At 43.6% G+C, this 72,089-nt stretch overlaps 1 protein-coding gene across 1 annotated transcript; it reads left to right on the plus strand.

Moving 5' to 3' along the window:
• The first annotated feature begins 7,239 nt into the window (after positions 1 to 7,239).
• BMP7 (bone morphogenetic protein 7) lies at positions 7,240 to 51,391 on the plus strand. Its single transcript, XM_064674150.1, has 7 exons — positions 7,240 to 7,847; positions 32,129 to 32,321; positions 42,765 to 42,913; positions 47,029 to 47,226; positions 48,759 to 48,835; positions 49,459 to 49,569; positions 50,793 to 51,391. Exons 1-7 carry the CDS (start codon positions 7,340 to 7,342, stop codon positions 50,940 to 50,942), a joined length of 1,386 nt encoding a protein of 461 aa, XP_064530220.1. The 5' UTR covers positions 7,240 to 7,339; the 3' UTR covers positions 50,943 to 51,391.
• The last annotated feature ends 20,698 nt before the right edge of the window (positions 51,392 to 72,089 follow it).

The following is a 72,089-nucleotide window of genomic DNA, read 5'->3' on the forward strand; positions in this document are numbered from 1 at the left end:
CAGGAATAATCAGGAAGTGATTCAAAACCTCCATAGCCCTCAACTGCGTGAGGAGACAGTCTATGCTGCACGTATCCTGCAGTTACTCAGCTGGAAGAACAGGAGTTTGGTCCTTAATGGTCTCAGTTTGTCACTGTGCCTTCCATTTCTCTAAACACTGAACAACTCAAACCTTTCCCCTGCTCGTGTTAAACACATTATTCACAATGATGATATTTACCCCCAAAACAAATGTCAGGATCCTTCCGGAATGTAAAAACCTTAACTTCTCTGGACTTCATATTTTTGTTTTCATGAGCTTAACAGATAACAACGTCGAGAAAAAAATTTAAGCTCTTATATGGAACTCGTAAGAGTCTGTTTTACGGCTCCTTGATTCAAATAAACAAACAAACAAACACACAAACTGCTTCCTTCTGCTCTTTTCCCGACCATCCAAATATTTAGTACTCTTTATAGGATGCTAACTGTGGAATTCCATGCTTTTAAATTATGCTTTTTGGGTGCCTTGAACAACAAAACCAACAGATTCTCTCTTGCGGTCAGACCACCAAAGCGGAGTAAAGTGCAGTAACTCTGAGAGTTTCTGCCCCATGTTCTGCTCTGCTTGTCCTTTTGAAAGGGGGCTCAATGAAGAGCCTTGTTGAGACCTCCGCTGGTGCCACTGTTTATAGAGGGGGTCATTAGGAACAGTTTAGTCAGAACAAAAGGGGTTTTGTTTCTATTGTCCCGCTTGCAGTTTGACGATGTCTTAACTGAAAAATTATCTTAATAGTCTAACAGTATATATTCGCCTATGGGGCTCAGACAACTGCAGAAAAGGCTTTGGATGAATGCTGAAAAGATGCACTTTACAAAGCAAACTCAGTGCACGCTGAGCACGACTTAGGAAGCACGTTTTTTTCTGACTGAAAACTTAGAAGTCTCGGGAAGATAAACTCTTATAGCATTGCACTTACAACTAAAGCAGCCTCCACAAAAGGATCAGCAGTGACACCAACCACTCCACACACATCCCGGGCAGCCCGGGCTGGCTTCTGGGCAGGTGTAAATACACACCCCTCCACCCGCTCACACGGTGCTCCACCAACCCACGCCAGCACAGGAAAGAATCCCTCCAATATTATTTTAAAATCCTCCAGCATAAACGTCTGAATAATGATTTTCTGCTGCTAAAGCTCTGGGAGATTGCTTCATGCAGCCACTTGTAATGTGGCAAACCTCCTCCCTCGGTCGGACCCGGAGCTGGAACGTCCCTCAAACCGTGGAGAACTGGGGCCAAACTGTGCTACTCTGAGAGACTTGGGAAGGGATTTTTGTGGCCAGGGCTTTAGAGAATCAAAGGAATCTCCAACTTCCATCTTGTTTCAGACCGGTTCAGAAACACAGCTATAAATCATGGCAGATATAAAGTTATTTTAGAGGCAGAACCAGAGACCAAAAAATGCACATTGTGTCTCTGCAGCCCCATGCAGCTCGGAATTGGCAGCACAGAACTTCCAATTTGAGTGGCTCTAATACGTATTCAAAATAAACTGTGAAAATAATTGTTCCTATGGAAATGAAATATAAATAAAAATAGAAGCTGAGACCGTATAAGATAATGTTGGACCAAATTCTGTTTCCTGCTTATTTAAATGCACAAGATAAGCCTCAACAGGAGAGAGACTGCAGGGTGCAGCTGTTGTATATAATCCTGCTTCCTACAGACCTGTAAAACCAGCAGTCTCCAAAGATCTCTCTGCTCCAGCAACACAAGTTTTATGATTCAGGGGCACGGTACATATGGTTTAGCATACACACCCCAATTTTCCATGCAACCTCCCCTGTTAGGATTACTAATACTTGTGGCATGAGTAGTTTGTACAGCAGCTGTGCAAGGGTTATGCAAGCATTTATGTACACACTGGAATAAAGGCACAAAATAATGGTTCTTTTGAGGTATTACTCTGCACCTGCCTGGAGAGAAAAAGTAAAGCCATCCAAATTCATCCCATTGCACTTTACAGGTCAGAATCAGTTATCGTTGTTCCCTTTGATAAAAATGAACAGGTTTTATATGCTTTCTGTACAGCATAAAAATATCAAACTTCTCCACTTTCAGTGAATGCAAACAGCAGAAAACTAAAAAAGTCACAAAGCATATGTTAATAAGAAGAATCCTGAATGTCTGATGGTGAACTGCAGAAGCAAAGATCACCATTTATTGTAAGCAAATGTAACAACTAAGCAGAATTTCAGAGGCACATTTCCAAGGTGCTGCAGCACGGCTTAAGTCCGCTCTGAGCAGTGACGTTCGAGCGCGTGCCCAGCATAGCTTTTCACAAATATAAGCCCGAGATTTCAGATGTTCAGATTACAATGTTACCAGTGAAGGAAATGCTTGGGTTTGTGCCAAAAAACGTCAACCAAATTGAGTGTGCACGCAATAATTTAATAGTACAAAATTAAATTCAGTTTTGTTTGGGCTGCTTTGGCAATATTCGATTCCACGTTAAACAGTACTCATATGGCTGTATCTGTGCTGTAGGAATATATTACTTACATAAAGTTTGAAGACATTACTGAAGTATGCTGGTGTATGCACATTTACAAATGCTCATACCAACATACAAATAAAAATACAAAATACAGCATAGGCCTATATTCAAGCTGTAAACAGATGTACGATAAATGTAATACTACAGATGTTTCAATGACACAAACTCATTTCTAATGTTCTCTGGAGTAAATAGTAATAAAAGAATCCCTGTGGAGATCCAGTTTTGTGGAGATCCAGTTTTATGAAGTCCTTTGAAATGCTGAACTGTGAAGGACTGAACTTTGTCCACCTTACTCAGTTGACAACCATTAAATTCAGTGCTACAGTCCCATTCCATAAATCCAAAGATCATTTTCTATTTTAGCTATTGCTAGCATCTCCAGAAGAAATAATGCCTTTTTGAAACCCTAAACCACAGATTTAATTTCTGACTCTCCTCTGATCAACAGCAATGAGAATCAATACTTAATTTTTATAACATAGTCAGTATTGTCCAACCCGGCACTGTTCAACCCAGATCTGTTCAGATTCCTGGATTAGAGCTAATATAATGGCTTACCCATAATGAGATTAATTTCTTGTTGGTGAATACGTTCTCAGTAATAATGCTGAAGGGATGAATAGAAACTTTTGATAAGAAGGATCCAATATAGCATAATTAAACATACAAGCTAATTATCCATTCTTATACAAATAATAATGGTATTATTTTTGCTATGTAAGTGTTTTTCATGCTCAGGGCACAGTGAAACAGTTCAAAATTCCCCAAACACATGCTATTTTAGTGGGACTATTTGGAAGGAGAAAAAAAGTTTGCTATAATTTAGGACTTGCACTTTGTTCAAGACAAATGAGAGAAGATGCAAAACAGAATGGAAAAGAAACATGGTTAAAGTTAAAAAGAGGACATCAAAGTAGGAAGACAAGGAACCCGACATTGATTCCGCAGAAAAGAGGAAAAAATGCTTTGTGTCTGATTTTTGAAAAGTCATTAAATGAGTCTGTGAGCAGAACCCACACTTTTTACTGCCCATTTGGTAAAACTGAATGCAAACGCCCAAATTCTGCCACTGGCACATGCCTTGTATGGGCACAGGATGATGACAGCAGCATACACAAATTCACCTGACACAGACCTGCACAGTTTTGTCCATTTCATGGTTTTAAATCAGACCCTTTATTTATCTCCTAAATAAGTGCCTGCAAATACACTGACTTCCACACAAATGGCAGTAGTTGGTACAAAAATCAGATAAGACCGTACACACAAAGCTCAAAGAGATCAAAAAGCTACTCAATTGGTAATGTGGCTTGTGCAGAACCTCAGAAACATTGCGAGTTTGTTTTTATAGAAATTATCTGGAGCAGCAAGTGCCAAAAAACAGGGATTACTTCATCACCAGCATTTCGTTTTCCTTCTTAAGAAGAGGAGGATAGACAAAAGAAACAGAGAAGAGTAAGAGGAAAAACTGGTTTCTTAATTGATCCAGGAAGGAGGAGGAAAAAGACAGTGACATGAAGGTGCCAATATTTCAGCACCCTGTGTGGAACTGATCCTACAGGAAGCAGGATGGGGTTTACACAGCAGGCAAGAAAGGAGGGAAGAGAGAGACGTTGTCCATGAGAAAAGGTACAAACTGGATTGCCTTTCTGTTTGAAAGGTATTTGAAATTCAAGCTCAGATCTGAGGGCTGAACCTCTGCAGTTTGAGCTGCATCATCCTTTGTTGTATGCAGCAGAATAAATGCTGCCCTTTGTTGTATCCCAAATCAAGCTGAAGCCAAGAGCTGAGGACTTCACATCAAAAACTTACTCTTTAACAAATTCAGTTTCTCATCACACACTGCTAGAGTGATTTTGTTCTGCTGTTTTAAGAATACATGCAAGCAGTATCCCCATTTCAAACTATCAAGGATTTATTTAATGCTGTACCAGTGCAATACAATCAGTGAAAATATTGTATAAAAGAGAAAACTTTCCCAGTTATTCCTATGAAAGCACAGGATACAGTTGCAGCACTGTCCCTCTTTAAAGAGCATATCCTGCATTAAATCAGGATATAGCTAAATGTGGCCAAACCCAGACCACTTAAACAGACGGAACAAGAAAGAAACAGATTCAAACATCACTTTTTCAAGAAATTTGTCAAATCAAGAGGTTTCAAGGTTTACTTTTTATCCTCTGCTGTTTCTTTAATGACACCTACAGCTCCAACAGCAGCTACCTAAAGTGTTAGCAAGTCAGGAGCCAAAACTCCCGTACTGTCTTTTTCTTTTCTTTCTCTCCAAGCATGTTGCCATTCCAAAGCATAACGCTGACCTGAAGTTTAGCCAGTTTTTGAAAGGGAGCTACAAGTAATTCAGGTGCAAGTAATTTAGGCAGCAGAGACACCTGCTCTCCACTCCACTGTTCCAGCCTCACAGATCTTTTCATCTCAAAGTCCATGCCAAAGGCAAGGCTCCTTGTCCTACTGCTGCTTGATGAAAGGCCAACACTCACAGTTCTGGAAAAACAGTCTACAAGGAACAAAAAAGGAAGAGAAATCAAGTTGTCTGCAGCTGAAAGGGAGAGCAGAGTGACACCAAATCATCTGTCAGCCCTTCCTACTGCAGCCTGACCCACACACCCTCTCCTTGCCCCCAGCTGTGCATTCCTGTGGCCTCCTTAGTTCCACCACAATATGTACTCAGTCAGAACAAGGAGCTGATCCAGCAGAAAATTAATTCAGCAAAAACAAATACATAAATGGTTAAAAAAATACTTTAAAAACAAAATAAGTTTCCTGACTTGTGTGTAAGTATTGGTACCAGCATTGGAGAGAGGTGGGGTTGCACAGCTGAAGGTCCAGGCTAGGGTGGGATGAGAAAAATAAGTTTTTCTCAGGGGGAGCCTGGCTTTAAATCAGCTTAAATTGATCTAGAAACCACACCCTCGGCAAGAAAGAAATTTAGGCAAATACTTGCCTGGTTAAGAGCAGGTTAGTGCTGCTCCTCAGGAAGTACAAAAGATGCTGGAGAGTTTGATCTTAACTGGGCAGCCAAGATGCAGCTGCTCAGGTACTGGTGTTTTCATTAGTGGGGAGCACTGGGATAGCAGCTATAGGGGTGATATTTTGAGCAGCCCCACTGGCACCAGTAAGTTGAGCAAGTGCTCCCATGTTACCTAAGGTGGATATGGCTTCCCAACCTCTCTCCCCCCACCATTCTCCCAGAGCTTAAGCCATTCCTAAACATGTGTTAGGATTGAGCCAGGACTTCAGTGCTGGTTCCACCACTATTTCAATAGTGCCATGAGTCATTTTGATGTGATGTCTCAGTTTCCCTGTTATTATGAGGTGCACATGCATGTATACAAACACATGAAATCATTCATCATGTTTCCCATGCAGCTTTTTGACTAGTTATCTGCTGTTCACGCAAGGATTTTAAACATAAAGAGCTAAAAGAAGTGCTGAACACTAGTCTCCAGAACAGTTGCAGGATCTGGTGCTGGATACTACTGAATATTGCTCTTCTGAAAATATCCAACAAATAATCTATAAAAAGAAAGCAAAAAAACTGCTGAACTCTTATTCCTTGCCCCTCTTCTTTGTCTTAGGAATGAATCTTAATGTCAGCATAAACTTAGTGTGTATGTATATATACATATACATATATATATGGTTTCTGAAATTACCTCGGGGGGGATTCAGTGACCCAAATAAACTATCCTGCCTTCCCCTTGTTTTCCAAGTAAGATTTGGGAAGCAATAGTCTACACTTGTTATCTGATATTGTTATTATTATTATTATTATTTACTGTTGTAGCAGACGTGTGGCTGGACTAATAAGGACTGGGGCTCCATTAATGTTGCACCCACTGAGTTAAAAAAACCACTGCTTTAATAAGGTGACAATCCACCTCACGACGGTATCCCACAAAGGTGTGTACCAGGGAGCAGGAGGAAAAAGGGAAGGCAAGAGTGGAGGGTACTCTAGTGTCATAAACCACCCGCATGCACAGGTTGATGGTTCCAATTCATCTCACCCCTCGGATTTCTAACGCTTCTCCATTAACTCTCCCCGCTGCCAGCTGGAAAAAGTGACCCGGGGCTCTGTGCACACAGACATACATACGTGTCTACGTGCGTGAATGTATAATCACCAGGTTTTAAATAATTTAGTGCTCTTGGTTTTGTCCCGGACAGCCTCTCCTCATCTGTACTTCTTAAAAAAAAAAAAAAAAAAAAGAGTAGAAGAGGGAAAAAGAGTGTGTATGCGTGTTTGTGCAGACAGACGATGTACTTGCATCTATAAACTCTGTGGGAGTTTGGGCCCCTTCCTTATGCATAAACCGCCCTCCCTCCTGGGGAGTCTTCTCCTTAATGACGTTCACGCTAATTTAGACGCTCGGGACCGGCTCAGCCTCTCCCGGAGCCCGCAGCCTCCACAAACATCCTGAAAAGCAACCTGAGCAGACGTCCCTCCTCGAGGCAGATCCAGGGATTTTTCTCTCCCGGGCGGTTTAGGAGCTGGCGAGCGAGCGAGCGCGAGCGCTCGGGTTTTCCAGCGCCTGCTCCTCCCACCAGAGACACCCTCCCGCCGCTCCCCGCCGGGCCGCGCCGCTCACACGGCTCCGCCGCGCCGTGCGGGACGCGGGCACAGCGCGGCCGCTCCCGCCGCCAGAGAAGAGCTCCCGGGGAAGGGTCCATGGGCCGGGGCCGATAGGAGCCCCCCGCCGCCGCCTCGGGCCATGAGCGGGCAGCGGCGCCTCCGCGGGGGCTGAGCGGGGGCCGTGCCGTGCCGGGCCGTGCCGTGCATGCCGGCGGGGCGCGTCCCGCGGCGGGGCAGCCCCGCGCCCCCCGCGCCGCCCCGCAGCCCCCGCCGAGCCGCGATGCCGGCGGCGGGGCGCGGGCAGCCCAGCCCCTGGCTGCTGGTGCTGGGCGCCGCCGCCCCCGCGCTCTGGCTGCGCTGCGTCCTCGCCGACTTCACGGTGGACAACGAGGTGCACTCCAGCTTCATCCACCGGCGGCTGCGCGGCCCCGAGCGCCGCGAGATGCAGCGGGAGATCCTCTCCATCCTCGGCCTGCCGCACCGCCCGCGGCCCCACCTCCACGGCAAGCACAACTCGGCCCCCATGTTCATGCTGGACCTCTACAATGCCATGTCCGTGGAGGAGGGGGCGGCGGGGGCCGCCGCCGAGGACGGCGAGGGCTTCTCCTACCCCTACAAGCCCATCTTCAGCACCCAGGGGCCGCCCCTGGCCAGCCTGCAGGACAGCAACTTCCTCACCGAGGCTGACATGGTCATGAGCTTCGTCAACTTGGGTGAGTGCCGGGCTCGGCGGAGCCGGGTCCGGGGCAACCGGGCAGGGAACCGCGCCGGGGGGAGACTGGAGCGGCGCCCTGGCCACCAGCGGGAGGACAAGGGCTGGTGGTGCAGGTGGCCGCGCTTGGGAGCTGTTTCCCTGCGGGTCAGGTGGGTGGCAGCCCACCTGGGCAAAGGACAGGTAGCGGCCCTCGGGAAAGCGCCTCCTTTGCCAGGTAGTGGTTAAATGGCACCAGCGTGGAGAGGGCAGCGACTCCCCATCACAGCATTTGGACAGCCACAAGCTTTCTCCACGCTCCACCCTGCGCGCCGACACACTAAGGTCTCCCTTTGATAGTTGCTGCACTTCAGAAATTGGATTTGCAGGTAGGAGTTACACAGGACGATTAGCAGGTCTGTTCCACACCCCACACTGCCAAGGAATACACGAAACCCAGACAGGACCACGGGTCCCGGCACAGCTCCCGGTGCCGGGCTGGCTCTCGTGCTGGATGCAGAGCCACCAGGGCTGCCTGGACGGATAGTTCCCTGCGGCATCCCAGCGCCGCGCTCCCGCGGCCGGAGGGGCTGAGCCGCTCGCACATGTTTTCCTAATGGCTTGGGAGGGATTCCACAGTAAATCCTTATTTACTCCTGCAGCTTTTCCTGTTGACCCCAGTTTATGCCGCTAACTCGCCTCTTTTCACAAGCACATGTGGATGGGTTTATGCAAACGATAGAGAGTTGGCACGCTTTGTATGCGCCTCGCTAGGCCTCTCTAATTGGATGCCACGGCCCAATCTGATTTCCATTTGCTCGCTGCAGATTGCACACCCGTGTGGACTGACTTGGCCGGATTTGAGTAAAACATTGTCAGGGTGCGCGTTCTATTTTAAATATGTAATTATAGACCTGGTTCGCTCTATCCATTTTTAGACCTCATCATGTGCGGCTCTTAAACCACACATGTACAGACTGGGTGCCTGCAAGTTCGAGGCAGAACCTGAATTGTATTTCCAAAACAAGATCCACTCAAACTTTGTCCCAAACAAAGGGAGACACAAAACACAAGAGGAGACCACCTCTGGCACCTAACCTGCTAGGGATTACAGACCCCCATCTCCCATAAATCCATTAACACCTTTATGGATGTCACTGTTCTGGACACTTCCACTGTCTGGAACTTCAGAGGGAACAAAGATTAAATCACCATCTAAATCACCACCTCCGTAATCCCAGCACTTTAACCAACTTGAAAAGATCAGCAGCTGTAAAGGCTCTGTGACACACGTTAATAATTATTAGACACGGTAGCCATCCCGGCACAATTCGTGCATGATAAGGAGACACAGGACGCTGTGGGAGATCTCTAGTTTGCATGAGCTGCACCTCCTTATTAACTGCCATAAGCTTCACAGTGGGAAGCTTGGAATTACATCTGGCCCGGGGGCTGTGCTCTATGAGAGCTGGTGCTTTCCATTTGGAATTACAGTGTTTGTCTAATCAGTGCTGGATCCTTAAGCCGATGAGCAATGATACATTTAAAATCAAATATTTGAGCAGTCAAAAGTACCAATGACAGTCAAATATTTGACTTTAGAGATAAGAGAGATCTTGCTAACACTATTCTCTGTGATTCTTGGGTCCTACACCGTGTACAGCCAAGTGCAAGGAGAGTCTCAAACAGAAGACAAAGGATGTTGAAATAACAATAGCAAAATTCAAACTTCTCTTTCCATATCGGTAGAGAGAAGAGAACATTTATGAAACATGTAAGTACCTAATGGGAGGGAGTTTAGCCCTGGGGAAGCAGCTCTGCTCCTCAGGTGTAGTTATCTGCTGCGTAACTTTCATCAGTGAAACTGCAGCGCTCCTGTCCCATGCTTCCAGTGTAAGGAAAAGTCTCCCTGTCAGCCCATGGAAGAGGTGCACTCTTAATGTTCAGGTCACTAATTATTTTGAGTTCAAAGGAGTGGAATCGATCCATAAACTGTGAAATAAAACTTACATTTTGGATATGTCTGTGTCTACGTGAGAACTCTGTACAGAGCAGGTTTCACCTGTATAAGCCATAAGAAACCAATAGTCAACATCCCGATGTGATGGGATGGCTACAGAGGATATTTAATTCGTTTCTACCTGCCAGGTTTTATGGTCAGCTTAGAAACCCAAGAGTGTTCTTGATGCAAAATACTAAACGATCATTTTATTTAGATGCTGTCAGCGTGGTCAGTGAGTAGTTAGAGCGCTGGCAAAATCCAATAGTTTTAAGGACAGGTGGAATTACTACCAGCAAGGCACATTTCGGAGGTTTATCTGTGCTGTTTTGTTCCCTTGTCAACAGTGCATGCCAGGACGAGTTTAAAAAGGACATAGATCTATAATAGCTTTCTTCATCCCTGTGCACACCTTTCATCCCATTATAGTCATCGCTCTTTCATCTTTATAGGACAAAGACAGGCCTGTTTATGGACGTTTTAATGAATTAGACCAGCCACTCGCTCCCGTATATAGTCAAACACAACACCTGCTTTGAGACGTACAGTTTTCTATGACATTCAGGGAAAATTAGAACATCTATTGTAGGACTGAATTTTTTTGGAGACTTTCTACAATGATCCCTTTTAAAGCAGAGCTGAATTCCTAAATGCAGACTGTAGTAAACTGTGTCCTACTTTTGTAAGAGATACTCTGTGAGCATTGCATTTCACAGGTAGGGTTTTATTACTATACTAGAGCCATCACAATGAGGAAGTGTCACAGTATAATAAAGTTTCATTTCAGAATGGAGGAAGTAAAAGTGAGTAAAGAAATAATACTTTTAAATTTCATTCAATAAAACATGTTAATTCCAGGCTTCCAAATGCTAATTTATAAAAGCACTTTTTTGCCTTATTCATATTCTTCATTTATCCAGCTTTACAATTTCAGAAGGAAAAATATTAAAAAAAAATTACATTGCAAGATTTACTGGGATATATAGTAAAAAAGCCAACGACAAACCCCACACACATTGATTTCTATGGAGATACTGTGTATGTTTATTCTAGAGAATTTATACTGGGTATTGGTAGGGAGGAACCAAAATACAGGTGGCTCCGTTTCAGGGAGCTTTTTACTAAGCATGTAATGTTACTGTAAAATCTTGACAATTAATTAGATTTAGATTTATAACCAGTTAATTCACAGGCTACATTTTGTCTTAGCTTACACCTGTGCTAAGATGGATGGGGAATGGATTTTTGTCAAGAATGAAGTTACATGTAAATTAAAAGAGAATTTAGCCACAGTGGTCTGACTAAGTTAGTTAATTACTGGCTAATTTTGTAAAATTTATTACTATAATTTCAGTATTTAGAATTTCGTTTCTGTCCAAGTACGGTTTACAAACTGAACCATTTTAGGAACTGAAAAAATGCAAAGCATTTTTTGCACAAGTTTAATTTCAAGTTTATAAACAGCAACTAAGGAGTAAACATCCTCTAGATGACTTAGACCTTCTCTTCTAAAAATAATTGAGTTGTCCTTATGCCGGTAATCTTGCCTTGGTAAACAGAGTTGCTTAGAATATTTTTAAAAGAGTCAGCACAAGTGATATGCAATTTGTTAATTTGTCTCGTGGTTGATTATAAAATGAACAACATTGTTTAATCCTGGCAAAAAAGAAGTGGGGGGGGGAATTAGTCATTCTTGGAAGGAGCACTTGAAAGTGGCTTTTGTTAATATAAATCAAGAAGCTGAAGAGCCCCCAAGTTTCCTTTTATTTCATACCATCTGGCTATCCTTTTTGTTGACAAGTGTTTGGCATAGAGAACCATCTCTTTGCCCTTTAATAACAGGCTTTAACACTGTAGGGTATTAGAAAAAGATTCTATAACAGTTAAAAAATTTCCTTCGGGGAATACTTTATAAAGTGAGCACGGGCTGCAGGCATTTGCAGCTGTAACCTGGCTTGTGTTAAAATTTGGAAGGGGCTGCCTTGCATTCCAGCTCACTACAGGCCTTCATTGGTGTACAGCCAAAGGTTAATATAGATGTCACACAGTTTTTCTTTGGAGAGCCTCAGATATAAGAGTATGCGTACAGCTGTGTTTTTAGTAACCCTTTCATAATCACTTCTTTTAAACCTCATTTTCCTGCTTATATAAATCAAAGATTTTCAAGGATATTTGACCTGGATTTGAACTTATTTGATCTTCACATATTTCCCACTTGAAACAAAGCAGATTAAAAGTTAGCCCTGGATGCCTGGTCCCGATCACATGGCTTGTCCATACATTAGTCCCAAGCCCTTGGTGTTTTTTTTTTTTCCTCCTCCACCTAATGCTGGTAGAAGCTCTGAAGCCTGAACAGGTACATCCCATAATTGTTTTGGGCAGTGTGGATATGTGCAACACTTGGTGGCAGAATATTAGCTAAGGAAGGCAGAAAGCTTACAGCAAAGTGAAGGTATGAAGGACACTGATGCGTAGCAGGTATTCTTTGAATGTACAGGCATGTTCTAGAGAGAATTCCATTAATTTCTAGTGGCAGAACAGAACAGGAACTATTTACCTCTGCTGTGCTGGTGCACTGGTAGCAGAGAAAGGAGCAGCTGAGGACAGATGTCCTTATGCAAGAAAAAAGGACGTGGAAGTTGTCACCGCCCCCCACCCCGCTCGCACACAGTGGATTTGTCCCAGAGCAGGATCTTTCCTCCTTTCCCACCCAGGCTGTCCTGGGGGGGGGGGGGGGGTGAAGCCCTCTCTGTGAGCTGTAGTTTAAAAGCCAAAACATAGCGGCTTGTAAAGTGCTTTTGAAGGAGACAAGCCTTGATGGCCAGGTCTTGTGATGCTGGTAACGGGGAGCTGGGCACCAGTGGAGCGTGGGGGACCTGCTCCCACCCGTGTTCTTGTGGCCCCATTTGTGCTGTGCGTGTGCTGTGTGCGTGTGCTGTGTGTGTGTGTGTGTGTGTGTGTGCTCTGTGTGTGTGTGTGTGTTGTGGGTGTTTGTGGTGTGTGTTGTGGGTTTTGTGTGTTGTGTGGGGGGGTTGTGTGTGTGTGTGCGTGTGTGCTGTGCGTGTGTGTTGTGGGGTGTGTGTGTGTTATGTGTATGTGGGGGGGTGTTTGGGGTGCGTGTGTGTGTTGTAGTGTGTTGTGTGTGGTGTGTGTGTGGGGGGGGTGTGGGGTGTCTGGTGTGTGTGTATTGTGGGGGTGTGTGTTGTGTGTGGTGTGTGGTTGTGTGTGTGCTGTGTGTGTTGTGTTATGTGGGATGTGTGTGGGGGGGGGGTGTTGAGTGTGTGTGTGTATGTGTGTTATGTGTATGTGGGGGGGTGTTTGGTGTGTGTGGGTGTGTTATGAGTGTGTGTGTGTGGTGTGTATGTGTGTTGCATGTGTGTATGTGTGTTGTATGTGTGTGTGGTGTGTGTATATGTGTTGTGTGTGTGTATGTGTGTTGTGTGTGTGTGTGGGAGGTGTGTGTGTGTGGTGTGTATGTGTGTTGTGTGTGAGGGGTGTGTGTGTGTGTGTGTGTGTGTGTCCCTGCAAAGGGGGTTTAATGGCCTCTGGGCAGGCAGCACGAAACCAGGCTCTACGTTCTCTTCTGGAAATAAGCCCGACACACATTTTCGGGTCGTGGGGGGAGAGATGTGTGAGAGAAGGTTACACAAGTGGTTGGAAACATTAATTAAAAAAAAGATTATAACTATTAAAGCCCGGTCAGAGCTGTTGACAGGCTCCTTTTAAATAGGACACTGCGATGTTTTAGTTTAATACATTCTGGCAGTGTCACCGGGGTTAAGGCTAATACTGGGATGTGTGGATTCTGTCATGTTATTGTCAGGAGGAATGCAGGGATTAGGTTTAAAAGTGGCGGTGGGTGAGTGGTGCAGCTGTGTACACTTATTATAAAAGATTTAAGTCCCACTGGTAAAATCAATATATTAAATTGCAAGAGCCCCTGTTTTTAATTAGTTTAAATCAAATATACTGTTAGTGCCATTATGGCTGCTATCCCTTGATTCAAGTGAGGAAATGCTAATATTTATATGGAAACTGTTAATTTGTGGTTAAAATGATAACACATTTAGTTTTATACTTCTAAATTGTTCTAACTGGATGAATACCAGTGAGAAGTTGCAATGGTGGATGAAGTCATCTGAGCAAGAACACAAGTAAGCAAATTTTGGTAATATGCCAGATAAACAGACTACCTGTTGATATATAGCATTAAGAGACCATGATATTTTAAGCCCTTTCCAATTTTCCTCTCTGGGGCCTGCATCAAAGTACTTATGTGAATTAACCACCCATATATAAAAATGCATATATTATTGTATATAAATAAACTATGCTATTATATATATTTCTTCTCTAAATGGAAGGAACTTATAAAGAAATGAGAGAGCTGTTTAAATTAGTTTCAGGATGAATATTTTCCTTCTGCAACTGTTTGAAGTAAATGGGACTGCTCACGAGGACTAATCATGGATAAAGTTCTGCACACGCTTATGTTTGGAAAAATGGAAACCCAAGAGAAAATTCTTGGCTAGGTCTTCATTGGTGTAAATTGTCAAATTTCTACTGGAGCTGGCCCTGTGGTCTCATTTATACAACTCTACGTCCAAAGTAATTCCCATAAACTCCCTCTTGATTTACACTAGCACCACTGAGAGCAGAATTGGGCCAAAGAAATGCCCCTGTGTTGAAATAATGAGCATGCAGTAGTTTCTGCTAGAGCTTCACACAGTTTTCTCTCCTAATCTTGAAATTGTTTCTGAGGGAAGTTTCCTTTGCTGCAAATAATCAAAACATGAACTAGCTCCTATTAGTCACTGCTTATCATTATTAGCCCGATCCATGTTGTTGAACTACAGCTGAATTCCCATCTTTGCAACAAACAGAATTTAACAAATAATGTTTGACAAAAATGTGAAACTGATATTTCTTAATACAAGACATATTTCATATGGAGAAACTTCAGTGCTGAAAGATTCCTGGTATCAAAATATCTGAATCATAGTACAAATAAACAGCGCCTTGTAAAGACTGCAGGGCCGAATTCCGTGCTGGAGTAAGTCCACTGAAGTCAGTGGAATTGTGCCAGCAGATAAACTGCCATCTAGATTTTTTCAGTGTTGAAGATTTTGTCAGTAAAAATCTTTGCTACAAAAAAGGTTGCAGGTGGCAAAGTTTGAACTGATTCTAATTCAAACAGTCCTTCTGGAAATCCTTATTTTGCTGATAAAAGCTACAAAGATTCCTGGGCCCCCCCTTTATTTGGGGGTGTGTTCTACAATTCCATTATTTATACATAAATACACCTGATTTACAGCAGGTAAAATAAAAGCCATCTTGGGTGTAATCCCTACAACACTGTGCTTTACCCATTTTTTTTAAACATTTGTATCATCTACCTCTCAGAGTCAGTGAAAATCCTTTAGTGATCCAGGCTGAGTGGATTGAATTAATGGCAACTTTGAGACTACAAGTTTTAGTGTAATTGCTTTATTGTCTTGGAACCAAGATGCTTACAATCCAGTTCCTGTGCAAACATGTTTAACGTGTGTTAATGTGTTTCAAAACCAGACCCTCTCCGCAAAATTCTGCTTTTCATTAATTGACATCAGTAGCATGGTACAGTATTTCAAAGCACTGGCCAAATATAAACTGTGTTTCTAATTTCCTTACTTTCCTGTGTTTGGAATGCCAATGTTAATTTGTTCCCATGGAAGAGTGAGAGCTGCCAACCACAGTTTTATGTAAATGGCTTTACAGTGCAGGGCTGCCAACATTAAACGATACTTAGGAATTTTCATGACATTTTGTATTTAATGCTTGTGTGTGTGTGTGTGAGAGAGAGATAGAGGGAGATATATGGGATGTTGAACAGCACAAGCACTGGTGATCAAGACAAATGTTTGAAGAAGTGTATCCTTTGAGTAACTATTACGTAATGTTTCTTCTCATTTAACATTTTTTAATAATCTATCAGATATTACATAGCATATTCCCTGTGCCTAGAAAAAAGCTGTTTTGCAGGGAACTTTGTTGCTAACTATCCAAACAATTCCCCCCACCTAATAATTTTAGTTATTTATTAATAGATGAGCAGATGGACTTTAGTTTGTGTTGTTCCTCTGATCATTCTGAACTAGACTGTAAGAATGTGATATTACTCAGCATGAGAAAATGTAAGAGCAAAAAAAGCTGCCACAACTAAGGAACAGGGGAATTAACTGATTTTGATTAAACTGCCAACAGATAATTTTTCTTTAGAAGAAAGGAATAGCTAGATAAAATCATTTGCTTTCTTAAAGAAAATCAAGCTTAATAGTTTCTTTAGTGGTATGTCTGCCTTTGTACATGAAACAAACGTGAAGTTCCCTTTAAACAAGATTATTTTAAACTGATGTTGGTAAAAACAAGGTCTGTTTATGTATTTCTCCTTTTATTCCTGGAAGATGTTCAAAATACAAATTGTTCATGTTTCAGTAGATTCCTCTTAATGAGTGCTATGGTTTATCTCTCCATTTCCCTGGTTTATTGGAACAGGTGCAGTGTCTGCCATCTGTGCCAGCCCTGTGCTATACCAACAAACAAAGTGTTGTTTTGGTTCACTGGATTTAAAAGTCTCCTGAGAGTAAAGAAATGAAAGAGAAAGAATTTAGAAAGTGCCTAGTGAGGGAAAGGCACTTCAAGTAATGTGCTTTGTCACTCAAGTCTTCCCGTAAATTACCTTAAGCTATTTCTAAACTGTTTGAAAAATTTTATCCGTCGAGGATTAAGTTTCTGTTGCATCTTGGAGGTCCCACACTATTCTTTATCATCTTTATCCTACTGCAGTAGCTTCCAAGTTAGAGTCTTTTGTTATCAGGTTGAATTAAATTTTACAGGAGTAAAAACTCTTTTTTTTCCTTTTCCTAAAGTGGAAGAAGCACGAATTTTCATTTTTTCAGTGTTTCTGAAAAAATTTCCACCTCATTTGAGGGATCCTGCAAATAGCCATCCAAGTTTAAACAAGATTATGTTGTAATTAGACAGACAAACTCATAATTATTTAAGGGCTAAACCAACAACAACAACCCTTTCAGGTTCATTTTGACAGTGTTTATCCAGTGTATCTGGAAAGGCTTACAATTAAAGTGCCTGAAGGGTGGGGATGAGATTTTTCAGCATGCAGTCAGTGCTATCGGGTCCACCTGGCCTGGGAAACTATGCAGGCTTTGTAGCAGAGAAAATCCTTTAACTTAGATCTTCATGGCACGCTCTTAAAAGCTGCCTTCCTTTAAAAATAAAAAAAACAAGGAAAAGGAGGGGAGAGGGAAGGCGCTGCTTCCCTCTAAGCAATAATTAAAACGACCAAGTGCCCCTCAGGCTCTGTGTGATGAGGGAGCCCCATCGCTCCGATAATCTCCCGGCGCATCGTTTTTTAAGGTTTTCCCTCTTGTACACAACTGCCTTTGGAATGAGCACAAAGTTTCCTCTCGTCAGGCTGCAGCCTCCCAGCGTGGTGCTGGGCTGAATCACACCTCCACGGACCCCACTGATGTCACCAGGCAATATCCTCAGCTGGAGCAGCCTGGCCCTGGGCCACCCCGGCGGTGAAGTCACCACCCCTGACACCATCCGAGGAGCTGGCACAGTGTCCTGTGCCCAGTCTGGGGGGCTGTAAATCAGGGTGAGATCTGACTCTCTTACTGGAGCCACTGGGCCAAATTCTGCCTTCAGCCACCACGTTTCCCTGGCGTTGTCAGGGCCGTCTCATTTTTACCAATTGTTCTTCCCACAGCACAGTGGCAGTAAAACTTTTTAAAAGAGATCAGAAAGAACTCTGGGAGAACTACTAAAAAATGCTCATAAAATAGTACATTGTCAGTAGTTGGGAGTTATAATTCCGATGGAGAGACAAGTTTCTTCCTGAGGATTGGGAATAGGGCTGGTCGTATTTCCCTCCCTGTCTACCTGGAACACCCATTGACTTTAATGAGTCTTTTGGCACCCCAAGGGAAAGCAAGTTCAGGTCTACCATTGAAATGGAAGATTAAAAATTACTGTAATTTAGCAATTCCAAATTCTAGTGCTTACAGTTGAGTAGTGTTCAAATTGTTGTGTATCAATATTTCAACAATTTATTTTCATCAGCCAAATATCTATAATGCCATCAGTGATAACCAGTCATCACTAACAGGAATCATTTCCCAATTGTATTTGTTCTGCTCACATGCTCGATGCTAACTGCTCCTCCCCTGGTTCTCAAGGTTAAAACTTATTGCTTCCATCACTAAAAATATTCTGAACAATTTAATCTTGCTACTTTTATTTGTTTATTACTCTGCAGTCGTTATAATCCCACAGGGACTTTTTAGATGTTAATAAAGAGTACTGCACATCACTTTTCCTGGAGCTTGTGTGGCACTATAAACATCATGCTGAGTTTAAGTTCCCCTTTCTGACCATATCCTTAAGAAAATCCAGCATTTGTTAAGAGAAAGGAGGGGATTTTTTTCCTTTCTTTTTAACAAAAAGAAATAAAAGGGAGAAAAAAAAAGAAGTAACTTTAGCCTCACAATCTGCTAGCTACATAAAGCAGTAAATGTTCAGCTGAGGCAGGGAAAAACCAGAACTGCTAGAGACTGGTTGTTTCCTTTTGGAGGAAACAATAAATGTGCCCACTTGTATTTTAACAGCATTACTACTGGGCCCCCTAATTACACAAATATACTTGTAATAAACTGCAGAAAAGAAGAACTGAAAAAGAATCATTCAGCACAGATCTTTCTCCTCAGGTCAAAGAGAAGCTCTTGGGTAATCACTCTAAAATCCTGGCCCAAATCAGAAGATTAAGATATTTCAGCACTATGTGATGAATCATTTGTCTCCCGAGACAGGTGAAAAGGAGAAGCAAATCAGACATGCGGTGTAAAACTTCTCTCACTGGTGTGGACACAACTTTGACCTCTGAATACAACAGTTCCTGCAATCCATGGCATGCATTATAATCGAATTACCAGAATATTAGAGTCCATATCCACGGAAATCTCTGACTGTTACACTACATTAAAACCTAACACAGGGAATACAGAAATACACGAAAGAATCCAGAAAGACGCAGAAACGCATTCGAGCAAATCCCAAATATTTTTTTAGAAAACAGTAACTGTCATTTTGCTCATTAGTCCACAACTGTGAGATGGGAGCTGTTTCACTGAAAATATACAGAGTAGGGGGAAAATCTAAGTCAGTGTGTCTAATACACTGAAAGTCTTTCCTGCCTGTGTTGGCAGTTGTAGTCCAACAAACGAGTAGTGACTGGTAGGCAAGGGACCGAGCTGGAGAAGGATGATCTGTGCTCCTGCTCCTTCAGAGACGCTTTCATAAACCCCATACACTCATTTCTGTGCTATTTTTACCAGTTGCACGCAACAGGACGTGAACTGCGTTCCCTTCATTCACACCAAACCCATGCAAGGACACGAGGGCGTATTACAACAGCTGATCTTTTACCCCAGAACTGCAGTTGCAAAATTGCTTTTGAAGATACACAAAAACCCAAAACAAAACAGAAAATGCTGTTGTTAGGGGCTGACTCAGGAGGCTGGGATGGCCCAGCCCTAGTGAGAGGCTCAGTGTCAGGAATCCAGCCCTGATCCACAGTGTGGTATGCAGGGCTAGGTGCTGCTGATGTCACTGATGGGCTTATCTCGTACCAAAAAAAAAAAATTCCTCTTGTATAATAGGGATCGTGGGTGGCAATTAAACCGAAAATAAATCTTTGCCTCACCATCAGATGCCGTTTTGCCTCAGGCATTGGCCACCAACGTTTACAGTGCAAAGGGGACAGACATGTGCACACACTCTGTACACGTATATGTTTGCCTTCCTGAGGACATCTCTGAAATAATAGTTTAAACCTGCCATCACTGGTGTTTTACATCTGCCAACGGAAATATATGTGGATGTCATCAACTCCCAGATCTTTAATATTCATAGTTCTCAGGCCTGTATAGAGTTATTAAAAGAATAAACAGCCTCCTGCCTGTTTCTCAGTGAAACTAAATGTGTAGCACAGCAAACATTCCTAGAAAGCAAAACCATCTCACACATAAGCTACGAGTCCCATCACAGGCAAAAGGACAGTGAGAGATGTGCAGTGGCCAACAGGGAGGATCATTCCAGGCAGTGACCTCCTCTCCTGTGTCCCAAACTCAGTGCCCCACCTGAGCTCGGCTGTCTTGGCAGCACAGAGGAAACATGATGATCTCAGAGAAAAATGTGAACTAGGTCATGAAGTCACACTTGCACAAGCGAGGGCACTCTGCAGTATCTTTTTAAGCAGTAACTGAAGTATCTAATGATTATTCTCCAAAATGTTTCCTCCCATCCCTCCAAATATTGTGTTTCTGTTGAATAATCCTGGTTTATAAACGGTGTTAATATCACTGGACCTCCCACACAGAGAACACCTGAGAAATGTGCAATAGCTGTAACAGCCCGGGTGCAGAGCAAGCACTGCTCCAGCAGGGATTTCCCCTCTGGGGCAGCCAGACCTTTCCCCTGAATAGTTTGTTGCCCCCTAATCTCCCAGCACTTGCCTGGCCGAGAGCTGCAGATGTTTGTTAGTGCATAGGAAGCTCGAAAAGCCTGGCTGATCATGGTCTTAGGGCACAGCTCAGTGTACACATTCCAAGTTGAAATAGCGCTGATTACAATCAAAGGCTGAGATTCTTATCTGATGGCTTCGTGCCTGATATCGACTGGTTATTTTGTAATATCCCACAAGCTGCTTTCTCAACAAATCCAGAATCTGGGATTTCAGCTGAGAAATCCAGCAAGTCGTATGGGTTCAAACCTGGGAAACTCGTTCTTGAATTATTTTCCTTTTATCACAGCAAGCCACAAGAAAGGCTGGATTCCCTGTGACTCCTGCCATGTTCCTCCCAGGGAGCCTGTGCAGGTGTAGACCCACACTCTGCAGTATTTGGGGGGATGCTGGTATTGTTGTGGCAATCCAATATTAAAGGAGGATTAATTAGATTTAGGCTATTTATTTGGGCAGCTGTTCAGTAGATGAAAGGAAGCCTGATGCAATTGAAATGAATAAACCTTAAGAGGCCAATGTCCAGTCACTTCTCACTCGTGTCCCTTAGTACAGTCAGTGCAGAAATGGGCACATTCCTTTGGTAAAAATGAGGCATTTGAAGATTCCATCAGCTGAGCTTTCTCTTTCAAGTGTTGCCAGTAGATGCACAATATATATGTGTGCTTTTAAAAGACTTTTATTTTGAACTCAAGATGTGAATCTATGGTATTAAGGAAAGCAGAACAATCCTTTATTTAGCTGCACCTGCACCTTAATGCCTAATGAGTTTAGTCTGATGGAATCCAGACCTCAGGAAGGATTATAAATTCTCATTTGATTTCATTTACTTCTAAAATACCTTAAACCAGCTGTACCAGTCCAGAATTCAGTCCTTCTTTCTTTATCAGTTTTGCAAGTGTTGTTGAATCTTTTGCTGTACTAAGTAACTTTATGCTGTATAATGATACAGCATTAGTAATAGGAAACAGAGGGCAGCTTGAAAAAAGTCATGTAGTGGAAGATAATTAGCATCTTATAAGCTTGGAAAGCATCAGATTATGAGCACAACTTTCATAAAGTTCTTTTTGCCCTGGAAACAAGATTTGGAAAAGCTGAAAGTAGGTTGGTAGGCAATATCCTCTGTGACTGGGCAGTGTGAGGCAGAGGAGCCCGACCATGTGGGTGAACTCACTCTCCAGGCACCACTGGTACATTTACCCATTTCTGTCTGTTTTGTATAAACACATCAGAGACACTCTGGCAGTGACCTCCCCAAGATTACTGACTCAGGCTGTTTGTTATGAATAGTATCTAATTTATCAAATACATTTGAAGACTTCTTACTTTTCCCCAGTGCAGTTACAGGAATGCAAGAGCATAATTTGATGCTGTTGCATCTCTGCATGGAAGAGTTACTGTGTGACGATTTGTTTTTAATTTGCATGTCCTCTGCACGTGCCTCTTGCAGATCAAGGTGCCTGTGCTGCAGGCTCCCAGCTTCCTGCAGAGATGTTTAGTCCTTCCCTTGGGCAGACACAGGGCAGGGAAGCCCTACAGGGATGAGCTCCCTTCCAGACTGCCACTCACTGTGGGCTGTCTTCCTTTACCTGAGCTTAGGTTAGAGCTGGCTAAAAACACTTCAGGGAAACTTTCTTGCCTTCTCCCTACTCTGAAATTTGGTCCAAAGTGAAGAATTGTTTCACACTTGGAAGCTTTCAAGAATGACCCGAATCTTCTTATTCAAAAATTTGCATTTCATGCCAAATAGCCCATTTTAGGTTTGCCTTGTAGCAGTCTCTCACTCTGCCTCTTATCTCTCCTGGCTGAATACACGTGGTTTCTGACCAGATTTGTTCAGCTGCTTGTCTCTCCTTGCTTGGGCCTGGGAATGTGTTTCCATTTGCTGAACACTGTGTGTACAAGCAGACAGGCAGGCTGCTGTTTTTTGCATCAGTGATTTTTTGAGAGGCCTCCAGCCTCAGAGCAGGTTGCAGGAAGCACCTTGGGCCCCATTTGTCTGCTGGTTGGACTGGGGGATTATTTTTCTCAGTGAACCATATTGTCACTAACTTTTCTCCCTTTTTGTGCTCTCCAGCCTCCTCACCCTTGAGACACCTACCACCCTGCTTTCTCCTCTAGACCAGTACTGCCCTTCTCTGTGCAGTGGATGCCATCTCAGTCTCCATTGTCCTGATCCTCATCGTGATTCCTCCCCCTCCTCCCCAGGCTGCCACTATCTCCCTGACCCTTGGATGCACTGGCTAAATGTGTGACTTGGAGTTCACACCTAATGCTGGCACAGCTTCCCTGGGAAACTGGGCTCACCAGACACAACTCCCTGATTTCATAGCACCAGGGAAGCAGCCTTGCTGCTCCCTGCATTACAAAAAGAGAGCAAGCAGTGTAATGTAGGAATCATCTCTGTTCAAATGAGAAAAAGAAAAATGTATTCCTGCATCTTTACATGCCTCCCACAGCTGCATCCAGAGGATTCAGTGTTGAGGGGATGTATTAGACAGCAGCATGTCTCTGCTCTCAGGCTGTGTTATTCCATACTGTGCAATACAGTACAGACAGAGAAAAGAAAGCAGGAGCAATGATGAGCTTTTGCCTGTCATTTTGCTCACTGCACAGTTTGGCTACAGGGACATTACTAGAGGGGGTGTAGAGAAGAGCTGAGGTTGCCCTTGATGGGCAGGAGACACACAACAGTCCTGATCTGTCCATGCAGTCTGTCGAGGGTAAATGCCAGCACTCTCCCAGTGCCAGCATGAGAGCTTGAGACATTTGTGGTGGCCACAATGCTGGCCAGTTGGGAGGACACAGTAGGAGACACATTTTGCAGAATCACCACAGTCCCCAGCTTGCCTCTAGGTCCCTCTGGAAAAATGCCACCCCCAAGGTGCTGGGAATGGGAGAGCTGCTGGGGCAGATCCCCAAGTCAGCACTGTACTTCCCCAAGAAAGGAGGAAGAGAAACAAGATTTGAGATGCTGGTGTGGGAGGCCCTGCAGGACATTTTCTTACAGTGGATTCCTGGAAGATGAAGGTAGAAATACAGGGAGTCTGTCGAAAGGAACAACTTCATGAACTCCCATTTATTTCTTTCCCCTGTCACCCGCCCATATTCTCCATCCCCTCACACCCCCCAAATCCCACAGCAATCCTCAGTGCATTACAACAGCTGAAGATGGATTGCAGCTCCATATGCTGCTGTGTTTCAAGTGATGAGTCTGTGAATAAGGTATTCTGAAGAAACACAACTCTTCCCTGCTTATTTAACTTTGCTTTCCCCAGATACACATACAGACACAGCAAACAGCATCAGGATTCGCACCACGATCAGTCTGTTTACTATTAGGAGACTTTCGTGTTCACAGAGCAGTCCCACGTGTAAATTTTTCACAATACCTTTCATCTAGTCTGGCTCTGCTTTCAGCAGAGAAACCACAGAGTAAACGGGTACCAATCAGGGCACACTCAGAAAAGAAAATAGATTACCTGTGCATAACCTGCCCAGATATTTTTTAAAGAACATCCGTTCTTTAAGAAGAAATAGTTTTACCATCCAGCATTGCCCTGAAGTGTCTGCAGAGAAATCCCAGCAGGGAATGTCTCCAAATGCAGAAGGCAGCATGCATGCTTCTCTCTGTCCCTTTTCCTCCCAGTGAGTATATTTCCCCTTTACCGTCGACCATACTAAGGAATTTTAACTTAAAAGGCTCCTGGGTGACACATGGGGCGAGAGGATGTGGTGACTCACAGCATCCTTTCATCCCCACACCGTGTTCATGGCTCCCAGGGAAGCAGGTGGCTCCACATCGTGCTCCAAAGCCCTGCCTGATGTGGGTACGACACTAACCCCAACACTGGGAGAACATCAGGAAGGGAGAAACACCAATTTCTGCCCTGAGCAGTCCTTGCTAGCTGAAGTTTGACTTAGTCAGGAAGAACTTGCTGCTGCTTCGGAGATAATTAAACCCATCTTCCCTCGCCCTGCTGTTTGTACACGCACAATGATACCATTGTTCAGAGTCATGCAACACATATGCTGACATTAAAGTGTTTAATCTTGTAGTACAGTATTCCATTATTTTTTGGACATCTGTACATGATAGAAAGGGTACGTATTAAGGGATTTGTTGACAAAGAAATGGCTAATGCTGATACATGTGTGGACTGAAAGGATCTTTCCAAGTTGTGTTCGGCAGCAGGGAGGCTGCTGCTTCCCAGGCCCGGCCTGGCACAGATGTGATATGCACTGTTGCTATTACCACTTTTCAATTTATAACAAGGAGTCAGTGTTTAGAAGAATTTTGGAAGCTCCCTGCTGGGTTTGTGGCTAGGTGGTCTTGCTGGCAACACCACTTTCATGCTGAAAGCTGAAAAAATGAAGTGATGGCTAAAGGAAGAATATTAACTCCAGAGGGGTTTTTTTCTCCCTTTTTGAGGCAAAAATGCTTACCCCAGATCACTTTGCAGAATGAGCACTAAAGAATTTCTAACCTCTGGGTTTGGGGATCAGGATTTATAGAGCCTGGTTTTCATCTCATTTGAAATTAGTACGTTAGTCCTGCTTTCCACCCATGGATGGGGCAGGACTTGCCCTGCCATACACTGAATTTACCATGCAAGAAGTAGTTTATCACCTTCACCTCCCTCTACCTGGCTATAAAATGGGTCCATGAGCACCTGGGTGCAGGTTCTCTTCTGCTGAGCATTGCCTTGACTCAGAGCAGCCCCATCAGGATAGGGCTTTGGCAGATGAGCCCAGAGTCCCCAAGTGCCTGGGGGTCCTGGGCCTGTGTCTGAAGGACAGAGTGTGTTTTTAGAAGTGTCAGGATGGCAGCAATCCCTGGCGATGGGATGCATTAATGAGTTATAGAAAAAAACCACAGGCTATTTTTCTAGTAAGCTTATCTCACAGACCAAAATCAAGGCAGTATTTGTTTTGCCTTAGGCTTCTCCAAAAACCTACGGTAGCTTTTAGATGACTTGGAGAGCTGCAACTATTCAATGTAAAAAGCCCTCCAAATACTGTTTTTATCACTCTTTAAAAAAAAAAAAAAATCTCATCACGCAACCCAGGACATTTGTTCTACTCCATTTGTAGAACTTCCAATTTATAATCTCCAACTATTTCTTCAAATATTTCTTTAACTGCTGCTGTAGCTGCCTAATGTCAGCATGTAAATCTTGTAGCCGAGAGAATGAAACAAATGAAAACCAATCACAGAACTTCACATTCCCAAATTCTTGCCATTATAAATTTCCTGCCACTGCCCCTGTAACTCTTGCTGTCAAGCACAATGAGGAGGGAAACATGTGCCTTCGCAGACTGTGGCCTGGCATGACATTATTGCAATCTTTTTTATAGTCCTCCTTTTACTCAGAAAAATATAAGGACTGACCTCGCACTTCTTGCTCAGTCAGGCATCCTGCTGAGCCCAGTAGGTTCTTTCAGCTGCAGAGACCACTGGATCCTTCCCTTAATTGGTTTCCTCCTTCTTCAACCTCAGTAACATAAGGAAAAAAGGCCTATATTTCATAAATGCCATGGTTTTATCCACCAATTTAGAGACAAAGAAGTGCAATTTATAGAGGGAACATTTAATGCCTGTTAATTAGAATCCCATCAAGAGGTCTCGAATTTGGCATCCTGAAAATTTACAGCCCAGTTTCACAACCACCACAGGCCCAGAGTCCAAGGGGTGGCCCTGGCCTCCCTCCCACCATGCTGGGAGGTCCCCAGTCCTCCTGCCACCACTCCTGGGCGCTGTGGTGAGCTGGGAGATGACAGGATCCACCCGAAATCTCATCTGGGGAAGGGAAAATTATTTTCCAGTTGAATACACTTCCCAAGGGAAACAGGAGGGTGAGGCAGCAGATAGGAGCAGACCTTCCCTCTGAAAGCAGGGGCTGAAAGGACTCATGGACCCCAGGTGGAGCTGGTCCCAGGGCAGCTGGTTTCTGAGAATCTCGTGCTCTGCACTGAAACAATACAACAGAGTTTCTGAAGTTTTGGCTTCAATCGCAAGGGGTGGTGATGGGCGGAAATAAAGGTAAATTCTCCCAGAAAATTCAAACAAGATTTTGCACTGGTGGATGCAAACAGTGTAATGCAGAGTGTAGTTTGCCCTTTCATGGAAATGCTAAGGGTAGGATCAATCCACTGGCTCTCAGGACAAGCCAGGCAGCCCCCAGCCACCTCTGAACAAACAGTGTCCATTTTCTGTAGCTCCGCAGCTATCGGAGGGAAGGCAGATAAAGACCTTCCTACCTGCTAAATTCACCTACATGACTTCGTCCTTGGGGCAAGGCAGGTACAGGTAGACTTCAAAAACCTGTTAGACCTTGATGTCAGAATATGGCAGATTTTTTTTGCCATCCAAATCTCTGAGGGGTTGCTTAGGCAACTGCTGATGGCTCAGCAGCCGCCTGGTTGAGAGGCTGAGGTAAGGGGGTGTTGTCTTTCGGAATCTATTTTCCTTTGACTTATCTTTTAGTCTCAGGAATTCAGGACCTTTAATCTATTTGAGATTAAAGTCCTTTACAAATCCCTTCTGGCCTTTTTTGGGAGTAAAGAAGTTGCAGACACCCTACTGCACATTCCTCCCGGTGCTTTTTTTCATTGTAAATGAGAAACAAGTAGCTCAGATTGTAAGCACTACAATAAATGAGACAACTACTCTTAAAGGGCCTTATAAAAAAGATTAACATATTATCAGGCAAAAGCGTTAACAAGAAAATGTATGTTTTTACTTGTTTATATATTCAAAATATATTCCAAGTGCATCACTCAAATGTACCAGGGAGGAGGAAGTATGGAATTACCAAAGCTTTCCCAGTTTGGCAGCCTGAGCACAGAATCTATTCATCTGGTGTTGACTTTCTTTGTGAAAAAGAAGTTTTGCATCTTCAGAAAACAAGAGCGTAAAAAATACCTGGGTAGATAATTGGCCTACCACGTAATCCATTGAAATTAGTAGAAATTATTTTTTTGACTCCCCTGGAGTTTGGATTAGCTCTTAAGCTTTCATAATAATTGTTTTTTAACACAGTTAATTCTTGGAAAAATACTGCTGTGATTCACTGGTTCTTTGCTGGACACACGGAGCTGGTGCTACTGTGCTGGGTACAAGGGCTGAACCAGGATGTGTCGAGAGAAATAATAATACTGCAAGCTATGTCTCAGCATAATCTCTGCTGTCATGTGTCATGCCTTGCCTGCCATCAATCCATATTACAAACCCAGAGGTCCAACCAGTGTTTACAGAATTAGCTCAGGTCAGCTTTTCACTTACCAGCAGTGATTTACAAAGAAGCTGAAAACAGTTGGGGTGCTTATTTCTAGTCTCAACATATTTTGCTGTGAAAATAGCCAAACATGGGATCAGCCTAAGTTTAAGTTTTATGCTGGTGTGTCATTTGCTTTAGAAGTTTGGGTACCCTGGGGTGTTCAATCAGGACCACAAGTTTTTCTATCCAACATTACTTTTTTAGTACTTGTTTCAACCATATTGCTCCGAGTTCTTGACATCAACAGCTACACCTTTTCATCCCTGCATCTTGATGTTTCCAAGTTCTATATCTGAAAAGTACACTTCAGGACAGGTCAAAACAAGTACCCAGTATTTGTTGACATTTTATCTCCATCTTTCCCATATTTTTTGATCTGATACCCGGCTACTTCACACCTGAGCACATGTATCCATCCTGTTTTCTTTTGACCATCCCTGTCCTTACAAAACTATGCCAGTCCTGTCTCCTCTTGCGTCACCATCAGGCCACAACAGAGTCAGTTTGGAGAGACAAAAGACTTCAGAGAGCTCAGAGCCCTATCTCTATCAGATAGTGCAGCCTGTGCAGCATTCAGATCCTGCACAGATAGGCAAGGCCAAACTTTCAAAGATACTGATCTTACTTGCATATTTGAGACAGGTGTGGTGAAGTTGCTGATAACCACTAATTTGAGATATTGCTTGTTTTGGCTGGATCACCTTAATTGTCCTGTACATTTTGGTGTCTTGCTTATTTTCTTGTGAATCTGTTGTCCGTCTCCATCCCACAGCTCACAACTCCATCCCAACCTTTCCTTTCCCAAAGGACTGTGCCAGAGGGAGTGTCTGATGATCCTCATCCACTGTAGCTCCAATTAACTGCCACACTCACCATGCCCAGAGTTATTCTGCAAATTTTGAGCCATGTGTTAAATTAGGTCAGAATTTTTTAACAGTGTTTGTGCCTCCAAAATGTGATACTACTTCCAGGAATGAGGAGAGGCACACATTTACACATGCCCCACCTGTGAGTGACTTTGGATTGTTTTTTAAGGAGAGGAAGTCCGCTGTTTTCCCACAGCTAAGGCACACAGCCTGACAGCAAAATTATTTTTCAAGGGTGTTCTTCCTTTTCCTATTTTACAACCTTTGATTGCACATCCAGAGCTTTGGCTTCCTCTCCAAGCAGCTGCCTTGCCAAGGCATTTGAATTGTGAGCTGGAATTTCCAATGTTTGCAATTAAGATCTGGGCTAAAACCATTCACCAAAGCCTTTGGGTAGTAGTGATTTGTAAGAACTGTGGACCTGGAACAAACATGAATTCAGGTTCTGTGGGCAAAAGGGCTCTGAATCGAATCCAGCAAATATTCATATTGCTTGGTGACTTTTAAGGGAGCATATAACATGTAATGGCTGACAAACAGCTGGGACTAAGTCCTTCAAGAATGATCAAAACATTCTTATGGTATGTTGTGTCAATGGGCATCATGGATTTTATAGATCTACTGGAGAAACTACAGTCACAAAGAGCTGCTGCAATTCTCTCAACTGTTTCACTTAACACTTAAAATACCACTTCCCCCATCCCTTTTTTTTTCCTTAACACTACCCTTCACTCTCCCCCTTCAAACTCCTCAGGTAATTAACTGGAAATGACCCAGTTGCAGTATTGTCAAAGGTCTAACACCCATCAAACTCAGGAAACTCAGGCTCCTTGAGCGCTCCTCTGCTTACCCCGTGCTGTTGTGCTGAAGGTATTACTGGGGTCTACAAAAAGTGCTCGATCCTATATACTGTACCATATGTTCCCAAATACCAACACACAGCAGTATGACTTAGGGATAGGATTTCAGCCTTCATAATGAAGAGTCTTGCTTTTATGAGTTCGAGTCAGACCCTTAACGTTATTTTAACATAGATTTTGGTGTTTAATTATGTAATAAGATTTACTGCAGTCATCTAACAGATGTTGATTCAGGGTCAGTGTTTCTCATAAATTAGTTCTGAAAGGATTTGTTACTTCTGGGTCAGCAGATAGGTCCAGAGTGCAAAGAAAAAGGGGAAAAACAATAAACACTGAGTTGAAGGGTTTCTTGGGATTCTTTCTTCAGTTACATATCCACATATTTTCATGATCTTAATGACTATAGCCACAGGAATGTTTGCTTTAACACTAAAGATGGCTCAGGCCAAAACCCTATATCCCAACATCTGCAAAGTATGGGAAAGTTCAAACTTCGAGGCTCTTTATTTTATGACCCTGCCTGTTAATTTTTCATACTAATATGACACATTTTTTCTAGGGCTCTGCAGAGGAAATCACTGTGAACTCTAGCAGCACCCCAAAAAGTTTCATCTTCATGTGCTTGTTGTCAGACCTTGTGTAGAAAGTGCAGCTAAAGACCAGTGTTGGCTGATGTAGTTGTCATCACACATATACACTGAAAAGGTGCACCCACCTACCTGCCTTTGGAAATTTAGCCTTCCCACGTCTTTGGAAGCAAATCATATTGGTACATCCTACTGCTAACACCCTGCCTGTGGTGTTATCTGTAATACAACTAAAACCACACAGCATTATAGTCATTCTTCTGTAGCTGTGGTTAAAGGAGCTATTTTATATTAGAGTGTTTTTTCCTCCTCCCTATAATTTAGGTGCAGACAAATTCCTTTGAGACTGAAATCACACTCTTAGTATCTTATTCTATTAGGAGTAGTTTGGAGGAAAGGGACTGAGGTAAATTTAATAGTTTTGCTAGCACTTCCAGGGCAGTTTTAGCCTGCCAAATGTTTTACAGACACTGGTGAATATTCACAATATTCTCCCACGTCAGGGTATGAGACACTGAACGATCTCCGTGAGGCTTACGAGATGTTTTAGCTAGAGGTGTAACTGCCCAACCTACGAAACCATTTGCTGAACTTAATCACCTTTGTCTTGGAAAGTGTAGAGGTTTCATACCTAAAAAACTCTCTAAGATGAATCCCAGCTATGAGTAAGAGCTCTGAAGTATTTCCCTGAACAGCAATCACACAGTGGCAAACTGTGAGCCCTGGACTCCTCACAGAAGGGATGTGAGAGAGGAGGAAGAGTCCATGGCCAGCAGCTGAATCTTGGCTAGCAAAGCAGTGCTGAACCTGCTCCATGCTTGGACACAGCCTGGTTCCCAGAGCCTCCCCACACTCTGTCCCTGACACAGGGGAGAACCCCACGAGGTGCTGATGTACATTTGTACCGTGCAGCGCTGTAAATTTAAATAACACTTTCCAGACTCTTGCTTGAAACTCCTTTTTTTCAGGAGTAATTCCCTTTAAGTCAATGGATTTACACAATGGATTTACTGCTGCCAGAAGAGAATCAGGCCTGTAGAAAGACAAGCATTCTTTGCCAAGGAAATCTCAGAGCTAACTACTTGAATTGTGCAGTCAAGCTGCAGAGAGGTCAAGTGGACAGACGACAGGACTGGGACATATAGGAAGTCTCTGGTTCAAACCTCAGCTCTTAAAATGTCATGCAGTGTGACCTTGGGCGAGTCAGTTCATTCCCTTATACCTCCGTTTCCCCCTTTTCCTTTGTCCGACTTGTCTATTTAATTTGGAATTTGTCCCAAGAAGGGTGATTTGCGTCATGTGTCGGGCTGGGGCACTGACACCTCGCCTCCCCCTTGCTGGAGGACTGTCTTGAAGTCTTTGTTTCCTCCCAGCACTGACCCCCCGCTTCCGTATCCACAAGCACGACACCATCAGCTGTCCGTCAGGGGACAGGCAGGCCTGTCACTCGGAGGGATAACACACCATCCCCACACTGTCCTGGGAGGATTTTGGCACTCCTTGTTATTTCACAGTCAGGGTTGGGAGGTGAAAGAAGGTCCTTACTTTGAACATTTGCCTCACAACCCTAAGCACTAAAGATCCTTTAACATGAAAGCTTTGACCCTTCGGAGCGGAGCCGCGGGTTTGTGATGAATTCAGCTGGCACCAAATGTGGGTCGCTGGCATGAAAAGCCTCAAGGACTGGAATCTGTGTATATATGTGTGTGGGTATGTGTGTATGCCTGTGTAATTTTCAGAAGCAGAGCCAGGCCAAGAACCTGCACTCCTGAAAAGCCCCATCTGTTTCTTTCAGCTCCTTCCCACAGCAGCTTGGTTGTTATTGGTGGCAAATGTCCAGAGTCACTTGTCAAGCACAAAGCTGCCAAAAATCATTAAAACACAACAGTCCCCCACACCCTGTACCAGCCAGCTGTAAAACTGTTTCAAAGGGATTCTGATAAACACATATATGCTTATAATAGCCCAGATAAAGTCATGTATTTCCTACGTGCTTTAATGAACCGAGTGACAGCGTGAGATGCTGCAATCAGATATTCTTGCCCTTTTCTGTTGTGGCAACTCTCAAGCGTGTTTGATGGCAAGGGGAAAGGGAACAAAGCAGGTGGCTAATGGGCTGTTTTCTGTTTCAGTGGAGCATGACAGAGAGTTTCACCATCAGCGCTGCCACTACCGAGAGTTCAGGTTTGATCTCTCCAGAATCCCAGAGGGGGAAGCGGTGACGGCTGCCGAGTTCCGGATATACAAGGATTACATCCGCGAACGCTTCGACAACGAAACCTTCCAGATTAGCGTCTACCAGGTCCTCCAGGAGCACCCGGGAAGGTGAGTGACCCACAGGGAAAACCTGATGAGAGCACAAGCACAGTGTGTTCCTTCGGGGAGTTATGTCTTATATTGTTAGAAATACTGGTGCCATCAGCAAAAGCGCCTGGGTTTGGCATCAGGTTCGTACAGTGAAATCTCAGCACGCAGCTGCCGCGTGGAGTGACATGGGGAGAGGTCCCTGTGAGCCTCCACATGCCCCAGGGAACATCCCCAGCACTCTCACCCCTGTGAGCACTCAGTAGCTGAGGAGCCAACAAGCCTGGCCATGTGCTAGTGCAGGAAAACATCATAAACTCAAAGTATTTCAAGATTCCTGGAAGTCCTCCCCACTTCCTCCTGCTGCTTATGGATCCTGAAGTGACAAAACCAAATGCTTCCTCTGGAATTGTAGCTTAATTGCTAGCCTTTATTATCAAAGGCATTCGAGATCCCTAATTAACAAAGACAGATGACACCATGCTTTTTATACTGACTGATTGTTTTGCATGTGCAAAACTACAAGATGAGCTATTAAATCCATTCCAAGCAATTATTAATGTATGCCAAGCTCCCTGACAAATCCTCCCGGGAACTTGAATAAGAACATATGTTCAATTTTCTCATCTGTTTTTAGTTCCAATTAATCAGCAATCCCAAACCATCTATCCAAGGCACTTAGTTTCATTTGCACATATTTCTTTTACATACAAATCCTACCAAAACTGAGATTGCATTTATTTATGTGAAAAGTATTTACAGTCACATTCTAGTCAGAAGTTATTCTTTAGGACTACTAAATATGGGCTAATAATACTACAGTCCTAATTTAGGTTTATGAAAAGGGGAAAGCCCAAAAGGGTAAGAAAAAGGTGGAATCAAGACTCTGGCTTTATGGTTTTATAAGCACTAATAAAAATGCGGGAAAAAAATGAAATATGACAGGAAACTTTATCAATGTTTTTTTAAATGGTGAGGATTTCTGCTGGCTTTGCTGTATGGTAAAAATATTTAACCACTGGTGTGTTTTCTTCCACATCTGAAATTCTAGTTTTATAGCTTAAAACTCACAGTTCTCCTGGCATTTCTAATGACACAATTATTCACAGGGTTTGGGGTCTGTGCTAAAATGATTCTGTTTTTATCAAACAGCCATAATTCAACTATACCTTTTAACCAGGTTTTCCTTAAAGGAGAAGGCAACAAGCCACAACTGTGCACAGGACCCATTAGATGTCCTGCTTACCATAAGCATTTCAGTTTATTCTCTTTTTCTTTTAAGCCCTTCCAGAAGTAGAAGCCTCCCTATGCTGTATTTCTTAAATAGGTTAGTTAGGTACAAGCCTGCAGGAATAACTTTTCATTCTTGGGAACAGCAGAAACAATACATGTGTTGGCAGAGGAGAAGGCACTAACCAGTGTGTCAGGGTATTAGGGAATGCCAGAAACCTGTTGTTGGAGTAAATGACCTTCCTCATCAGATGCCCAGGAAGTTCTCCCTCAGATTCTGATGAGTGAGGTAGGTGCCCACTAGGAATCTTACTGACAGAGTCAGAATGATATTTAGTGCCTTCATTTTACAGTGGTACATCCACAGGTTGGTTACAACTCTGTTTAGAGAGAGTGGCAAGGTACCACTGAGGATAGTTGTGTGGAGCAGAAAGTGTTTCTGCAAACTGTCTCCTCCACAAATTCTTATTCCTAAAGGACAAAAAAAATGTATGCAAAGTGCAGGCATATACATGAACCACTGGCTGGAAGAGGTGAGGAATCTTGCTAATTATACAGATGTTCCAGCCACAAGATGAGATGCAATTTTACTGCATCATATTCACCACAGGAACACTATTTTTAATGAGCGTTCGTGCATATTCCCTTTTTGCATACATTTTGGCACAGGCTATGGCGAGTTTTGAACAGTATGTCCTGAAAAAATATTCCTGTTGGTTTGGATTGACCAAAGGTAAAAATATTGTCACTAACATTTGTAAAAATATTTGCTCTTTTTCTGCATTTTTCCACTGACATTTTCCACCCGGCTCTGTCACAGACCAGTCATCCAAGTCAGTGTGTCATTGGGCAAGTGGAGAAAGAAAACAAACTCTCTCCAATGTTGATCAAAAAACACCCATTCACTTTGATGCTTCCTTGGCTGTTTGTCTCATCCCGAGCCGGCTGGAAAGTCAGACCCATCTGACGTTGTTAGCAACAAGAGCAAAACAAAGCCAAACCCTCTCCCCCACGCAGGCAGGGAAACGTTTGGTCGCCTTTGGCTTTGTGGATCCCTCTCCCTGGAGCTCCACAGGTACAATGGCCAGCAGGAAACCAAAAAGGTTCCCCTCTCTCTGTGCGCTTATGATGACACAAGAGCAGTGGGATTCCCCCAGGAGATTGCTGGAAATGCCCTTTGAGATTTGAAACATGTGGGATTCTCCAGGCCTGTGCTGCTCCTGTTGCAGTGGCCCAAGGCACAGCAGGGGCAGCTCAGCATCGTGTCACACACAGCTGAGAGCAGGACACCTTCTAGAGCCACAGAACAGCACAGGGTGCAGGTGGAAAGCCCAGGCTGAGGGTGACTAGGGATAGTTTCCTTTGAGTGTGAAGAGACCAAGGGACATGCTGAAGGCTGGATTTTCAGTTAAACCACAGATGAGCCTCTAGTTTGAGGTGTGATGGTGCCCTTGGTTCAAATAAACCATTGGTATGAGCAGTTCAATAGTTAATGACTTTACGAGTTCAGACAGGTTGGTATCTGACCATCAACATCTCTTGCCTGCACTTTGTTGTCAGGGTAAAATACAGGCATAGGTCTTTCCAGACTAACAGCTGCACTCCCAGCTGACTATTTCTGAAATCCTTTCCCTCAACAGTACCAACATTTGGACAGAGGGCAGAAGCTCTCCCTCATCCACCTCAGTTGTGGGCAGACAGACACATAACAACCCTGGCAGGAAAAATGAGAGCCCAGCCCTGCCCTTTGTAGCAGATGAGATGCCACGCAGACTTAGACTAATAGAAATTGTATCTCTGTCAGACTGAAGATATTATGACAGGTGTTTGTAGGAAACCAGGCTAAATGATCAAATATTCTTTTTGGCCTTTCCAAATCTATGAATTCATTGCAAGGCAAGCTCTTCAAACTGGCAACATTTCCTTCATAAAAAGGCATGTGCAGCATTCTTTAGGCACACAGCACCAGTTATTCACTTTAGGCAAACAAGTACATTCATGAACAAAAATGTTCACAATATCACAAACACTGTAAAAACAGTTGACGTTTTGACTAATATAACATTTCTCAAAGCTTTCCTGTGCATAGCTCAAAATCCAGTGACTCAGGTCCAACTTCTGTTTGGTATTTATGGCTCACTCACCCAAAAGCCTGGGAAAGTGCTTTACAAAGCCAGGACTGGCTTTAGAAGGGTGCTGAGCAGCAGGACATCAAGTCCCTGTTGTGGTCACAAACCCTTTTAAGGGGGAGCTGAAGGTGGCCATCGGGCAGCCGGGTGCTGCTCAAGCCTCATCTCCTCCCTCCTGGAAAAGGAGGGCAAGCAAACAGATCCCAGTGCTAGGAAGCACACACCAAGGGGCACAAGGCTTGCTACAAGGTATTGAAGGTAATTTATCCTGAGCATCTATGCATGGAACATGGCAAAATAAAGCTTATGGATGTGAGCCTGAGAGAAATGAACTTTGGTACTTTTACACTGGAATCATGAAATAGTTTGTGAAGCACTTTGCAAAAGAAATATCCATTACCCTCAGAGCCTCCACCTCTGTAAGCAATGGCTAAAGCAAGAATTTCAAAGGGATTTAAGTGCAGAAGAGACACACAGGTATGCAGTGGGATTTCTAACAGCAGCTAAGCAGGCTGGATACGTAACTCCTACTGTAGTTGGTAGGAACCTGCATATTTTCCAAAAGTACCCATGTAGTTCTGGGGCAGATTGTTAATCAAGGCATCACCCTCAATTTATTAACCTGAAGCTGCAGAAAACATGCAGACCGGATAGCTGCCCTCAACATCAGAGCTCGATTCTGCCCTTCTGTCTGCACCTTCAGAAGCTGAAATACCTCATCCCAGAGTTGCATCTCCTATTTCATTGGACCCAGCACTCCACTGCAGAGTGAATCCCAACCCCTTTGAAGTCGATGGGAGTTTTGTTACTGGAGAGAATAAAACCAGGTACTTGACCAGCCTTTAGTAATTGAAATGTAGTTGTTACATGTTCACTTTGTGGCCATTATGGATTTCACAGGCTTCAAAGGCAGTGAATGATTTGAATGCTCATGTTACCAGCCCTGCAGAAAAATCAGATCTCCCATGATGCATTCCTGGGTTTGACTTGCAGCTGGAATGCTTTAGCTTGTGCTTCAAACTACACCACTGCTGCACCCAGATCAAACCTAAGCCCCTCTCCAGACCCCTTTTCCCATTCATTGGAGTCTGTTTGCATGTTGTGGGTTGAAATGTGTAATTCTAGTAACTAAGAAAGGCTTAGGCCCACCCAACCCGTGAAGCAGATGTGCCTCTTTTTTGGAGCTTTTACAAGTACCAGCGTGATTGTTCTAGGGATGGTGCAGTACAGAAGGGAAGAGTTTGTTTTAATGATGTGCCCCAGCAGGATGACAGTACCTGCAACAGCATCTAGGAAGGTACTGACAATAGCTTTGATTATTTTTTTTTTGGTAACTTATAGATAAGTCAGTTGATAACTGTATTCATTTATCAGCAAGTAGCAAGGGAACTTCAGCATGGAAACCCTGTAGCTCTCCAAGAGCAGAGCTGGATCTAGTTATCTCCTTCAGACCATTCCTAAAAGCCACTGCAGCCTGCAAAACTTCTGACAAATCTTGAACTTGCTAAGCAAGGCACAGCTCTTCACAGGCACTTGAGTAGCTGCAGGAGGCATTTTGCATACCCCATGGGTTCTTGCTCAGCTAAGTGATGCACTAATGAACAGTGACTCAATGCTGAACAGAAACAGCTTTATATGAAGCGTCAGAGATATGTGTGTAACCTCAGTTCTCTCAGCACTGTTTTTACAAGAGGCTTCATGTTTAGGAAACGTGTTGCTTCTCAGTAACAAACTCCCATTGCCACTTTTAATCAGCCTTTGAGACGTAGATCCTACCCTTCTCAAACACTGCGTAGGAAAGGCAACACAGCTACCAGAAACACACAGACTTAAGAATCTGCTGAAATTTTAAAGCGAATTGATTTTTTCCCTAGATTCACAGAATTTATACAGATCTGTTTCACTGCCAGTACAGTCAGCTTTCAGACCAGTCCTTGGAAACCACCTCCAGCAAACTATTCCTGCTGTGGACATCCCTTTACCCCACAGAGCCCCTGTGGGCACGGAGAGGGCTTTTATCAGTGGGGAAGGAGCAGGAAGGATAAGCAGGGGATCCCAGGCATGGGGAAGGGAAGGTGTGGGAGGAGGGCTTGCATCAGGTCTGTGTACAGAGGGTGTTGCAAACGTGCCAGGGAGAGGCCCAGGGAGATCCTGGGGCCCTCTCAAAGTAGGAAAGTCTGAAAAATATTTTCCTAAGCTTGTCTTTGTACAGCTGCAGCTGACTTTAAGCAATGACACCGAGCGAACTGAAATCTGGACACTGCAGGTTTTTAATCCAAACAGATGTCTTCTAACCCTCCCAGGATGCCCTCTCTGCCTTCTCCTCCCTCCACCTGCTCAAACCTGGTCATGAATTGCCTAACTCCCCATGCCTAACTCTGTCCTTGGGCTGCCTGTTGGAAAACTTGCACCATGCCTGTGACCTAAACAGCCTCTCTATGGTTAGAATACCCAGCAAGAGGACAGGATTATGCTCCTGACTTAGAGGCTGTGGTTTGCATGCTGAATCAATAAGACATTCAACATATCCATGCCTCAAGTGTTTCCCACTTTAAAACAGAAGCAGGAGGGTTGACTGTCTATTTGTAAAGCTGTTCAAAATCTATTGCAAGGCGTCACTGTGTGGTTATTGTTTAAAAAACTGTTATATCTATAATTCCTCAAACTATTGGGTAGGGATTCAAGCAGCACAGCTACTGGATAGCCTCAGTGTGCTCTTTGGGCTGGTGGATTACCTGACACAGGCAGGGGACTGCAGGACCTGCTGGAAGTGGCCCTGGCCTGCTGCTGCAAGGACATGGCCAGATGAGCCAGGACTCCAAAGCTGCTCCCAACCCAGAGTGCTGGCATGTCACAGAAATCACCTTGTCTTGCAGTGCAATGAAAATTGCTGAGTCGCCTTTGCTGCTGCTGCCTGTCCTCCTTCTCATTTATTTTTATCCCACTTGGAAGTGCTCATTAGTATTTACTACCACTTGTCAACCAGTAGCTTAAAATAACAGGGCTGATGAGGGGGATGGGGAAAGCGAGTGAAGAAAACAGACGCTAAAGCAGGGACTGTTTGGCAAGAGAACTGTCCTAAAGCAGTGTAGACTTCACACCACTATAGCCTATAAATACAGTTTCATCTCCTGTTCTCTTGCTATTGCATAATTGCCAACTCTCATGTTTTCACTGAATCTCTCTTCCTAGCCCGTGTTCTCCTCGTGCCTCAAATCATCAAGGCAGGTGATTAAGGGAGAATACTGCACTTCTCATCTCTGGATACGTTTCTAGTGTTTATGGCTTCAAACCAAACAGTATCCTAGAGATTGAAAAAGTACCCCAACAAAAAGGCAAAGAGCCCATACATACTATTTTCATGAAGCTTTATGGTTGTTAATCTCTTATTTTACCATGTTGCAACATGGTAACTCTTCCTTACTATTTCCTTCCAGGATCCTCTACTCGTCTTTTCTGTATTTTGTCTTCCCTTATTTCTCCCCTCATCCCCACTTCTTCCAGTCCTTTTCCCTTCCACTAAACACCTGTGATCTCTTTTCTTAACTGCATTCCTGCCACCAGCCCTCTACAGCCCTTTGGCAGCTCCAGCCCTTCCACCTCTATAACTCCAGCTGCTTTCCAGACACGATCTCACATGCATCCTGCCCAGCCACCCTCACTTTGCAATGCTTGTTACTCACCCTTGAGTCCAGAAAACAAGTTCACTAAGGAAGTTTCACAGACCACACAGCAGTTATATGACCTGTAGACAAATTTTTGGGAGTGCTTTCTAACGGGAGATGACTCTCTTTTCTGGCATCTGCTGCCAGACACTACCAAAGCCATCAGTAGACAAGTGCCAACCTCCTGTCCTCATCTCAGACTCCACTGACAGCCTGATGCTTGAGAAAACTGAGCTGAAAGCCCCGTGTTTTATCATTGCTAAAAGCTCTGACACTCCCGCTGATGTCACTACTTTGAACGCTGAGCCATTTTGATGTGGTCTCAACAAAACATACTTGTGGTCTGGATCCAGATTTCATAATTTGTGTAACTCTAATCTAGGCATTAACATTTCCATGTCCCAGCTTAATTTTCTGTAAAATGAGTATCGTGTGCCTTTCCTATCCCTCGCTCCGGTAAAAGGCTTGGTACAGTTTCTTACGTGCACTGAAGTTCTTAAACGAAAGGACTGAATGCAGGGCCAAGGAATCAAAGGGCTTTTCTGCCTCCTTGTTGCAGAGCCATTATTCACATTGCTCCAAGAACACTCTATGAGTACAGTTGGTAGGTAGGGTACCAGAGTGAGATGTGCACCAGAAACTTTTTCTCTTTGTGCTTAGATCTTTATCTCAAAGCTAAAACCCAAACCAGCCACATCAGTTAGACTTAACTAGCACTATCTCCTATGACAAGTCATTAGATGTGAGCCCTCAGAGCACATATTGTTTAAGTCTAAGCAGAATAACATTTCATTGCTTTGTTTACCATGTCTTGTCCAACAATGATATCTCAAGGGCTTGCTGTCTATGAGCTGGTGATTTAACACTGTTTGCCCTGTCTTTGGAGAGCAGGGCTTTCCACTTAAAGGGAGGCTGTTCTTTTTAAAAGAACAAGAGGTTTCTTTTCATTGGAACAGGAGTCAATCTCAGGAGCCTCTGCTTGCAACAGCAGTCAGGTTTTGCATCCCATCCCTGGCCACTGCTGGTGGGCCAGAGTGGAAAGTGCTAATCCAGGAGTGCTTGAACTTCTCCAAAGAGCATCTGACCTGGGGCCTTTTTGGGGTCCAAATGTTCCAAGTGTGTGTGTGGGAAGGACATTTCCCTTTAGTGGGTCCCTTTGATCTCTCTCACTTCAGGCTTCCCCTCCAGGCCTATTGTTTGCACATTGCTGTAACTACAGGAAAACAAATGCATTATACAATTTCCCAGACTGACTCACCCTGGTACTTGATGCCTCATGTTGTCTGGTTACCCCGATTGCATCATGTCAGCATGGGAAGCTTAAAGGCTGGGTTTTCTGAGTAATAATACTGCAGTTGAGCAGTAGCTAAAAACAAAAAAACTATCATTATTGCTAGTATCATCAACCTGCAGACTACAAGGGGGAAAACCAAGCAAGCCAAGTCCCTATGAACCAAACCTTGTGTGAATCATGACTTCCAGTTGGGGGCCATGCTTAAATAGTGCAGTACGTGAATATAAAAACTCTCTACTTCTGGAAATTTGGCCTCAGCCATTGGAACGGGCCAATCCATACTACTCCCTCATCCCTGGCTCCTCTGGGATGTGTGTTGTTCAGTGTGTTGTAAACAGGGAAGGGTGGGAGATGTCCACACTGCTGTGTCATGTGCTGTGGGAACAGGGCCATTGCTCCTGGGTGGGGATGAAACCCCAGGAAGTTTGTCACCCTGTTGGAGTTCAAGCATCCTGCACTCCTGTAACTAATGTGTCTATGGAGAGAGGGGGTTATCCGTATTATTTAACTTCAGTTTTCCTAAGGGCACCCAGCAAAGCTGATTGAGCTCTGAAGAGCAGCTCCCACCACCTGCATTGAGCCTCTCCATCACTGCACCACAGCCCCTTCCTGAGCCATCCACCTGGGCTGCCCAAACACTCCCCACAGGATCCCCTTTCGGTAGCAAGCGTTTCAGCAAGTTCAATTCTGATGAAGGGCTTCTCCCACAACCCAAAACTTTGCTTAAAAGAAAGCACTAATTGCACCCTGAGCAGCACTGGCTGGATCTGCACATTCAGCCGTGTGGTATCCAAAGGGATCCTGCTTTAGGGAGGAAACTCAGAGTCCTCCTCTTACACACCCCAGGCCATATGCTCAGGTGCTCTGCAGGAACCAATTTCAGAAATGTAACTTCATTTAAGCCATCACGGAGTCAGAGGCAGTGACACCCATTAGCTCACAGATGAAATGCATCATCTCTTATATTCTCTGGCTCACAAAGGTTGAAAGCAAAGCTAGACAGTAAAAGCATTACAAAAACCCCTCCATTTCTGTTTTGTGTGGGACAAAAGCCTCTGATTTCTTGGTATCTCACAGGGAAAAGAATCACTAAAAGCTATGCCTCAAATATTTCTCAGATTCATTTCTGATCACTTGATAGTCCAGGTAAAGAAGAGGCACTGTGCAAACTAAGCTAAATATATGTATTTGCACTGACAAATCTGTAGTGACAAAATTCATAAGGCTTTCTTTAAGCTTTGAGGACGTGATTAAAGGGTTTTCCAGAGATAGTTCTTCATTCAAAAGGATATAATTACACTTTAACAAGTTACCATGTTTGTGCACCATAGGTACAAAAGCAGCTCTTACAGGGCTTGTCTAGACACTTCCACTGTGTGCCTTTGTTCTTCTTGTAAAGTCTTTTTTATGAAGGAACTGCACCACTATGCATTTTTTTCATCTAAGTTTTATCTCTTTCTTGATTTCTGATAACACATTCTTTCCCTTACAGAACCTGTCTTTTTCTAGTTTTCATTTTTCAAAAATTTGCCAGGAAACATTTTGTAAATCCAGATTGATTTCACCCTTCAAATGCACAGAATCCTCTCTATTGCAGAGCTTTCTTATTTTCTGGTATTAATTCTTTACCTGGAGTAACTGAACAATGATCTTTAAAAAAAACAATTCATGAATTGAAGAAAGTTGTGACCCACAGCAGTGCAGCAGTGTCTCAATCAGTTATCTGTAACCTCAGACAAACAAATTTAAAAAACCATTACCTATGTTAATATATGCACACCAGTGTTCCAGCTGGCTTGCACCAGTGCTACAATTATGCATAAAAGTCAGGAAATTATGTGTGGAAAGGCTAATGAGCAGCATTGTCTGCCCAATTACCAGGTTTACATATGCAAACAGTAATTTTGCAGATCTATGCCTGGCAAGCCTTTTTTCTGAAGCTGCATCAGGAGCTCTAAGGGTAACTGTAACAGCAAAGTAACCCAAAACTACCTCAAATCTGCTTCAAGCCATTTTCCCTTTTTTGAAGAGAAGAGAAGCTTCATCTGAGGGGAAGATATCACTGAAGGGCTGACCCAGGACACTGCCTAAAGAGACTCCAGTGGAAAGCCTGGGTAAATGGGAATTATGCTTCTTTTTTTTTCAGGGATTCAGATTTGTTCCTGCTCGACTCTCGAACGATCTGGGCTGCAGAGGAAGGGTGGCTGGTGTTTGACATTACTGCAACCAGCAATCACTGGGTGGTGAATCCCCAACACAACCTTGGCCTACAGCTCTCCGTGGAAGGCACTGATGGTGAGTGTCAGACATCAGACACCAACTGCAATCAATGAGCCTCTGTCTCAGGTACCTGAGTCCCAGCCAGGGGAAGCCCTAAGCATTCATCACTCTTTCCTCTGAAAAGGATTTCTTAAGCATGTTTTTCCTGAATTTGCCTAAGGTGGAAATAATAGTAGTATTAAAAAAATAGCCCCTAGACATATTTAAGGTTAAGGATGTACTCAGATGCTGTAACAGATTGGTGACCTGCCTGCAGTAATTCCAGTATTAGCTGTGTACACATCCCCATCAAGGTAAGAATATGCTGCTTGGCTAATTTGCAGGTAGTGCAATCCAGTCAAGGAGAGAGGAATAAATTTTGCTATGTGCAAGAAGACACAACTGAGTGATGTAGAAGGCTGCTGTCAGTTGGCACAGAAGGCCTTTCAAATTCAGAAGACAGCTAGGAACCATTTTAATTTCCTTTGTGGCAGCAGAACTTACTGGTAAAGTCATGTATGGTCTGGATTCCAAGGTCTGCAGTGTATGGTACAAATCTGTGAGGTTTGGGAATGAGTGGGAAGACCTGGCTCTGAAACATCTCCAGAAAGGATGTGTTTAGAATCAGCTGGGGAGTTTTCCTAATCAGGTCTTAACTAAAAAGTCACGCTACTTTGTCTTAACATTAAGATCCCTCATGCTCACTTGGAGACTTGTGCAAGGAAACCAAAGTATCCTGGATCTTCTTGGGGGTTCCCAGGACCTGGGAGCACCTGGAACTGCCTGGCTGCCCCACAGGAGTGGTTGAGCAAAAACCAGCTCAAAATTATAGATACTCCGGATGTAGTTATCTAAGGACATAATTTCATTCTCCACTAACTGTGCCTATGATATCACTTGCTCTTGGCTTTTATGCAACACTCTGCATGTTTCCAGTAAGTAGCATTTTGCATAAAGACTGTGCAAAGTAGTTTTGAAACAGGCAACCTACAGAGAGTCATTTACATGACAGGGTGATTTAACTCATGTGAGACCTGCACAGAGCAGTGCACAGGGTTTGTTTTAACCTGCCCTCTCTGAGTGATCGGTGAACGCAGAAACCCAAACACAAAGAAGGAGCCTCACCATGGAAGTTAGTGGTCCCCACCCTAAAGACATCTTTGTATAAAGAGTCAAATTCAACCTGATATACGAGTTAATCTTAACTCTTAAAGTTAGAACAGTAAAGCAAAATGACAGCCAAGTTTAACCCCTTTTCAAACACTTGGCAAAGTAACTTGCTGCTTTCTCCAAACAGATTAACAAAATACTTTAATCAGCCCGTCATTAAAAATTAGAAAATCCAACTGCAGTGTTTAGTAAGTAAATACAGAGATACAGGACCCGATTGTCTGCTTGTCTTCTGTAACTAATTTCCTTGGCAGTGCACCTTTGCACTCACATTTCTCCTCCATACACATGAATTTGTCTTTCTATTTTGAATGGCAAGGACATGTCCTTCCTTGCTCCCCAAGTTTCATTTTGGATTTAGACCAATTGTGTGCACTAACAAAAAAGCTGCTTTTAACACCTGGACTTCATACGAAAATCATATGCTGCAAACACAGCAGGATTTTGATGCAACACTATATGCTTGGGCAATCCCCAAGGCTTTAAGGGAATTAGAAAAACAAAACACAACCAAACCCAACTTTTCTTTGTATCTGTTGTTACAGATAGAGTTCTGTAATCATAAAGCAAATGCAGTTATTTTAAAAAAAATCTGACATCACAAGCACTGTCCAGATGAACTGATACAAAATAAGCAAATTTAACTGATCTTTGTATTTCTTTATAATCTTGCCAAATAAGTCTATCAACGTGTATAATAAGGGTAGAATCAAAGAGGTTTTATTTATTCATGAGACCAGGGAACAGCTACAGCAGAAGAAATGCTTGAGTGACTCAGTAGCCTTCAGCCCAGCACCCACAGGGCCCCTCTCAGCAGCAGCACATGGATTGGGTTTACTTGGTTTGGTACTTAGGATCCCATTTTTGACAGTATTAAAAAATCACCTTCAGAAGAGCAGATGAAGCTGTGCCCTCTGGTTCATGAGCACAGCTACTGCTTTTGTGGGACAAGTTTTTCATTGTCTAATGGTGATTACACACATGTCCTTGTGTTTAACCTTGCTTTCTGGGTGGGTAGGAAAGGTAGAAAGAGCATTTTCCCCAACTCAATTAAAAAGAAATATACTACTTCACAAACAGAGCATTACCTTTTTTTCCCCCCTAAGGCAACAGTGCCACCATATTGGCCTTGAATGTGATGTGTTGCTGTTACACTGGTATTTTACTGGTCAAATGACACTTATTGCTGCTCTAGTGCAAATCCATTAAACATCAGGATGAAGCTGGGTCCCCTCGTGCATACTGCTGCTCTATTCAGAGACATGGGAAAGGTAAAATAATTTACACTGGAAAAGCCACAGCTGTGGGCTAGTTTAAACAGCTTTGGGAAGCAGAAAGGCTCATTTGAAGGGGCAGCATTCAGTGAGCTCTAATGCCTGCAGGTGAGCTTGTTTTCAGGAAATAGGGCTCAGATCTGGCAAAGCCTGAGCACAAGTGGAACTACTTATATATTTAACATTGGCTGCTTGCTTAAGCACTTTGTGGGCTCAGCCACAAATGTTTAAAATGAAAACTATTTGGACAAGTTTCCAGAAAGAAGCTTAAGCAGAAGGTGAAGGAGTTGCTGATGAGTGCCCACATATAATTCTACAGCCAGGAGTTTCTGTATTTGCTCTTTTCACCGAAGCTCTCCTGCTGCCCTGTCCTCAGATTAGTTTTGCTGTATCTTGCTTGTGAGGCCTGGCCATGCCAGGCAGTTTTCCTGCTGCCAGGGTCCTGTTAAAACCTCTTGATCCAGCCCTCTTCACAAATCCCGTCTACTGATCTTGGAACTTCCTCATGGTTTTAGAAAAACATAAAATAGGCTGCAGTCAAGGCTGGTCCATTCTTGGCCTTGAGCTTTGACTAGAGCCCCCTTTTCTGGGTCTGTCATATTTACCAATCTTTTGGACAGATCCAAGAGGAAAAACAAAAACAGTGCCATAAAGACAATAATTTATAAGCCTTGACATTTACTTTACTCATCTTAAAAAGAGCAGCTATAGAATATCACCGAGAAATATTTTAGGTTACCAGCTTCTTTTCACACATTAGTCAGAAACTAGCAGAGTAAGGATATTTCTGTCAGTGGACTGAGAGCCCATTTCCTGCTCTCCCCGGCCAGGCTGCCTTGCAGGGCTTCTCCAGGAAAGTGTCAGCTGTCCTTTGGCACATTTGATTTGTGGCTGACAAGGCCCAGCTCTGTCCTTAGCAAAGGATCACAAAAGCCATTAACATAACTTGGATTTAGCAGCAGCACTCAGTAGCTTGGAACAGAATAATCCTGGATATCATTCCTGCATTTCACAGCAGCACCCAGACATCCTTTGGAGGCAACAGGGGGAAATATTAAATTTCCCACTGCCACCCTCTCCTTGCCTTTTTTGTAAATAATTAATTCTACAGAGAAACCACCTAATTGTCTTTTACCAAAAATCAAATTATTTTAAAGCCCAAGATGAAGGACACGTGGATGGTAACCAGCAGTTTTGCAACAAAGCAATCAGATATGGTAGTGCCAAGATGCAGCAATAAGCAAAATGTCTCTAAACATTTGATTTTTTTCAACTAAGGTATATCTGGAACTCTGTCAGCATTCCATACAAGGCATTTTTATTTTAAGTTAATAACCTTCCAGTGGGAATTTAGTGTTCCTATGGGCTGAGTTTTATGGTTCCTTTTATAGGATCACTTCAAATTATAGGTTGGTGAACTTAAAGAAACCCCTCTAAAGAATGCAGGAAAAGTTAATACTAAGCGGATTTAGGGTAAAATAATTATATATAGGGCTATTTTATGTAACTTTTACACACAGGTATAAAATGAAGTTTAGCTGTGCTGAGCTGCTCTTGTCAGAAGCAGCTTTGCCATTTAAGTCCAGGTCCTTGGTGGACCAATGCCTACAGGAATCACCCTTAGCAGCCAGCAGCTCTCCTCCTTGTTATCCTGACCGTGCTGGAAAAGCTGCTGCAGCCCCTCTTATCAGTCTGTTCTGCTTCAAGGGCAAAGCATCAACCCCAAGCTGGCGGGTCTCATCGGAAGGCACGGCCCTCAGAACAAGCAGCCCTTCACTGTCGCCTTCTTCAAAGCCACCGAGGTCCATCTCCGCAGTATTCGCTCCACGGGAGGGAAGCAGAGGAGCCAGAATCGATCCAAAACGCCAAAGAACCAGGAAGCTTTCCGGGTGTCAAACATTGCAGGTATGCTGTGGGTTGCTGGGTCTGTGTTTCTGGGCGTGGGATAACGTGGGAACAGTTTTCTCCCACGACATCTGCTTGTTGCCCCTTTGGTCCACCACTAGTGTTCAGTTGTTGGTTTGAAACTACGTGGGATTAGGGATTATTTCAAAAAAGTTAGAAAAAGAATGTTTCGTTGGTGCAACGTTAAATTGTGGGATTTCTTAATCCAAATGAAAAAAACCCCACCTAACCAGAACTCTGTTGCTCCCACATGAAATAAATTCTCATTTTGAAATAGAAGATAATTACATTAAAGAAATGAGTAAGTCATGAAAACAATATTTCAGAGGGTCTGAATCCAAAGGCTGTCCATATTCAGAGTTTATGATTTTAAGTTTAGCCCCCGAAGAGTGTAGTAGTCCCAAAAGTCTTGCATGGAAGAGGAAAACCTATTCTTTCTTAGGATAACCACAGCTATTCTGGGGGGAGCTCTGCTTCCTAATATGGAAGAAAACTCCATCAGGCATTTGAAATAGAAATGTGGCTTAATTATGTGATACCTCAGAGTAACAGGCCCTTGGTGACGGTCCCAGCAGGAGCCACAGCACAGGGCTCACTCTGCAGAGGCAGCAGCAAATTCCAGCTCTGTTTCTGTGAGAGCCTCACTGAACGGAAGGAGAGCTTGTGGGAGGCAGGAGAAAAAGGAAAACACAGCTTCCAACAACAAGAGTTGAAGTCATATTTTTATAGAATCACAGAATCATTAAGGCTGGAAAAGACCTCCAAGATCATCGAGTCCAACCTTTGAGCAATCACCACCTCACAACTAGACCACGGCACTAAGTGCCAAATTCCTCCAGGGGTGGTGACTCCACCACATTCCTGGGCATCCTGTTCCAACGCCTGACAAGCCTTTCCATGAAAAAACTCTGATCAAGCCATTCTTTGTGGTACTTCTGCTTGGATCTCCAGCTCAGACTACATGTCCAGGATGGGCACACGGTTTCAAAACTGCATGAAGAGTTATGGTTGTTCAGTTCCATGATTCAGATTTTATTCATTGGTTCATCATTATCAGCCATTGCAAGGAGTCTGTAGTCTGGATCCAGCTGCACTGGACAGAAAAGCAGATTCTGCACTACTTTAACGTCCCATGTTGCTTTTTTAGACCTGAAGGTGCAACTATCAGCAGTGATTCAAAGACAGGAATTTAGAAAATAGGTAAAGGGTGCCTTTCCCTATCACTCTTTTCATAGGTTGTCCTTCTACGTCATAGACTATAATCAGATCTGTGTGTTGCTACTAGGAGGTCAAGGGAAAAAAATAAAAAGGAAAAAGAAAATAGCTGTTTTCCCAGACCTTTTCTGGCTTTGCACAAGAAGCCAGAAGGGCATTTCATATGTGTTAAATGCTGCCATTATTTTATGACTAAAATTGAAATGGTTAAAAAGGCGCCCCATGTGCAAGAGATGAGCAGCAATGCCTCACTCCCTGCTGGGGGCTGTGGGTGCTGGGGCAGCCCAAGCTCATGGCCACCCATTCTCCCCATGCAGAGAACAGCAGCAGTGACCAGAGACAGGCCTGCAAGAAGCACGAGCTCTACGTCAGCTTCAGGGACCTGGGGTGGCAGGTAAGGGCTGTGTGTCACTGGGGTGCCTTTGCACATCACTTATCCAGCTGAGTAGTGAGATCGAGCCAATAACTGGATTTTTTTTATAATTCTCAGGGCGAAAAAATTGTATATTGCCTTTAGCACGCTTCAGTGCTTCTGCTAAGTTGTGTATACAAATATTTAGCATGAGGTTGGCTGGAAACTCAACACCCTTAGGTCTTTTTGAGGGACTGTGGCCCTGGCATTGCTGAAGGCTCTCCTTTTTCAGCTACCTGTTCTTTTAGACCTGGTTAAACACATATTCCTTTCTGAAAGCTTGTATCTGTGTTGTGGTGCTGGGTGAAGTGATCCTTGTGGACAGCCAGGAGGACACTGCTGAATGGATAAACAACTAAAGCCAGATGTTCAGCTACAATATGGGCACATTTGCAAAGTAGAATGTGTCCCTCCAGGAAAAGCAGCTGCTTTAGGGGGCTATAAGAGAGCATTAAAAAAGCCAGTGTGCCAGATATTTATTTTGCAGGCCACTGCAACTGTACATGGATGTATGAATGGATAGGTTTATGTGCTGGTTGGCTTTTTGTTTCACTGCACAGTATTTCTGTCTTTCTCCACAATCTAATGGCTTCAATTTACTCAAGGACTGGATCATCGCTCCGGAGGGCTACGCTGCCTATTACTGTGAAGGAGAATGTGCTTTCCCATTGAACTCATACATGAATGCTACAAACCATGCCATTGTACAGACACTGGTAGGTGCACTGTAGCTCCTGGTACAGGGTTATATCTGATAGGTGCTGTTCAGAAAGAAGTTTGTACACAAAAGAGGCTCTAAGACCTAAGAAGGAAGGTCTGCATTAGCTCATACAATGCCTGCAGAATCTGCTCAACATGTCTGGCCAAGTGGCCTGAATTAATAGTTGGCTAAAAATTACCCTGTCTTTGCTGCAAGCATTGACATGCTCTCTCTACTTTGAAAGGGCCCTATGATAGACATCATGATGGGGGTTTAGTCCCACTGCATGGAAATGAAAGAGCAAGATGTGAGACCCACTATCAGCATCCCTTGGAAGAGCTCTGTAAGGATCCACTGAATGTGGATTTGGGGGCAGACTGAGGAAGGGGTCAGTGAATCCCAAAGTTACATGCACAGAGCAGCTGGGCTGTGTATTTACTTTATGAAGTTGTGCAAAGTTGTCCAGATGGGAGCCCTGAGCTCGTGACACAGCACCTGTGTTTGGGGGGACTCTTGGCTGGGGCTACCCAGCCCAGCTGTGTCACCAAAGCCACTGCACCCCCAGCTGACTTGCCTGCCTGGACACCTTCCCCTACCCAGCTGGGCTCCAGGACTCCTGCACACATCTGCAGGGCACAAAGAGGCTCACTGTACCTTCTCACCAATATCCCATGTCCTGTGCATATCTAAAGACAACATCGCAAAAAATGTTAGGGAAACTAGAAGCAACTGTTTCCAAGGGATGAAATATCTACATGTTTTTCTCCTGGTAGATTGTCTTTATTTGCCTTTTACCCCCTTCACCTTGGAGGTCCCACATCTCGGAGCACAGGGGACCTGGATCTCTTGGCCCCCACTGGGTCTTGGTGCTGCTGGGCACGGGGACAGGGTCCCCTGTCCAGGGCTGAAAGGATTTTTAACAAAACCTCACCCACACATAATCCCACAGAGTTTATCGTAACTGGTACCCACTGCAGAACACACTGACTGCTCTGACAAATGGGAGTTTCCTAATGAAAACCTGCCTCACTGAAAGATTTCCAGCTAGATCAGCCTTGGGCGCGTGCGTCAGCGTCCGCACACGCAGGGGACATCTCAAGATGTTTGTACACAAAGCCAGGTGTTCCAAACATGTCCGAGTGAGGGGGTGGGACAGACAGAAGGTTTTCTGGGAAAGAAAAACTTGGGGGAGGAGAGGGGAGAAGTGAATCCTAACATGCCTCTACTTTCATTCCCCAGGTTCACTTTATAAACCCAGAGACTGTGCCGAAACCCTGCTGTGCTCCTACACAACTCAATGCCATCTCAGTGCTCTACTTTGATGACAGCTCCAATGTTATCTTAAAAAAATACAGGAACATGGTGGTACGGGCATGTGGCTGTCATTAGACTTGTAGGAAAGAAAAAGAAGGAAGAAAAAAGTTATTTGTAAAGAGTGGGTTTGTATGGCTATGTGGGGGAGGGGAAAATTTTAGCGCTCCAGCCATGGGTTTAAAAAAAATCCCAAACAGTTTTTAGGACCAGGCCTCTGAAAGATCAGACAATGGAACAGTTTCTGGATCTAAAGTGGCATTTGAACACATTTTGTTTTAGTTTATTGCAGACAATGAGCTTGTAAACTGAAACAAGCCAGAGAAACTGTTTAAAACCTAATCTGCCTACAAAATTGGCTCCTACAATACATACTTTTGCAGATGAGTCTTTCTGAAGATTGCAAACTCACCAGTGTTGATTGTGAGTTAAACAGTAATAATCTATCTGAGGTGAGACTGTGCTGTGACTAACAAGTGTGTGTAGTTCCTGTAACACAGTTTGCAATAAAATAACTGAACAAAATATACCTGGAGTGAACAGGTATTTTGTTAGAGAATTATTACTTCCATCCCTCTGCTTCAATTTCATGAGCAAAACCAAAGATAATTACATGCAACTTCCAGTTTTAAAATACAGTAGCAAAAGCTGGATGTGGCTTTACACAAATTCAAAGCACGGACCAGGCTAAGAAAATAATAATTAATTGGCAAGCAAAAGAACTGAAGGAAATAATTCCAAAGAGCAAGACTTCTGGGGCATACTTTTATTATCAACAGGGAAGGAAATTTCCTCTTGCAACCAGAAAGTATTTGAATTTGCTATAAATTTGTAACACGAAGCAGCAAAATGCTGAGAAACAGAGATTAACCTAACTTTTAGCTGGGGTATCCTAAGCAGTTATGGAGCTGTGTACTCCAGCTAAAGATCCCACTGCTGTTTGGAAAATGTCCATTGACTTCACTGGGGGAACAGGTTCCAGCACTTTTTGGAGAACATGAAGGCTCAAGTGCAGAAGGTGCTGTAAGCTGGGGCATACACCCAGTACCACACAGACTAGAAACAAGCTGGGAAACCTTCCTTCCCAGGGGCAGTGCTTCTGATAAACCCTCTGCTCTGTTGGCTTCTCCTCAAAAAAACCCACCAAAAAAAAATCCCTTTCAAGAGCCCCCAAAAAGCTGAAACCAGAAGCAAGAAAATGTCCCCTCAAGGCTCTTGTTTTTCCTTCTTTAAAAGTCACAGGTTACACAAACATCACACTTAAGTAATTAAAACTCTATTAAAGTTATTGCAAAGAAGAATACAAAGTTGCAGCAACCAATCACAAACCAATTCCCCACTTTGGCATGTGCTGGTTACCAAAGGAGGACTGGCATAAATTTCTCCATGAGGATAAAAAGAAAATTCTGCCCAATAAAACAACAGGTCCACAGCACACCCAGCTCTAAATCTCCAAACTTCAAAAACCTAAACCTCCAACAGATGGGTCCAGGACATAATAAATCCCTGGAGATGGGTCTCTGCTCAGCAATGTAGCTGCAGTGGGAACTTGGCTCCGTATTTTGCCTTAGAGGAGAGTTAGAGAAAGAAGATAAATGAACACAACCACCCCATTCAGGACATCACTCACTGCTCTTCTCCCTTTAAGTCACAGATCAAATCCAGACCAGATGCCTCACTTTAAAAAGAATAAGCAAAGGAACTAAAAAAAAACTCCTACTGTCTATGAAATAAATTGGAAACTTGTTTATGATGGTCTAATTCTAATCTCATCTAAGTCAATTGGTGTTTTCCCAGCAGTTTTCTCAGTAGCAGGGTTAGGCTGATGGGAAAGTGGAAGTCCCCCCACGACGTCGGTAGGTTTTGGAGCGGGGCCTTGGTGAGCAGTTGCTACGTTGGCAGATGTGCCTGACATCCTACCTGGGCAACTCCAACCTCTGCAGGACCAACCTGGCTGCATCAGGCACGTTCCACTGGCAGGACTCTACCCAAGGTGAGACCTTGGCCAAAGAGTTACAGGCAGCCCCACGGCAGGACAACAGCTGAAGCCAAAAGACCATCTCTCCTGGAGCCTGCAGACATGACGATATCCTGATAAACAGCCAAAACTGCCCTCAGTGCATCACTTATTTAGGCTGGGGAATTGAAATCACGTTGATGGGAAGCATCTTTTGACATTGCATACGTATATACACCAGTGCTTCTGTAAACCTCCTAAAGGAAGTGAAGGTGCTGCCTAGAAAGTTAAAAGCTGATCATGCCTAAACTTCCACTATTTAGTAGTCAAGGAGTAGTTGTTTCTTTTGGGTGTTTCAGTGTTGGTGGTCACTGTGTTGGTGTATTGCATTTTTAACTTGGACCACAGTATCTTGCTGTATAGGATTCATATATTAAATATTATGTGGGGATTGTTTCTGTTTTGGTTTTTTTGTTGTTGTTTTTACACATAATAACAAGATTTCTGTTGCTAGGCTCAACATCAGCTTCACTGTTTGTACATTTTTATGTAAATAGTTGTCACAGGCGGAAGAAGAATTATTTATTTCCATCTCTGAATTCCTTTTCAATCACATCCAGGAAAGATGATTCTCAGTTCCTAAACACATTTGTTTCCTTATTTAAGAAGATATTTATTAACAGTTGGCAAAAATGCATACACATTTCTGGTTCTTTTCTTAGAGCAGTTGTCAGAAGCCTTTTTGTACAAACTAGTAAAATAAATCATTGCAACTTTACAAAAGATATCCCGACGACATTGTGTATCTGTGTGGTTATTCTCCTGATATTCAAAGAACCTTTTTGGCTGGACAATATTTCATCTTGAGCCTCTGTTTTCATGTAGCTCAATCTCTATGTACGGGCAAACCCAGCACATGTTGCTATTTGGTGCAACTCCTTTGGTCCAAATACAACAGGGAGGGAAGAATACAAAAAATATGAATGTGTTTTGCAGTCTGCACTGCAAAGATCCATGATTGAATTATAGTGCAGCTGTCAGCAGCTGTTTCAAAGAAGCAGGGGGTAAATTAGTTCTGTTTACTGCTAACATAGTTCAGAGATTTAGTCATCCCAATAAAATTATAGAGGCACAAGAAAGGAAGAAAGAAACTCCAAAGAAACATCAGCCAAGAAGCTGACATTTTCTAATTTAGATTGTTTTAGCATATTTCAGAGATGCTGCTGGCATGAGGTTTCCTACTGTGGATACCACACTGCATTGCTATGGAGGCAGCTGAAAAAAATAACGGGCTAAATCCCTCTTATTAACTAAACTTTGTATCTTCGGGGCACAACAGCAATTTTGGGGTTCTTGTTTACTTTGAGCTGCGAGCAGAGTAGTGCCAGTTCATGTAGATGTATTTGCTGAGCCAGAAGATTAAATCATCAGCATTTTGGAGTTAATTTGCCATCTTCCACAAGCAATTACAAATTAATAAATAAATTTGCTTTGTGCACTGCTTGGAAGTCCAGCAAAGCATCAGTGGAAAGACCTTTACTGAGCTAAACCAATACCTCCTCGGCTTCTGCAGGCCTGGACTAATTTTAGAAGAAGGATCCTCTGGTATTTCTCATTATGGTCCCAATTCTCTGCATTTAGATCCAGTGTAAGTCAAGGGTAGTGCCAGAAAGGGGAGGAAAAATAAAAGAAATCAATCATGCTGCTTTGCAGGGTCAGTCTTGCAGCCAACAGCAGCTTTACCACTAACTTCAACACGTCCAGCCTTATATCATGAAATATCAGTTGGTTTCCAGCTCTGCCACAAATACACACAACTTGCTGGATGTGCTTTGGAGCAGCTTTCCCAGCCTGGGAGCCAAAACTCTGTTCCCAAGCCGGCTGCAGCCTCCCCTTGGTCTGCAGCACTCCCGTGGCTTTGTCTCCTCATCTACTGTTCTGGAAGAGGAATTCTTGACATCAATACGTGCGCTGCCATAAACTGGCAGGGCCATAAAACTCTAGTGAACGAGCTTCAAAACAGCTAAATTTATCTGAGTAATGATATTTTAAAGCACATTTAAAACATTTTATAGATCAGTTATTTTAACTTCCTTTCAGGCCAGACTTTGAGGATGTTATGTTTGCTTAATTGAGCTGTTTCAGATCTGTTCCAGTACTGACAATAGGACCCTTTTGTCCCCACGCAGGAAACTGCCTCCATTGCTGCCAATGCTCATATAATAAAAAATAATGATTTAAATAAGCCTTAGTGTAATTTTAAGATTTCTGATTGTTATGGAAGTGTCAGCTGTAACGCCTAAAACCAGAGAGGGAGAGCAGAACTCGGGCAAGCGCAGCTCAGCAGCAAGGCCAAGGGCTGGGGGATTTCCTTTGCTGCTGGATTCAGTCCTTGCAGCTCTGCCTGCAATGGGAACAGATAAAAACCCCCAAAGACTCCTCTTTTGAGTTCAGAATTTGCATCTTCTCTATGCTTCCATCCAAATACCCTGCTTGCTGACTTCCACTGCTGCCACAAACACATTATTCTCTGTATTCAGCCTTTCCTTCAGAGAGAAATTTTGCCCAATTAAGTTAAAAGGAGCCTGTTTGAAGTTTTTATTTATCAGGTAATGATTGACAAGACCTCGAGGCAAAAACTAGGAGTACTTTATACTACAGTCATTCATTACCCAAGTACAAAAGCAACACAAATGGTTTATTATGGCCACTTTTAGTTACTCTGTTTTAAATAAAAATATCTATTCCTTTTTCCTGCTTAATGCTGTGGAATTTGTATTCCTTAACCAGCATCTAAGAAAGCCCAGGAGTTTTGGATAACATGTTTAATGCACTGATTTGTTTCTTAGTGTGCACATGGGTTTTCAAAGGGTTTGTTGCTCCTGTCCAGGCAACAGGAGCACACTTTTAAATTTTAATATTTTGAAATTTATTTATTGTAAGGTTTTCCACTTTAGGAAAAATCTGCTGTTTTCTCCAATTAATAGAATCTTGATGTGTGAATTAATTCTGTAAATGAAGACAGCACAATCTTAAACAGCTTGAGTTTGGCTTTATATTTAAAAGGAAAACAGGACAAGCCATTGTCAGGTTCATCACCTTTACATTTTTTTTCCACCATGGAAAAATACTGGAGAAACTAGGAATAAAAGGGGGCTCACAAACCCTTAGGAAGGCAGCTTTGCACTTGACTACATTTTGCAGGCATGGTTAAGCATTTAACCATTTGCAGGATAAAGCTCTACATGGGGCTGCTTGAATTAACCTCACCCTCAAAGAATTGGCTTGCTTGTCTGCAATAAAACCCAATCCAGGCCAGTCAGCAGTAATTTGGGGAATGGAGCATTTGTGCCTGGAATTGGGAGGGGTCGAGTGCCTCTATCCACTGCAACGTCCATGGGCTTGCCCGTAATTAAAAACATGCTCTTACCCTTCCCTGGGAGCTGAAGTGACTCCTGAGTTAGCAGCTCTGTGCTGCTGATAACTTTGGGCTAATGGGCTTATTTTAAGCAGCTCTTAAGAAAAAGGAGGAGATGCCAGGACTTCAGTGGATCTGTTGTGCTTTAGCATGTCAGCACCTGGGGCTCAAGCCCAGGGCTTCAGGGTTGTGCTAAATTTCCAAAGCAGCACATACAGGTTTAGAATATCACTGTGACTGTGGGGTGCAAAAAGCCCCACAGAGGCCCTGGGAGCCCTTCAGCCTGGCTCCCCACCTTCCCTTTCTTTACATGATCTCTTCACTAAGATCCAGAGTGGGCAATGGCCCCGGTAGTGGCCAGACACTGCTGGTGACACCAGCAAGGTGACCTTTGGCTTGGCTAATGAAGGCAAACTGTTGCAGGCAGCTGGATTTATTCCCATGTTATTTGTTGCTGCTGTGTCAGGTGCTTCATATAAAATATGTGGAAGCAGAGACATTCAGTGTCTGGATTCGGTTATGAAGGGTCAGAGCTCAAAGATATCATTTCTCAGGTCCCAACAATTTAAGCCATTTTGTTCAGCGTTTGTAACAAGCTGTAGACAAGAGCAGAGCGGTCGGTGGCTCTACATCTGCCTGCCTTGGGCAGAAGCACTACTCAGCCTCTTTAAAAAGAGATGTTTGGGCAACTTCCTAATGAGAATAGATATAATAAATTCCTCATCTTAGCTCTATATTTGACTACATACTAAGCACACAAGAAAGGAGCACAACCAACGTGATCAGCTGATCCAAAACTGACATGTGAGTTTTGCTTCCCATTTCTTTATACATTTCCCACAGTGACCTTCTGCCACTACTGATCTATATTTGGCTCCTGATTAGAATCTAGCTCTTAAATCCACTGAATTGAGTTGTTCTTCCTTAACAAGGAATGGCCTGGCTGGACTGCAGTTTTAGGACTTGGTTCATTACTCCAAAGACATATTTCATGACACCTCAGGGCTAAGTTTTGGAGCAGATAGCAAGTAGAAGCAGGGCCAGGTGTTAGTAAGAAGAGAGTGTGCAGCGACTCACTTTAGAATGGTACAACCAGGTTCTGAAATCCATCTTGCAGGGTTCTCTTGGAGACCCAGCCAGTGGTTTTGGGAAGCAGGACCATGACACTCAGGGAGGCTGGGCCACATTGGAGCAACTTTAATCAAGAGATCTTTTTCCTAACACCAAGGTAAGACTTTTTTCCTAACACCAAGGTAAGACTTTTTTTTTTTTTCTTTTTGAAATCAGAGAAATGCACAAGTGATTCCAAGTTCAGCTCAGCCCATGAGTTGTTTTGGTTTCACATGACTACTGAGAAATCAACTGTAAAAGCTGGTGCAGTTATATACACACATACCATGCACAGAACATGAACTGTAAATACTGGCAGGGAGTCTGGTTTAAGAAGCTGCAGTTAATGTTGTGTCAGAAAAGCCCTTGGAACCCCCATTTCCAGAGACTTATAGTGCAGGGGGTGGGAAGGGAATAAATCCAATTTTGCTGGAGTTTTGCCTACAACTCCTCAGCCATAAAGCCTTTATTTATGGCTGTTACACAGCATGAAGGATTCAATTTGTCCTTTGTTATGAATTTCAGTGGATCATGTAACTGTTTATTTCCAGATATTTAAAAAAGAAGTTGGTATTTTTGGTTTGCAGGGAAAAAAAACAAAAGCTCCTCATAGTCCAGACTAGTGGGGGTGTGCTTAGACTACACTTAGTAGAGGCAGGGGGTCCCTGGGTCCTGCAGTTTCTTCTACTGGGTCTGCAGAAAAGGATGAGACAAGGTAGGGAAGTGCTTGCATGAGGTTGGTGTGCTTGGAGAAGAAGTCTAGGCTGTAGGTTGAGGTGTCCTCCGGCCCAGCCTCCACTACCTCTGTTGCTCAGTGACAATCTTGCAACCCTTTCAGTCTTTATTCAGGAATGGCCCCCTACAAGAGCTGCTGGAGGCATTTCTTCACAGGACTAGGTGGAAAAGCATAAATAATTCAAGACACAAACTGTATCAGCTCTTCACAGCTTTGAGAGATTTCCTGCTTCTAGTAGCAGCTGAGAACAAGATGCTCAATAAAAAAAATATCACAGCCAGAGAGAGACGTGTGTCCTCAGTGACTCACTGCACTTTGCAGCCTGACTCCTCTGCAGTGGCAATGTGGAGTCACAATGACAATCCTATTAATTAACACTTGCAAAGCATTCCCTCTTCAAAGTGTTTTTTGTTGGTGTTAGTCAAAAAGGAAGAAGATTGTATTTTGCATTCGTTTATTTCATGTTTCTCATCTGGTTCGAGAATAAGCCTTGGGAAACCTGTTATTTGGACAAGAGGTAACAGCCTCAAGTTAAAAGGAATGGAGGCTCCTTCCTGGGAGTTGTGGGAGACCGACAGCAAATTAAGCCCACAGGTCAAATATTATGTTCTCCAGATGGGAATGACAGTCTTTGAGGAGGCAGATCTGGTTTTCTGCTGCAGCACCTCTCAGAAAATGAAAAGAAAAACATCTCTGTGACACTGCAGGATACTGGAGTGGCTGTTGCTTCATTTCCAGACCGTGTGTCAGACACACTCTGGTGTCCCCTCAAGTGTCCTCCTTCCCTTTGTGAACAGAGGTAGAAGACCAGGGACTCATCAAGTCAGGGACGTTCGATGGTAAAGACCAGGGACACTCGCAAATGAGTTTGCTCCAACCCTTCTGATGGTTATTTTCCAGCACTAATTTCAAGCCATCTTCCTGAACTGCCCTATTTTCCCAGCTCTTAGCCTGCCTTGGCAAGTCCTCACCACTGCTGTGCTTTGGACATCCTTGCAGCCACATATGTGTTTTTGTTTACATGTTTTAATATCATGTGTGTACATGCAATAAAGAAAAGCAAGGTAACTTGATTATTGCCCCAAGAATGGGGGAGTTGAACCCCCACCTAAGCTTGGAAAAGGGCTTCAAAACCAACAGTAGTTTCATCTAAAAATTAGCAGAGAAGGGGTGAAGAGATAAAAAAAAATAATAAGCATACTGTGCTCTTGCCAGACAACAGGTTTCTATGGATCATATTGATTATTTCTGCTGACTTAAGTTACACACTTATGGAGAAAGGTGGAGCATGCACAACATCCCTTTTGTTATGTCTCCAAAACACCTTCCACAGCACTTCTTTGCCTATGTCTACAGGTACCAAGCAGAGAAACAACTTAGCCCTCACTGGTCCTGCTGCCACCTGGGCTTTGATGCATCTTTTGAGGCTCCCCAGTTCTAGAGCCAGGTGACAACAATATTTAATTTGATTCAGCTTTAGCTTTCAGATCTCTGCGAAGTGGCAGAAAACCCCTATGCATAGGGGTTGCCATGAAAAAAACCATTGATCTCCAAATCTCCATTTACACAGAGATCCTGAATCCAGCCAGATTTCAATGAGGTTTTATTGCTTTACAGGAAAAACACAGCTTCCCATATACACCATGGGCACAAATACATCCTGGCTGGGACATGCTGCATGTTCACCAGCTCTTTCCTGAAATCTTCAAGGTTCTACATAGTCACAGAATATCAGAGAGAGTGCACTTACTGCTCCTATTCCTTAAAACTTAAAAAAAAAAAGTGATTTGGGGTGATTTATTGTCAGTATGACAGTAGTGACCTCAAGGGCTTGTTCTAGGCTCAAGATCCCCCAGTTTTGTCAGCCTCTAGCTGAAAATACACAGATTAATTGGATGGCAAACCCTCCCATCTCTATTCCCTTCTTCCGATGACAGTGTAGGAATGAGTAACACGCCAAAGGTCTCACACATATTTGCAGAAGAGTTTACATTTAATCAACATCTGTCCCTCCCACTCTCCTCTACATATGAGAATATTTTGGGAAAAATAACAGAATCAATACACAGAGACATTGAACTACAGCTCTTCCTGCTTCAGTCAAATTAAGGAGAGACCTTTTCTGTGCAGCAACAACTGATAAACACTGTGCCCTATACTTAGGTTCTCATTGCTGTGTCTACCTTAATTGCTGCTTCCCATTTGTTTTGGCCTCTTCTCAAAGGAAGCAGCACATCTAATTGCACATGGAGGGAGATGTCTGCCTCTGATCTGCCTGACCAGTTTCTCCCAGAAGTAGTTTAGGAGTGTCTCTGTTGGTACTAGACTAAACCAGCAAACGAGAGCAGCTTTGGGATTCAGCCATCTTCCCAAACTAAAGGATTTTCCCTGTTCAGTAGGATGTTGTCACATTTGGCTGCCAAAACTACTTATTGTGCTGTGAGTTGTCAGCCAAAATGAAGCTCCACTGCTTACATTGCCTGAAGTTGTACTCGTTGAGGCCACCTCATCTTTGAGAGGAAACTGCCATATCCCCCTCCTCACTCCATTTTCTTCCACCACTTACTCAATTGCATTAACAACAGCAGCAACAGCACAAAGTTTGTGGCGGTGGGACTGGAATTCCTCAGCTGAGTTTATTTTAACACATCTAGAATACCAGATATCCACAGAGCTATATATAGAGATTGGGCTACATCTGTGAAAAAGAAAAAAAAAAAAAAAGGCCCTATATTTCTGAAAGCCACATGGCCACAAAGATAGATTATGTGAATTACTGTCATTACTGAAATTGCCAGTTAAAGAAGAAACTTCTAAGCACCATGCATTGCTCTAGCAGTTCAACTATAGGAACCACTATAATTACAAAGTATTTTAAATCATGCCAGTACAAACATGATCTGGAAATGGAAAATACCGTGCTAGTCATTGCATCTGGAAATTAATGGCTGACATGGAAATGCCTGGAACTGGTTACTCATGCTGAGCAGTGGGCACAGTGAAGTCATGTCCACCACTGCTTCTGAGTACCTTTGACTACAGGCAAAGGTTATTTCCAGTCTCACCCACACTTCTGGCAGCCTCCAAATCCAAGTGTTGCTCCTCACAGGGAGAGCTGGCGATGCTGTCAAGGGACTGAGCTGTCAGCTCACAGCATCTCCAAGTGTCAAGAAAGGTGTGACACACAAAGGCCAAGGGGCTACATCAGACACGCCGCCCTCTCTTGCAAGATCAAAGCAACATTTAAGTCAAGTTATGCACAAAGAGGCATTTTAGTGAGTCTATTTGGAATAACAAATTTTAAGATCTTTTTACTAAAAACTTTAAGAAGAGAGTTTGTATGCAAGAAATTGCCACTGAAAACAAACAAACAAATCTATCTTTACAGCAACTTCCAGATTCAGCGCACAAGCCCCACCCAGGTTTTACAGGCAAGAACAGCATTTCTCCCCAGTCTCTGTGCAAGGAAACAGTTGTGGGTAAACAGCAGAGAGACAAAGCATAAGCTCATCCATTTACATCACTCTTAGTGCGTTAGAGCCCTGGTACACAGCAGACAGGTCCCTTCCCCAACACCATTGTCCCAGCTGCAGGTGCTCACACCAACAGGGTGATCCCACTCCTTTGCTGGGCAACATCCTGAGGACTAATCTCCAAACCCTATCAGCCTGGAGAGTGGCTGTCCTAATCTACTGCAGAACAGCTGTTGTGGGCTTCTGTCTACAAGATCAAAGGCGAGCTTATTCCAAAACTCCAGCATTACTCAAAGCTGGAATCAGCTCACTCTGGGATAAAGCTCACCACGTCCCACACAGGGCTGGGGAGCAGAGCAGCAGTATCACTCCAGCCAGAACTGCAGGATGAGCTCTGCTGTCCTGAGGACAAGAGCAAATTCGCTTTCAAAGACAGAACCTGTCTTCCTACTTCTGCATCCCCTGTTCCAAACAATGTTTTTGCTCCCCTACATGGATAAAGCACCATCCGCTCTTCCCTAGAGGACAAGATACAGCAGCAAAATCCACAATTTCAGGATTATTTTGTCTGTAGGGTTGGAAGAACTTACAGAAACCTTCCCTCCTGCTCTGTGCTGTACTCAACCCTGGCACTGAGTAGAGCAGAGTGTGTAGCAGCAGAACAAGGCACAACAAACACAGCCAATAGACAGGTTTTGCCAGTCACAGCAAGTAAGGCCACTGCTTTACTTAGTTTTGTACACAACCAGACCCAATCCAGGTCAGGACCAAAAGCAAATAAAGCAAATAAAGCATTAGAATAATAATTAAAATAACATTGCTCTGAAAATCCTACACAGAAACTCATCTCCCAGGATTCACACAGTATTTCAAGCTGCAGCCTGTTCACAGATTATCACAACACCTCTATGTCCAGATTCATAACCAGATTGGCTGAAAACCAAAAGACAAAGGTGGAAGTGGCTGTTCATCTGCTGTGTCACACACAGGGCAGCAGTTCTGCCTATGACCAGGCTCCTCCAGAACCCACCTCTGGCCACTCCAGCTCTACCATCATCAGCCACAATGCCATGTTTCTCAGCCACTTCAAATTACTGTATCATTTCATTTAGGAATACAAAAGGTACAGCTTACCTTTCCAGTTGACCAGAGATCACCTTTTTCATTTCCACCACGCAGTCATTTCAAGAGAAGCAGGATGCAACATCAAGATGGCACCAGAATTCTGTCCTTCCAGGGTAAGGAGAGCTCACACCTTTCTGAAGTCACAAAAGTACAGCAGCCATAAGACTTTTCTCCTCCTCAAGACAAATCCTGGCCTCTATAACCAGGCACCCAGGACCAAGCTCTCAGCTCAACTTCCCAATGACTGGTTCAAAGCCCTGTAACTCAGTGCTTTCTGGGAACTTCTGATTTTCACCTCATTTGGTGATAATTTTCCCATCAGGTTTTCTCAATCAGGAGGTACCATTCCTTCTCCCCCAGGTGATATGGCTTAAGTGTGAAGAAGCCTCTCTCTTCTGTTCTTACAGGCTCCAGGCCCAAAGAGCTCACTAATTATGCAATCATCCATTGCTAAGTGCATGCTGGTGTTCACCTTCACCTAATTGATTGTGTTCTTACACAGCCTTTCAGAGTCTTTTGCAGGCCACAAGAAGCCACACACATACCTGGCCCCACTGCAGGGGGACTTTCTGACCTACATCACTGTGGGGACCAGGAGGAATCTGCCTCTGTCCTGCCTCCCTCTCCCTGGGGCTCTTGCAGCCAGGCTGGCCCAGGGGAACAGGAGGGCCAGGCACTCATTTCTCTGAGCATGGTTTGGGCTGCTTTACACAGCCAGCTGGACAGCTGGGGTGTTTCTAGTGAAATCACTGGTTCCCTGGAAAGCCTGGTGTAAAAAAGGTAGAATTTTCACATTTCATGCCTCATTGTAACAAGGATTGCTCCCAAAATTGTCCTCTCCCAAGCTTATCTAGAAGACTGGGTGGGGGGGCACATCTGCAGAGGGGTTGGGAACCCAGCCCACATGTGTGGGCGTATTCACATGGTCTTAGGTGCCCAAGGCTGCACACAAGGAGGCACAGAAACCTTTTTCCCCCTCACATGTGACTTGAAAAAGCAGTTGCAGGCTGTGCTATCTGTCCCCAGCCCTGTATCAGCCTCCCAAGCACTTCCGTGTTTTCCTCAGAGCCGCAGCTTGTAGGATCAGCACCACTTTCATGTGGTCTCTGCTGTCTTTGCATCTGGGTTCCACATTTAGGAATCCAGCACTTTGGGATGCAGCAGGGGTAGAGTGACAGTGCCCGAACCACTTAACTGGTTGTTTGCCAATCCCCCTGTTTTCTGCAGAAGGATTTTCCTCCAGTTCAAATTGATGGGCAGCGCTTCCCACACTTGCACAAGCCTGTGTTTTAACGCAGAGTTTGTGAGTCTAAAGACTGCATCAAACCACACCATGTCTTAACACAACCCTTAGTACAACTTAAATGATTTACACATCAGAGAACTTCAGAGCCTACTAAGGCAAAAGTTCCTATATTGAATGTTGATAATTGCTATTCTCACATCTGAACTTTAACAAGACATAACTCAGTAAGACATGGAAGGAGCTGCATCTGGTGGAGTCTCAGCCTCTGTTTCACATCATCCACTGCATAACTTTGGGCAGGAGGAATCACTCATCAGTGCCTCAGTTTCCCTATTCGTACAATTTTAATTTTGCAGATGTGGCAGAATTTTTAAAGGAATGGGTGTGATGATGGGCTGTAAATCACACAAAGCCTGGCACTTGCATACAGGGGGCAGAGGGTATGCCAAGGAGCCTGGAGTGATCACACTCAGTGAGCAGATAGGCATGAGGGCAAGCACTCAGTGGCCAGAGGTCCTGCCCAGTCCATCTGCCCCAGACCAGTAACCAGACTGCCTGGGGTGGGTCACTTCCAGAGCAGTAACTGGGAAACCACATAGCAAGTCAAAAATTGAAAGTGCACAGCCACCATCCATCTGTCCTCATGTAGGCAATGCAATGGCTTCTCTCCTACTTTGCTGAATGGAAAATTTACCCTCTCCAGATATTTGTGATGTGTCACATCTCACAGCCTGGCTTACAGGCAGATCTGCCAGCTGAGGGTTTTATAGTCCCAGAAGGGAGAAGAAGGGAGTGAGCTGATCCCATTGCTATGGAGAAATGATTAAGAGGTTTTGTTGAGTAAGATTTGGAAAACAAGAAAGTGGAAATGACTGAGGGTCTTGATATATATTTCAAATTTTCAGTTTTATCAATAACTTCCTTTTTCTGCACTGAAAAACACCTCTGAAATAAAAAAAACCCTCTATTAAAAAAGGTGTTGTATAAATAAAGTACAGATGTCAGACATGGGGAAGACTTATTTTAGGTTTAAACTTTCATTAAAATTTGAAGGAAAGCTCTGTGAAGAATTTTTAAGAACATACTCATTTTTTATCAGATCTTTATATTAAAATGTAGTTGTCATTTTTCAGTCTGTTCCTCATAAAAAAAGCAACTTTGAACTCCTCCAGACCTGCAGTTTCTATAAACCTGGTTTAAGTGTAGACACAAGACAGTTCCTACAAGGCAATGGCAAGGACACAGTCCAGGTAGGAGCTGGACCTGGGAAAGGCTCACACAGCACCTATAGGAAACTTGGGTCAGTCTAAAAACAAATTGTGTATTTGTCTTACTTGAGGGATGGAAGATTTTAGCTCACTCCTGGACTGTTTAAGGGATTAATCCACAGAAGACAGTGGATCTGTGTGGCTCAGGAAGTTGGGAACTGGGGGGATCCCTGCTGGCTGTGGGCACAGCTCTAATGGGTGGAGCTGGAGCACCTGAAGCTGCACCCAGAAATGCATGACTGTCAGGTGAAATTAAGGACAAATATGGCTGTATGGGGGTGCTGGGGACACCTGAGGATCCAGTGGGACTTCTCTGTCCTTCTTTTCCCTGTTTGAACACCAGTGATCTGGGACAGACCTAAACCATCCGCATGGATAAGCAGCTGCCGTGTACACGGTCCCGAGTTCACGTTTCTCAAAGAAAGTTGAGCCTACTTTGAAAGCTTGTCTTGTTTTCTCTAATTCAATCCGGAAAACAGTCATATTAATACCAACAGATACCGCCCACACGCAAATCAGAAAAATTAAAGGGCATTGCAAAAGTGACTGTTTCCAGTGGTCAGATTAGCTGCAGGCGGAAGCAATTCGGGATGCATTAAAACTAACAGGCTGTAATTGTCCAGAGGCATTGTCTCGCAGTGCAACACTTCTCTTTGGCTCTTCAGAGAGATTTCTTGGAATTTTTTCAATCGTTTTTCTGCTTGAAATATATGCTACATTTCAGATCTTTCCATGTCACAGGAGAATGAGCTAAAAGTTCATCAACAGCCTATGGCAACATCTCAGTGGAGAAAGCTGAAGTCATTTCTTAATGCCATTTCTTATTAGCTATCATTATTGTGTAAATGTTGCGAGTACAAGAGCACAGGAGGTCTGCTGTTAATCATTATGAACCTTGGTTTCTCCCTGCCTAGCAGTTAAACCTTCAGAATCATTTCATTTCTTTAAAATATACGGAAAACTGGCTTCTCCCAGACCCTTGGGTGTTCTAGTGAATAATACCATGGACTTAGTTCCCAACCAGCTTTCTGTAGTTAGTTAGTTAGATAGATCTTCTATTTAAAGATAAGTTCCATCCCACCCCTCTGCAATCTGGTTATGATTACTGGTTACTGCCACCCGCAGACTGATAAACTTATAACAGCTGCATTGCAGGAAATCACCTCCAATTCAACCCTGATGTTGTAGGGATGTCTTTAGTTAGCTTAAATAGGCTTTTAACATTCATTTTTTTGTGTGCAAAACACCTATCATTAATTTTGACTCGAGAGATCAAACAGTTAACAATGTGTTGATCCTAGCTTACTTTCAAGTGATGTATTGTATCATTTCTGAGAGTTATGAGGGGTTGATATTTTCTTTTACTAATGCATCAAAGTCGATAAGTGAATGGGGCAAACCCGCGTCCTGGGAAAGGAAGCTATTAACAGCTCTGCTCGGAAGGTTCTGAGGGCCACATTGCGTCATAGCCCTTGAGTTTATTGAATGTTAACTCTTTTTTTTTTTTCCCTTAACCAAAGGAAATGAGTTTCTATAATCCTCTGCTTTGAGCTGCATCCTCAGTGGGGTAATGAAAAATGACCTACGCCATCCGATAGCGCACTACTTTGCACACAATAGATCTTCACAAGAGCAAGCACAATGAGACTCCGGCTTTTGCTTTTTCTTCTTGTTGAAATGCACAATGAATTTATTTATTGCTGATCTAAAAGGCACTAGAACAGAACGGGCACAGCGGGGGAATCGCCCGAGTTTAACTTGGCATGGTAAGAAAGCAGCCCCAGAGCAAATGACCAATGTTCAGACTTGGGAGAGCAGAACATTTTTATAAGGAGGATCTTGAAATGGTGGGTTCACGCACACGCAGAGAGCAAGGCAAATTGGTTCCAAGAACAAGGCATCTGCTTCCTTGAAAACTTTTTTTTTTGGCAGAATTTGTATGCGAGTTGGGCATGTTGAGTGATTTATGGGGCCATTAAACATACACTAAATCAATCTCTATTAGGGAAAAAAAAAGCGCCATGTACTTAAAAAAGGCCCTCGAGCTAGATTGCTGAACCCAGGGTCTGATGTTGCGAGGCAGAATGGTCACTGGTAATTTGGAGATGTAACATGAACTCAGTCAGTCAATTCCGATATGATAGTTTTTAATGTTCCATGAATCTAGCAAAATGTGCATCCAATTAACTACTACTAAAGGACCTTATTTATAAAATAATACTTTTGCGGTCAGGTTGCACTTTTTCCATTCGTTTCTGTACACAGTTCAGGTTGCAGACTGTGTGTGTATGATTAATACAGACAAACATCCGTTTTGGGCCGGCTGTTATTGGCACGGCGGGTCAGGGCTGGGCAGCGGGGCTGTGGAAAGGTTTTGTCCCCACTGTCACAGTATTATGCTGGGAATTGAGGCAGGAGAAGGGAATTTCTGCTGGAATTCAACAGCAAGAATTAAAGGAAGAGGTTGTCCTTTAATGAGGGATCTCTCCAATGGGAAGATACAAGTGCTGGAAACACTGCAGTGGCAAAAAACCTCAACTGTTTACTTAGTGCTGTTTTGGAGCTGAAGAAATTCGTAGGTGGTACAAACATGTCCTTCAGTCCAGAGGAAAAACATCCTTCTTTGAAAATATATCTGAGTTATTTAAAGGATATGTGCAAAACATATGCATCCCAAAACAGTCCCTTTCCCAATGTAATTTCATTTTAAGCCCATGCAGTGGGCAGACATTCACAAATTCAGGCAAAATGAGGTTTCATGAACTCCCCTATGAATTGCCTATGCAAACAAGCATAACATTCAAATGGAAACAGGCCAAAGGTATTTTGTGAATAGAGCATTAAGACATTTTCTTCTTGACATGGTTAGGGATGGAAAATCTGTAGCAAAGCCCTGCAGCTTGTCAGAGAAAATTCTCATATGTGTATGTGTGCACACACACGTAAGGGCATGAGAGAGTGACATGTAAGGTTTCTGACATGCTACAAGATGAGATGGGGGAACTGAGAAAAAAACTCACCCAACTTCAGCTTTTTATGGACAGCTTTCCTCCAGTATTGTTTTCAGTTACTTTCTTTTTTTTTTTTTTGTTTCTGATTTCAAAACAGAAATATTCCAAGTCTGAAATGTTTGAGTTTCAAAAACGGGAAAACAACTTAAAAAAGAAAGCAAACTGAAGTGCTTGGGATAAACAGAGAAAAAAGAGGCAAAGGAGTGAGATTGTAGCAGAAGCTGATATGGATACAAGAGAGGACATGGAAGTTATGGGGCTGTCTTTGACTTGCACTAGAGCCTACTCTCTCCACAAGAAAACCTTGAGCTCCACCACAGCCCAGCACCTCCTGCAGCACAGGGACCATCTGGGGAAGGTTTCCTGGAGCAGAGAATTAATTTTGTGTGGAATAGAGGCAGTGGGATTTAAGTTTTGGATAAGTCCCATGGTTATAGGATTCAAGGGTACTGACAGCTGAAGACACAATTAATATAAGAAATCCAAACCAGGTAATTACTTTGGCAATACAGTCTAAATACAAGGAAAACATGTCAGTGCTGGATTTCTCCTGAATACAGGCAGACAACATAGACTGTTTTCTAGTATTTTGGCAATCAAGTGCACTCTCCTGAGACTCACACCTCCAGAAAATACTTTCCAGGAGAAGTAGATCTTCTCTCTAAAGACCAGTAAAGCTGCAAAAGCATTAAGACTGGATAAAAGAGGCACATTAGTGGATTACAGGGATGTGCAAGATGGTGCTCAAAAATCTGCAGCTGACAAATTTGCAGCAGCAGACAAAGAGTGGTGGAAACAGAAATGGGGCAAAACACAGGAGAAAACTTGAGGCTGAGGGGGGTCTTGAGGAAATCTAGAGAGAACACCGAATGTGTAGCACACTCCAGAGCTGAATTAGAAATCAGAGCAGATTGGGTCTTCTCAAAAATGCAAATGATGCTCTCAAGGTTTCCACTCTCACCTCCCAGCATTTCAGCTAATCTGCACCATTCCCTGCTCTCTAGCCAGTCTTGCTGGGACCAGAGGGGCCATCACTGGAGCAAGGACAGCTGCTGTGGAAACAGGGGTGCCAGAATTTGCTTTGCCTTCCAAGCAGTCACACACAGACAACACGAAGGACAGTGCCACATGCCCTTGGCTCTCCACCAGCAGGACCTACTGCACAAGCTAATGCTCATTAGGGTGAGCAGAGCATGCACACATTAACCCAGGAGCCTTTGCTATTTACAGGGAGTTGAAAATAATTGAAAAGAAGACACTTGTCTGGAAAGTGTCAGCTTCCCATGTGAATGAGACTCCAGGGAATGTGTCATGCACATATGCCTCTGTCTTCCCAAGACCTCTTAACTTTTCCACCCACTGGGTATGTTTAACCACATTGATAGGAGGGATTTTCAAGCACTGATAGGGAGAGGTGTTGTAGGTGAAACATCCTGGGGTGCTTCTTGCCTGCTGGCCACCCACATTCCCTGTAGAAAAGCATCCTTAGGGACACTGCACGCCAGGCAGGCCTTGCTAAAACTGCATGTTTGCTGGGGTAAAAAAGCCATGGGGAGAGGAAGTGCCCTCAGCTCGGGGACTCACAGTACTTGCCCTACTTGGGACCAGCATTACAACTTCAGGACCTCTTTGCACCCAAGTTTTGCTGCCACTGCAGTTCAGGCTATCCTGGGATTTTCACCAAGCCACACTTTCTTTCCTCTCCTGCTTGCATAGCTGGGGAAACATCCAAACCTGCCTCCTTGGCTTTTCTCCTCTTTTTCATTTGCATTAGGGGAAAAAAAATCAAAATAAAACAAAGCCCCCCAAACCCCAAAACAAAACCCTTTTCTGTTTTTCTTTCACGGCAAAAGAAAACCCAAAATAAACAAAGAAGCAACTGCCTTTCCTCCTCCCTCCTCAAACCCTCTGGGCAGGGTGGAGGTAATGCCCTTTCTAATTTCATTGACAGTGCTGTTGATATATAGGGTAATTTTATCTTAACAACCTGTAACAAAGGCTAAGACAGTAGTCGTCTTACATTCCAGACAGTAGGAGATGTTTACTCATTTTCCCAGCAGACTCTCTCATCATTCATCTAGACTTTACTAGGATACCAGGAAATGGGAAACCTATAATTTAAGAAGTGTATCACACAGAGAAACTTCTGTTTGGTAAATAAAAGGTACCTGAGGATCCAAGGTTAATTGGCTTTTTCAAAAAGGCTCTCACCAGATTTCTTATCCCTTCCCAAATCTTTACCTTGAGTTAAACCTTTCACAGAGTGTGATACTGGAGGAAAGACATCACTGGACAACTCAAGAAGGACTGGGATGCATCCTCCTAACCCCAGGGCTCTGGGATCCTACACTGGCCAATGTGAGGCTGTGCTGGCAGCAGTGGCCACAGCAGACAGCAGCCTTCAGAGCATGAATGTGTGTCTGTGGGCAGGGGTGGTTTTGTCTTTATCTTTAGAGGTATCACGTTGTCCAGGCTAGAAACACACTGTGAGCAATGTCCTTCCTCGGGGCCAAGAGGAGGGGAAGGAAGGGAGAAGAAAGCACATTATTTTGTAGCAAACATTCTTATGGGTTTTTGCTTGTTAAGCAAGTTTCACACGAGTGTTTATTCCTGTTTACGCAGCTCGACATGAATGCCTGGCTTTGATTTGAGGACAAACTGCCCCATAAACTCATGAATGTCTGAATTTAACCTTCACCTTTCCCCCCTAACCTTCACTCTTGCTTTTCCCTTCATAATTGGTGACATTCTCACAGCCAAATTTAATAAAATACATGCTACTGAGAGTGAACTAGACTGTGAGCACAAGCCAAGGCAGGGAGGGATGATGTGTGATGCTGGTCAGTGGAGGGGAGAAAATTCCTTCTAACCCCAGGTGCTAGGACAGAATTCCTGCTGTTTAAGACCAAGCTTCTCAGTGGCAGAAAGCCATTAGCAAATGAATAAACCTGGTCCTGCTCTACCCATCAACCACAGCTTGGCTTCTCCCTCTGACAACTTAAACAAACGCCCAAATTCATCAAAACCAAGTGCTCTAAGTGCCATTGCCTATGGATCACAGTTCCTGTCACGCCATCAATCCATGCTGATTGCAGTTGTTGTGAGAGATGATCGGCATCTCCCCAGGCACAGCATGCTCATCCTGAAAGGAAACAGTCACCAATTTTGGATATCCATCAAAGGAACATTTTTCCTTTAAGTTCTGCTTCAGACTCTCTGCCCTGCAGTTGTCAGCCAGGAGCAGGGCTTTCTCTGGCATCCTTCTGACAGCTGCCACTGCAGTTGTGTGGGCTGCACAGACTCCATCTATGCTTAGATTTGGCCGTGTGGTTTTGAGGCTTCTCACCCTACGGCAGACTCCCAAAGAGTGTGGTCTCTGTCATCTTCCAAGTAGCCATTAAAACTAGAGTTGAAGTCAAGGTTATGTTGTACCACAAACCTTTGAAGAGCTTCTTTGCGTGCTATGTAAAGCAAACCCAAAAGACCACTGATGTACTTACGAGGTCAAATCCATCTCTGCCATGAACTCCACCTAATCCAGCGGAGTCATTGGAGGGACGAATGTGGTCAGCTCTGTGATTATTGAAGGATGGATAAAGACCTCTCACATTTGGACATATCTGATCATAGCTGTTTGATTTCTTGGCACAGGAGGAGAGAGACTTTCTTTTTTTCCCCTCACTTTATATGTAAGGTTCACTTAGATATGGACCTCACCAGCTGCAGCTTGCTGGAGGCAGTAATGGATGGAGGCAATTTATCCTGTGTGTTTTTTTCCCTGAAAGGAAATATGGCTTTTAAATGCAGTCATCATGGGGTAGGAAGAGAAGGAGGAGGGAACTGAGAGGATAAGAGGCGTGACTTTAATGACAGGAAAAGAA

This window comes from Pseudopipra pipra, chromosome 17 (assembly GCF_036250125.1).
Source record: "Pseudopipra pipra isolate bDixPip1 chromosome 17, bDixPip1.hap1, whole genome shotgun sequence".
NCBI lineage: Eukaryota > Metazoa > Chordata > Aves > Passeriformes > Pipridae > Pseudopipra > Pseudopipra pipra.

Bases quoted from the DNA above. Each gene is read 5' to 3' on its own strand.
- BMP7 (XM_064674150.1), top strand. From the start codon at position 7,340: ATGCCGGCGGGGCGCGTCCCGCGGCGGGGCAGCCCCGCGCCCCCCGCG. The intron at 32,322-42,764 runs GTGAGTGACCCA...TTTTTTTTTCAG, and splicing joins CTCCAGGAGCACCCGGGAAG to GGATTCAGATTTGTTCCTGC. The intron at 49,570-50,792 runs GTAGGTGCACTG...TTCATTCCCCAG, and splicing joins ATGCCATTGTACAGACACTG to GTTCACTTTATAAACCCAGA.